Genomic DNA, 72,089 nt, shown 5'->3' with positions numbered 1-72,089 from the left:
AAAGGCACTCTGATATTGCTGATCGATACTCATTGCCAAAATATGGATGCTATAAATGTAGATAATGTTTTCAACTCATATTATTCATTTGCTTCCCCTTGTTTGCCTGCACAACTGAGTTCTTTGCTTTTTACTGATTTGACTGGAATCAGTAAATGCTATCTAGTAAAAGTAAATAATCAAGTCATTTGGCAGTCCCAAATGTGTGAAGGAGCTAGGTGGGAATGTGGATTTTGTTTCAGAATAATTATTGGTAATTCCGTTGTTTACTTATGTTTTCCTTGAACTAGTCCAGTGACAATTATTAAATTTAATATAATTTTTACTGGTTATAAACTTTTAAAATTTGGGTTGACAATTTGGAAATTATGTGATGCTCAACTCTGAAATATTCTCTTGCCCCTAGAGATACAATGCTCAAGTGTAGATTTTACTTTAAGGAGCTCACAGTAATATGCTACAAATCTATGCCTGGGTGAAAAACTTTCTTAGGAAATACTGCATGATTTGTCTGTGTATCTGCCCCTCCTTAGCAATGCCTTTGCATCTGCATGCAAGCAAGCAGGCCAGAATTGAATTTTCAGGAAGAAGGGCAATAGAAGATTTATCTTGCAAAATAAAATGAAAGATTGAGAAAAGTAGGCAGCCAAGTGTCTACAAACTGCCTGGGTCAGCAAGTGGTCCTTATTCGTCTTCACATTGCTAACATCTGTCTCTTGGACCCACATCTCCTTGGTTCCCTAATGCTCTCCACGTTTCCTAACTCTGCTTGCAAGGTGATGAGAACAAATCTGACTTTCCAGAGCCCTCCCCGGGTAGTACTTGCATAAAAATTGGCTTGAAACAGATCCATATGGGCTGATATATGGCTGTAGATTAAAACCAACACTGTCCTTCCTTGATGGGGATCAGACTGCTAGCTATAATTAACTCCACTCCTGTGAGGTGGTATTTCTGGCATGTGTCTAGATAGATCTACCTCATAAAAATGTTTTTATTTAAAAACAGTTCAACTGCAGGTAATTAAATTGAGTCGTATTACAGCTGAAATAATTTGTTTGCATTAGTGGGTTAAAATCTTTGATACTACTTCTACTATTTCACTCCTCCAGGAGGGTCCAACAACCCAGGCCTTTGCATAGATGGTGCCTATGTATATGAAATAAAGGAACAAAAAAGCCCCTAACAATGAATGCTCTCTTTCGAAAGGCAGTGATACGTTCTGCCAGTTGTCTCAGCATTGGGCCTCGCCAGCAGCCTGGCTGCGGGCATGCCTCCCCTACGTGTAAATGAAATGCATTCAGTCCAAACTGACCTTTGCTCATTTGCTCTCCTGCTCCTTGGGCTAGACACATTCTGCTCATGTGGGTGAAGGTCACCTGCCCTGTGGCCCTCGGAGCAGTTCGGGACAATAAGGATTATTCTTTCACCCCTTGGGCTGACCTATATTTCTCAAAGATCATGATGCAAAGTGATTTACGTTCCTAAGCAGCAAATCACTGTATTGAAACTAGGATGTGGGCTCCTAGCTTACACTGGAGCATTTTAAGAAACGATCAAATTTGTGTAGTATCTGAGACAGGGTGAGCAGTTCACAGGGAAGATATACGTGCAACCATACCTGATTCCCAAGTGAGTACAGTCTTGCACATGGCTAAAAGCCGATCTGTGACAGGCATTAGCACAAACGGGCTTTAAACGTCAGCTTCTTTGACTATGTTTGCTGTGCTTGAAAATGCTCATATCTTAGGTATTTAATCCGCCAGGGTCATTTAATGCAAAAGCTACGTGATCTTCTTGATGCCCTTTGTTCAGAGCAGTGTTTGTTCTTCCCAGTTGCTGCATTCTTTGGAGACTACCTGTTGGACTTGTAAGCTATCCATCTGCCCTGCTTTGGGGGAGCGTACACATTTTAACGACAATAAAATACATTTGCAGACCTCCTTTTTCTCCCCAAGGATGACATATATTGATATTGAAATTAACTGCACTAAAAATGCGCCATTTTTCATTTATGTAGTTTCAGCATTTGCTGTAGACACAGACATTTTCCTGCCACAAATTTTCTTCTCCAGTATCCTCCAATGATTCAAGAAAGTTGTCTTGCGTTCATCCTTCCATTAGTGTTCAAAGATTCTAAACCAGATCAAACATTTTTTGCCATTCCAGGTTTCTTGAATCATTTCAGATGCACCTGCATTCTAAAGTATCCTTTCTTCCCATGTTTGATGATAGTCCAGCTCTTCACTGAGCTGCCTTTAAAAGCTTAATCTGCTCTCTAGTATCAGTGCTATCAAATCTTGTGACAGATCCACTCTTTTAAAGGATTACTTAAATTAATGATAGATGAAATTTTTGCACAAATTCTGCATTTTAAGGGATTCTAACAGCAGCAATGCAGCAACAAATTTGTTTTGTTTCTGCAAATGCTGAGTTCACTGCCTAATTAGTCTTGTTACCAAATACTCCCAGAGTTCTTCAATTTGTCTTCTAAACAACTCCTAGCTGGAAGTGAAACCTTATCCAAACTTTAATTACTCAGGCAGAAATTCTTTGACAAGGTTAAAACACAGAAATGAATGGGATTAATCTTGTTTGAGTGCAAACATTGTTCTGCATTTCTCACACTTGGTTTCTCTTGTTCAAACAGCGAGCTGAATGAATTGGCAAACGTGCCCTGAACTGGCAGGAATGTTTTCAGTATGCCCACAGGCAGTGGATTCTGCTCAGCAGTATGCAGTCTGCTGGGAAATAAGACATGCTTCCAGAAGAACATCATAATAACAAAACAGTGAAATTCACATTATTTTTCTGCTGCTATTTGGCTTATTTCCTTATCAAAAGATTCTTTCTAGTCTTTCCACAAAAATAACCCTTTCATTGTGGAGCATAACACTTTAGAAACTTAATTTTTTAATATCAGTTTGTAGCCAACAATTATTTCACTGCCCGAGATGCTGTTTCAGAAGTTTGATGAAATACTAGGACTTAGAATACGCAGCCCAGCTAACTAGGTGCCATACGCATACTCCAATCTGAAAAATGCAAACCTTGTTATAAGATTGTGAGTCACTTTTAGCTTTACTGATTCAACAGTTGTTGGACTGTAGTGTGCAGTTACTTCTGTTTCAATATTCCTAGGAAGAGCTCACATGCTCTTTTACATCCCCGATATTATGAGATGAAACCAAAAGATGCTAGGCACATCTTAAAAGCCAGGACTTACTACTAGAATTTTTCAAGCTGCACAGGGGTCTGCCTCTTTCAGATTTGAGCCTCGAAGCTGATCCAGGTAGGCATTGAGCTAGTGACAAACAACATGTGCTTTGTCTAAGAATGAACGACAGGATGCTTCTTGGGAAGGACAGGGTTATAAATAAGTATACAGAGAACTAGCTGTCATGCTGCAACCCCCCCCCCCCCAAAAAAAAGTATTTCAATTTTAATGTAATCTCTGAACCAATCAGCCATTTCTTTGAGTAATATAACGATATCTTCTTTAAGCTAAAGCTGATGTGGATGGTCCTGAGCAAAGGTTTGTCACTGTAAAGAGGGTGGCAGGGACTTTGCAAGGGTGCAGGCAAGGGGCCCTTGGGAAAAAGCTGGGGTCCTGGGCTGAAAGGAAAAAGGAAAAGAGGAAGTCCGACTGAATCCCTTCCAGCAGCTCATGTGTCAGCTGCGTTATGCCAGAGGTGATATCCGAGCCCGCGAGCGATGCCAAGAACAGAGGCCAGCGCTGGATGGTGCAGCACCCGCTACACGGCTGTATTTGCAATGTGGGTACCTGATCTCCGCACATTTCTTCTAGTGTTTTGTATGCACATCTCTGAAATCAAAGACATTGTACATCCTGGTCAAGCAATAGGTTTACAAGCTCTCTATACTGTCACCTGACTTCATCTGTCCAGACAAAATATACATTTTTATGTCCCATTACTTCTTGTGCAAAGTAAGGGAGATTTTTGTGTCTCTGACACCACTTCAGTCAGTCTATCAGTAAATGCAGGGTCAACTACAGTGGTACATTTGCTTAAAAGGATACACATGAAACACTTAGTATACCAGTGTTTTGAAATTGTAAAAGCGATTCTTAAAACAGCTATTTTTTCAAAATTCAGAAACTTACTGAGTATATGACTTCTCTTCTTAGTCTAATGTCTGTTGCAGGTTTTATTTTATAGGACTCTTGACTTCAAAAACACCTAAAAATGTTACACTGAAATCTGAAACTAATTAAGATCTAGTTCAACAGCTGATATTTCATATCTTTATTATGTGACTATTTGAATTTCAATTACATATATAACTTTTTCTGTGAAGCACTTCACCACTTTGTGCATCTGTTAAAAGATTTAGAATGGAAAAATTCAAGGTGTGTCTTGTGTGAAAAAGCCCAATAATAAATTCCTGCTGCTTCAGCACATTATTTTAACAAATATATTGAGTGGAAAGACTGGCTGAAGATTTAACATGCTACTTAAATTCTTACCACCATTATTTTCTGAACTTTCAAATAAAAGCAATGCAATATGTATGGATGGATTTTGAAATATCCGTTGTTGGTTCAGGTGTTCAAATTAAGCTCTCCCTTCAATCAAAGCTTGGCACTTAATCCAAACTTCCAAACATGAACTAAAACATTTTTTTCTCTTCTTTTAAAAAAAGTCTATATATATTTTCTCACATCACAAAACACTTTACATAATACAAATATAACTTGTTTTACTTTGCTCTAGGGCAACTTCCATTCCATAGTAAAAGTTACTTTATTATCACAAAGCCATAAAAAATATGCTGAAAACTGTTATTCAGCTGAAATACTGAAATGATGCATGTATTCCCAACACAAGATTTGTGACTTTCATGGCAAAAATTACATTCCTTTAAGAACTTTCTTTGCATATAGAAGAACTGCAAATAAAGCCATGTAGGACTAGCTCCAATGGAGTGACTACAGTGCCCTAAGAGGGAGAGAACAGTATTCACCACGGGCTTAGGCTGAGAGAAAAGAACATTTTTAAAGAACTGCTTATATGTGCACTCAAACTTCCCACTGACACCAAGTGTTGGCCGTTGACCCAGTGGAAAGTCAGGTTCTCAACGTGATACCAGTATTGAGACTTCCTGGAGGAAGTTTTGCAGAGCCATGCTTGGACAGGGTAAGTAATTCCAGTTCAAAAGCCCAAAGGCTAGCCAAGTAAATCTGAAATTTAAACAGTGAGGTCAGAATGGCTTGACTCAATGGACTTGAAATTAAAGCTTGGCAGGAAACTATTTTTCCATCCCGCGACCCTTTTCTTTTTAAATATTTCAACATATTCCTGTTCTTCAGGGGGCTGAACCAAGACCATTTGAAACTTTTTAAGGAGAAGAGAGAGAGGTAACACTCTTCTCCCCATGCTCGTTATTAAATCTCTTGCTTATGAGACCTCCTTGCCTTGCAGGATGCTTCTTTCTCCTCCATCAGACGTGGTCATGCCTGGAGGAGGGGACTCTGAAGGAGTGAAGGGCTGGGATGGCAGCGCAGAGGGGGTGAGAGGGAATAAATGTGTGGGAACACCTTTAAAATACTATCAGTTCATCCCTGCATATACTCATTCAGGATTCACACCTCAACTGCCAAGTACTCCTACTTATTGAGGTGTCATTGTCCAGCAGCATCTGAACCTCTGCTCCTTTGGTTTCTCATCGTTATTATGGTAATCTATGTGTTCACGAGGAAAAACAAAGATTTGTTCCACCACTTCCTCCCAGTGAAAATCAATTTCTCATCTTTCATGTCTCTCTAATCTCTGCTGGATAGAAAATTTCAGGCTTCTGGGAGTGCTCTCTGAGTACTTACCATGCCCTAACTCCTAACTGAATCTAGAGAAGAATGTGAGCGTGTCCCCCTTATAAATAACCAGCTTTTGTTTCCAGCAGGTCTTTGGAGATTCAGTCTGTGTGTGGGAAATACATAATTTTGCTAACATGGGTTTAATATTCTGTATTCAACTCACAGGCACTTCAGCCTCTGTCTCTTTAATACGTCAGGATTCACAAAGGCCTCGTATTCTAAAATTTTTCTTCATTTTTTTTTCTATAATATTCTTTTGTATAATTTGGCCAATTTTAGATTGGTTCCTTAAAAAATGGGATCAAGGCAATCATGCTGTCTGTCCTTCCCACTCCCAGAGATTATAATAGTCTGCAGCTGCTAGGGTTTTTTTTGCTTACTTGTTGGATCTTCAGGTATACAAACATCTGGAATTCCCAAATGGTTGCCAGTGTTAAATTTCATCTTAAAATCTGTGAGTGCACTGATGAAGAAAGGCTGATACAAAAGTTTACAAATTCTTGATCATATTTTCCCTTTTTTCCAAAATAGCTAATTTTGTGTTTGAACAGTCAGTCACAAATATTTGCATGAATCATTGTGAAAAACTGATCTTGAATTAAAATTTGAAATGAAATTAAAAAATATTCACCTCTCATTTAACTAGTCTCAACCTCCAGATGAAAACAGCCCAGGTAAAATGTCTATACATCTTTTACACATTCATCCCAGATTTTGCTTTCCTTTTTATAACTCACAGAAATATTCCATTGCAATTAGAATCGGAGGAAATCCAGAGCTAGGAGGGAGATGACTGCTCTTCTAGCCAGTTGTCTATCCCCAAGCAGTGTCAATTATACACACATGCTCATCTAACTTATCTTCATAAAGACATAACAAATTCTCACTGGCATCTCCCCTGCTGAAATTTAGGCCTTTTAAGCCATGTTCTAGAGGGCAGACAGGCCTGGAGAACAGGCTCTGCCCTTCTGCTTTTCAATTACGCTTCACATACTTGAAGGTAGTTATCATGTTTCAGGTGCCCTTCCTTTTCTATAGGCTAAGCAACCCCTTTTCCCTTTCTTTGTGCATTCGGTTGCTTTTACCCATGGGAATTCCCAATGGCTCTCGTGAGCGTGTCCCACTGCTTCTCCCAGCCTAATGCCAGTGACAGTTTAATAACAATGTTTTATATCCCACTAGCCAAATGACTCATTAAAATGTCAAATCGGTCCCAACATAGCGCAGATTGGCTGGGAATCCTGCTTGATGCTTCCTTGTAGTGAAAACCTGAGACCTACCTTAAGCATCTCATTTCTACCAGTTTTGTACCCACTTCATTGTTGATTCATCCAGAAAACATTTCTTTAGTTAACTTCTGAGAATGCCTAGCGAGGGTTTTGACACTGTTGTGCGTGAATCAATATAAATGACATTTGTGGCTTCTTTACGCCCACAATGCCTGTTATTGTCATAAAGAAAACTGGAGGGATTTTATACAATTTGTTCTCAGCAGTTCCGTGTTGGCTGCAATTTATTGCCTACTTATCTTAGAAACAGTTGCTTATTTGTTCTTGTATTTTTCAGTAACTGGAATGGAGCTGACTGGGTTCTGTCTTCTTTTTCTTCTTTCTTCCCTGTTAAACTACTGTGTTTGTGCTTTTTCCAGTTTTGTGGGACCTCTTCTGTCTAACAGGCATTCTCAGCAAGAGCTGCTAGAGCTCTGAAGCTGTTTGAACCACTTCTCTTCCTTATGCGAATTTCATCAAGCCAGCTCATGTGAAAAACATACATTTGCTCCTCATTCTAACCTAATTTCTGTACTTCCATAACGGATGTCTATTGTATTCAGAACCTGCTTGGGAAAAAAACAGTTAAAAACTTCAGATTTCCTAGCATTATCTGTTCATAGCTCTTCTTTTCTCACTAAGTAATGGATTAACTCTTTCCTTGATCTTCTTCTTAATAATACTATACTTACAATCCACTTTCTTGTTACATTTGGTGTCCTTTGCTGATATTTCTGAATGTTACTTGCAGATTCCTAGCTCTGGGACCAAATCCTACAGACACTTCATTGCTGCTTATTACTGTCATTAATATTCAGAGCCCTCAATCAAACTGGGACATCCCTGAGCACTTTAAAGTTGTATTGAAAGTGTCACAAAACAAGGGCGAGAAAAAGAATGAGTAGTGCTGACAATCTGTAGGTTTTATGTAACTTGACAGATCAAGCAAATTTGCAAGTTTTCTCTGGTGAGAAAGGACAATGAACTTGAGTCAGGAAGATCCTCTAATTGTACCTAACCAAAACAACCAACCAACCAAACAAAAAAACAGAACGACCTAATGTACTAGCATTAACTTGGGTCACTTAGATCCTGATAACAGTGAAACTGTGATAGGACAAGTATGAGCTCTGGCCTGCCCTCCATGTGTAGGGTTGAAGCCTTGGTGAACTTGTATAGTCCTGAGTTCTTTCTCATAAGTAGTTTTATTGTTTCCAAGTCTTTTCATCAAAGCCATATCTCTGTTTAGGAGATCAGACAGGCTTTATCTGTATGTCCAGGAAAGTATCTTCAATATGCATTTGGTGAGTATTATGGCCTATGGAAAGCTCTGGGTTTGTTTTTACTCCTTCCAATGAAAATCCAAAGAAAACTAAACAAATACAACATTTTCCCATGAAGTGATGCCTATAATGTATTTCAAAGGATTTTATCCTTTGCAATCATATAAATATAAATAGGGTGAAAATCAGACACAGATTGCTCCTTCAGCAAAGATATCAGACCACCTCCTACTTGAGGTGTACCCTTGGTGGAAATCTTGAGCCTCAGATGGAGAGGATCTGTGGGATGTGATTTATAGTTATTCCCATTAGAGCAGAGCTCTCCAAGCCCTTGTTCTCAGGCAGAGCACTGCAAAGTTCCTCAGAGCCACAAGCTGGTGATAGATTTCTGTATAAATGTTATTTTTCTAGGTCATTTCTGCAAGGTCTTTGGAGCGCTTGCTGGCTGCAGTGAGTAAAGGGGGGGATGGTGAGAGCATGAAAGATAAGCGAGTTTAGCAAGTGTACAGAGAGGAAACTGTACTTCCTCCATGCAATTCTCAGCACTGTTTCTAAGCTGTTTACTTCCTATTTTGATACCTACAGCAAAAAGAGATGAGGTTTCCAAGCAGGCCTTCGATTGGCCTTGGGCTCTGTTTGTTTATCCATGCTTCCTATCAGGAAGCAATTGTGATAAAGTCTGGGACTTTGTTCTGGGAGGTTTTTCCATCCATAATGTTGGGAACACAGTACTCTATTCTTGTGCTGGTTTATGAATAAGGTCTGATGCACTTTAGTGACTTTGAGGGGCTTTTTGTGTGCTAAACACTGAGGTTTCAATAAATGTAATATGTTTTCTATCTCACAGTCTCTGTATTTTCTGCTAAGAGCATCATTTTACCACCACCAGCAATGCACAGACAAATTCTAGCATTCAAATACACCTGCCTTAAGGTCCAGCTCGTGCTGGCATTCCAGCTGACTTGAAAACTTCTCAGTCCTTTGGTTAAAAAAAAGCACTTTAGGCTCTGCTTCCTGACTGCTTCTGTCCCTCTATGGAAACGGCCTTTGCATGTCTTTCCTTAAGTGGCAAGATTCTTCACAGTCAAACCCAAAAGAAGGAGGAAAACTTGGGTGCAGGCAGGCAAGAGCCATTGGTAATTCTTCTTTCCAGTGGGCTTTCTATGCAGCTAGCTCTGCAACGGGACCCTAAGGTGACCAGTCCCCAGTTTGGTAGTAAAACAAAAGCATAGAAATGAATACTCAGTAGTACAGAAGTACACAGGACATATCCTTCACAATGTCCTGCTCCAGTGCCTCAGCCAAGATGTGGAATGGCCATATTTAAGGGTAAGATGATGCCTTTTATTTTCCATGTTCCGTTCTTGGCTGTTTTGCTAGCAAGGTTGCCAAACTACATTAATCTCTGACTGGAAATGGATATAGTTAATGTATTCACTAATTCTTGTCCCTTTCTCCTTTTCACAGGCGCTAGGACTGTTGAGCAGGAAAAGTGGAAGAGAGAAGAATGTTTGATGAAAGCCAAAGTTTCTCCCAAGCTTTTGACAATGCCTTGAGGGAGTTGTGATGCTTGGAAGAAGTCTCCTTCTGATCCTCTTTGCTGTTTTGGACAGTAGAATCAAAACAGATTTCTGGATTTATATCCTATCACCATGCTAGTTGTGCAGTCCTTGTTTTCTGGCTTCTCCTCTGTTTTGTAGCTCTCCCTCTCACCCGCCAGTTCATAATAGTAATTTTATATTTGCTTTGTATTTGCCTGCGTTTCACTGAAATATAAGTATTTGCCTATTGCCTTTTGACAGTTCTGTTGCTGATGCCAGACCTATGCCTTTGTGGGTACAGTAATTCAGTTTCTGTCTTCATTTTTCAATCATCTACTCTAAAAATGGTTACTTGGGACAGGATTTAGTTATTCCTTCCGACTGTATAACTCCAAGGCTACTTCAGACAGCAGGTGCTGTTGCAATTAGTTTCCTTTCTTTAGATCCTTGCGTACTATCCCTGGAGATCGCACATAGTGCATTCATTTCCATGCAAAGGTGCCCAGCCTTTTGAATTTTTTTGACTCAGATCACAATGCTGAAATATTACTGACTTACTAGATTTTTACAGAATGTTTTTGTTTCTCTGCAAGAATTAGAAATCTTCACACCATCTTAATGTAAGGAAAACACATTTTGGAGGAAATAGGCTAACGGGCTTGCTCTGCAGTTGATGGGTTGCCAGCATCTTTTGGCTCCATGTGGAATGTGTGAGAAATGGTGTGACTTTTTGTTTGAATGGCTAGAAACTATAATGGTCTCCTGGGGTTTAATAGATGAATAGGAAAATGTCAGGGTAATTTTCATGAATACTATAAATTACAAGTGGGAGGTAATCTAAAGAGTGTACAAATAACTAAGGGAGGGGGGCTTATGTGTTCTCTTCTTTACCAACTGTACTGAAGAAATGAAAGCTGTAGGTAGACCTGGAGCTTTGATTTATTTATTCTGAGGAAGGAAAAAGAAAGAGAAGAAAATGTATACATATTTACGAGCATTTGTCATTTCATTTCGCCAAACTAGGTGTCAGAATATTTTTTCAAAACAAGCCTCATGGTATTTTCTTTAGAGAAAGTGGAAGACAGCATTTAAAGGAGGGTGCTATCTGAATGGACACACAGCCAATTTAAAACTCTGGTTTCCATTAGTTGTTTATACTTGCTCTGCACCCCTGGAGTTGCACGCGCAGGGATAACAGCGGGAGCTCCAAAAAGACCAGCCCAGGGCAGGCACAGCTTATCCAATGGCCGAGGTGGGAGCTGCGCCTCCTGATGGGCAAGATTTTGTCAGATGGCTGGAAAAGCAGCTGCACAGCACCTGATCTAACAAGCCAAGTCCGGACGAGGCCGGGGTACATGCATGGAGTTTGTTTCCTGACAACTCTTTCTTCTCCAGCAGGTATATCAGGAAAGCTCACTTGGTCCCTCATTGCGTGCATGGGGCTGTGACCCACTGACCGAACCAGGAATACGAGGAAGGCCTGTGAGTCGGAGTGGCTCTCCCAGCATGTTCTCAGGTCATCTCGGGACTCTACTAATTAGTCCTATAACTTACTAGCTGAGCACAGTGTTGGTACCACTGGCTTTCTCATTCCATGTTCTGATGAGCTGATAAGCAAAACTGCCAAATTTAAAACCCTGTCCAAACTTGCTCGTTAGAGGAGAAAACCAGTGTTGGTACACACGACAAGCACTCTCTTCGGTGTAATATTTTTACATGCATTTTAATTTGTAACCACGTCCATCCACATCCCTGGCTGTGTTTGTGATTTAGAACATTTTATAAGCAATGGGCTCCCAACAAACCAAACTATTATTCCCGCTGCCTCCTACTGACAAATGGCCACCCAACTATTGAAAAAATCAGAAAACAGCATATTAAGCAAATACGGTTTGCATTATTTTATTTTAAATCTGCTAGACCAGGCTCTGGTGGAGCACAAAAGCATTGCATTTGAGCCAAGAGTAATGATGGGGAAAGGCAGGACCTCTCACTTAAAGTTCGAGACTCTGTAGAATTTTAAATAGTAACTGGCTCCTTTAATACATAGAAACACAACTGGAATTTCTCTGCAGGAGCTTACACAGAGACAGTAACTGGTAAAACTGCAATAAAATCTGACAGATATGATTGCAAGGAAACTAAGACATTTTCATCATGTGTGCAAGATATTGAAGGCTTCTGTCATGAATGGAAGGACTGTTTATAACATTGTCCTAAAAGCTTCTGTTCTGATTTTTCTTTCCTTTTTCAGTACACTTTGACCAGTTCAGGATGCACAAGAAATAAAATGATTCAACTGTTTTACAGGCTTCATTAAGAACATGTGAGGAGTCAGTTCTTCCTTAGTCTTATTCAGACTAAACATTTAATAACAAGCCACATAAAATTCCTACTTGGGAATTTTAGCAAAGGAAGTTGGTTTACAATGTCCTGCTTACACCTTATAAAGACATACTTTAAATCTTGTAAGGCTTGATGTACTGTACCTCATTTATTTATTCTGTCTAAAACAAGTGTCTAAATGTTTGTTTGTTTCTTAACTTTAAAGAAACAAGTGTTTGAATTTGTTTCTCTGTAAAAAGAGTTTACAACCCTTGCATCATTTTATATCTTCATAATTGGCTAAGACCATCTGAAAATTCAAAGCAGCTGAGAGAACAGATTTGCAGCCAGAGGAACGGGAGGGATGAGACTGTGGTTCCCTTCTCAGGCACGTTGAATAACCACGATAATTAACTTAGTATTTCGTGAGGGTTTTTTTCAAAGCCTACAAACACCAGGGGGAATAACAGTCACCTGGAACGGGCGAGCTTTTCAAATAAAGCCATGAACGTCAGAACTGGAAATGGGGTGCTTTCATCTTTCCCTTCTTGATGCCAGAGGACAGACTGTACGTTTTGCCCGGGAGTCTCGGGGAGGACCTCCCCTTCCCACAGCGTCCTCCGCAGAGTCTCCGCCGCGGCGCGGTTTGGCTCCGCGCGCTGGAAACCTGCCCCCCGGGTGAGAAAATCCGGAGGCAGCGGCAGCCGGTGCCCTCCGCGCCGAGGTGCCACGCGCCGAAGCGGCATCCGGCTCGCCGGGCCCTGCCGTCCTCGGGTTAACGTCTGCCCGACGCCCCGCGGGAACGGTCTGCGCGAGCTCCCAGCCGGTGCTGGGCGGCGGGCCGCCAGCCCTGCTCCGCGCGGGATGAGATCGTGTACGACGCACGGCCGCACCGTGGGGTCTGGGCCGCTCCTGCGCGGGCGCCGCTGTATACATAGTTTTAAAAATAAATATTTATATACACTTATTTTATATGTTTTTTATATATATGTTTTTTATATCTTTGTATATTTTAATATATAGAGAGAGTTTTAAACCTATGCAGGGAGTGACTTGGCACTCCATTTTGCAGTAGGGTTTGGGGCCCCCCGTTCCCCACGGCTGCCCTTTCCCCAGAGACCTGCTTCTCCCTGCTCTGGCGCAGCCCCGCGAGCTCCTCCGCTGGCTCGGGAGAGCCCAGGGATCTCGGGAGAGAGGCTGTACAAAACTTAATGCGCGCTGAGGCCCTACAAGGCTTTCTGGGGCCAGGAGTGAAAAGGCGGCGGTGCGCTCCCCCAGGACTCCTTCCCCCCATGTCCTCCCACCCCCTGAAACCCTGAGGACGGACTGAGTTAGGAAGGCAGGAATTACGCTGCGAAGGCACTTAACTCCCTTTGGCAGGCAAAAGCCATCAGTCTGGTGAACTCTGTAAGAGACAATGTACATGTAGGGATATATACAGCATTTCATTGACCAATGCAAACAACAGTCCATGACTTGGCTCTTCCAGAGAAGAACTTTTCAGCCATAAAATTTGCTATTAACTTCCATTTTTTTAAGTGGGTAGTAAATTACAAAGACATTAAGGCTGTGATATTCTCTGCTTGTGGTAGGTAATTTAAAGCTTCTATTTTAACGGCTTTTGAACCTTCTTACCAAGCCTTACTGTAAGTCACGGAGAAAGTCTAGGCATGGGTAATATTTCAGTCAGAAGTAAGTTTTTCAGAACTGCAGGTCAGACTGCAGCGTCCTAGGGCCAGAGGGAACTTCATGGGTTGCTGAATCAAAGTTGCTGTCTTCAGAGGTGATCAGGCAACAGATGTTTAGTCCCAGACAGCCCCGCAGAACATCTGCACCAGACATCCTCCCACACCACACAGCATCAAAAAACCTGCTATAGCATGGTGAAGTCCCAACAGCAAAGGACCAAAAGATACAATTACAGTGTGCTTTTGGAAGAAGACAGGAGCAATCAGGACCATCAAGAGCAGCTACTCTGAAGAGCTTGCTCTGAAGAGCTCATTTTTTCCACAGCAGAGCAGAAGTACATGAGCCTATGGCAGGGAATAAGAGAAATGTTCAGTAATAACCAGGGCTCAATATAAATAATGAAGGGGTGTAAAGAATGTATATGACTGGAATGTACAACCCTGGAAGACTGAAAAAAACTAAAATGAAAATAAAATCCTACACAAATTCTGCAGGGAGTACATTCTTGGCATGCTCCTCCAGAGGGGAAGTTAGGAAAAGAAAACCATTACGTGATGAGGAGGGTAGGTAGGTAAAGGGGAATGTAGATTTTGAAAATAAAAACAAAAACTTTTTAGGGATATGAGCTAAGAAATGTACACAAGAACTACAGGAAAAAGGAAACATTCTAAGTCAAATAATTGTGGTTTCTCCTTCGTCTGGAGAATTGTACAGCATTCTTCTGACTCCAGATGGGCATTGCATCAAAAATGTTAATAGGACACACTGTGTTTTCAGCTTGTGTTTTATAGGTATTTAAGCATTTTATTATTGCGACAATAGTGGGAAGGACAGGTTCATTGATGGTTTGAAATAATCTAGATTTCACAGTTTTATTATAGAACTGTTGGGTTAGAAAGTGATCTCCTATAAAGGCATGGGGAACACATATTTGGCCTTTACAAAGAGGGTAAGGGGCAGCACACCAGGAGACCTCTCCTGTACATCACATGAGGCCAGGATGGTTGCAGTGCATCTGGTTTCTTTCCTGTGGCAATTTGTCTGAGCACGAACTGGACGGACGGGTGATTTGCCTGGTGCTAGTCAGCAGCAGAGACCAGATGCACTGCCCCAGCAACTGTCTTCAAGGGACTCAGAAAGGCCAAAGTTCTCTGGCGTTGAGTCTGTGTGCTTGAGGTACATCTCACATTTCTCTTAGACAATTTGCTTGCGTGAAATTTGGATTTTCCCTGGAATGGGATTCCCGGATTTCACAGGCACAGTGAGAACAGAGGTGAAGCGGTTGTGTGCTGCCATGGTCACCCAGTCTAGCTGCCACTGCCTGCCCTCATGCTTGTGGGTAAAATCTTCGCAGCCTTCCCCCTTACCTCCTGGGCTAGACAGTGGGAAGAGTTTTGTGCTGTTTGAACTCCCATAGCTACCCAGGGGGTAAAAAAACAAGATGTACATTACCATTATGAATGTACATTACCTTTATGAAAAAAGGCAGTGTATTTGCAGTGTGCCAGCAAAATATTCTCTTCAACACAAATAGTGCCAGATTTACAAAGGTGTTTAGGAGCTGCGTATTGTAGATAAACACCTACTAGGATTTTCAACAGTGCTGGTGTAGGCCAGCTGCCTAAAGTCCAAATGGCTTCAATTCCTCACTACCTTTGTTGTACGGGCTCACGGTTTTTATAGATCCATACAAACAGTAGGAAAGAGTTCCCTGGATGTATATGCTGCAGTTCAAGTGCTCAAACCAATTGCTCGTAGAAATTACAGCTTTAAAATAGTGGATTTGAAAGAAAGGTTTGAATGCTATGCATATATGCAGGAAGAGCTTGCTGCACGCAGAAAGTAGGTGCCACTCTGCAGCCTGCTAATTACTGACTTTGTTTTCCTACAAATTCATACAAGAAATGCAATAGGCAAACTAGAACCTGAGAAGAGGAACAGCTAGAAGGTATAGAAAGCAATTACAAAAATTTGGCTTGCAGGAAGAGAACCCCATGGAGGAGACCTAAACCAGCAGCCAGATTGCAACCAGCTAAATTCTAAGATGATTTTCTATTTACAGATAAATTCGGGGGTCTAAATTGTTTTTAATAGGGCCAGATTCTTGTCCCATTAATCAGAACAAATAACCCCTAATCCCTGCATGCGATGTCACGGAAGGCCTTTGGGAATCAATTCTGGAGTCAAATGAGTCACGCAGTGTGAACGCAGGCATAAGGCTCTGCACCTCGGAGAGCCTGTATCTGCATGTACACAGCCAGTGCTGCCTCTTTAGTTTTGTTCGTTCCCACTAAATAATGTGCCACCTCATGTCTTAGCAGAGACTTCCTTTGGTTGATTTTCCTTTTGTTTAGAGTTTGCTGTTATCATAGATTACCTCAATGGGTGAAAAAGTGACTTTTTCTTTCAAAGGTTGTGTTGGAAAGTTGTCTGTAGGAAGTACTACAGGCCTTGGTGTCCTGCCAGTTCAGCACTCTGAAGTGACTGCTTTCTCTTCGATGGGAAATCCTACTTCTTATTCCCAGAGGGTTGCTTTAACACTTAAACTTTTTTTTTTTTAATCTGAAAGTCTGAATTATATCCTTGTGGTTAGAAAAAAAAGACATTTTACTAGGGAAGCAACTTGTTATGACCTTAGGTAAAATGCCAACTGCAATAAAAAGTGCTTTCAAGTGTCATTTATATAATAAGCAAGATTTAAAGAGATACTAAAATATTGGGCTATATTTGCCAAAATCTATGTAGGCTTTTATTCTCAGAGATAATGAGGTAAAATGTAGCTTGTCTCTTTCAGACTAATAGCCTGGCTTTTGTGGTCGATATACACTCAGCAAACTTATTTCAAGTAAGCATGATAAGCTCGGGCTCAAAAATCAGACCTGATTTTACCCCAGAGGTTTTCCTAGTTTCCCTCCAATGCAGAAGCTGGATTATGACCAGCAAGCTGCCCAGCAGCTCTCCTCCATACTTTCCAGGGAGTTCAGAACATGTCCTCATTTCCAAGGAGGGTGGGTGGGCGGGAAATGGATGAAATCCAAGAGAAGTGTGGGAATCCCAGAAGTGCAGCTATGGGGAACACATGTTGATTCCCCACCAGCCCCATGGAGTCTGCAGAAGAAAATAAGCATTAAGGTTTATTTGCTCCCCTTCTGTTGCAAATAGTCCTCTTTTGGGTGCTTGGAGGCCAGCTATTGCTGCAGGGAGTCGCTGGTGTCGCACTGCAGGAGCAGATGCTGAGGACACTCATTTCCCATTCCCAGAAGCTGACAGAGAGCCTTGTTGCTTTAATCCACAGAAGTAACAGGCAAATCTCAACTTTCTGTTAGAACAATTAAAAATCTCTGAAATGTCTCTTCTAAGGTTTTCTTCATGTAAGTCGCTCCAGGACCTCTTCTTGCAAAGCTTTGTCCTGCTTTTCGTTGAATAGTCATCCTATCATTGCTTGAATGACATGGATGTTTGGGTAAGTCAGAATTTGCCCTTTGATGCTTAATGTTCTGAGTCTGAGCCTTAAGCAGAAGAAGCAAGACATTTTTAAACCAGTGAACTTCCTTTTTTAAAAGATTTCTGCTATTTATTGTATTGAATTGGATAAATGAAGAGGAGGCTAAGAAATCTGCACATTAATAGTGCTGTCTGCAGCCTAAACAAAACAAACGTCAAGCTATATTCAACTCCCCAGAACAAAAAAACTGTTTCTGGGCCATTCTGTTATCTGCTGCAGTTTTATGAAAGTTGGTGAAGCTTTTGAATGATGCATAAACAAGCAGAGACGGGAGGAACGTACTGTTATATTTTTTGTATCGCAACTTTGCTACCTGTTGGCTCAGCAACAAGGACCAAAATAAATAGCAATTCAAGCCCAGAAATACCAGAAATGGGGAAGAGGAAGGAAATGCTGTTGTTTAATTATGTGTTTGTCCTTTTTCTCTAACACTCCTCACCCACAAGCCGGAAGTTAGTTTTAGTTTGGAAGCAAGAAATCCTCAGGCGTAGCTCAAGGTCATGGCTACATAATGAAACATCTCTTTCTCCACATACTCCTCAGCTCTGGAGTTCACGTCTCCTGTTGGCCTTTCAAGCCATTCATAAGGCTTTTCTCTGATTCCCTCTGACAGTTGTTCATCCAAAACCCCAGCTGAATTCAAGGCCTGTTCTGTGTTTTGACAATAGCTGTTGTAGGCTGCACTGTACGCTTAGTTACATACAGGAAACGTTTTATCGTTTGAGGAATTTTGCAATTAGCAATCCCTCAAGCTCATGCAACATGCTTGGGAGTGGGTCTGCCTCTAATTAACTGACATCCTTTCCTTTTTCTCTTTCACACATAAAGCAATTTTTGTTCACCTTTTCTCACACTGAGAGAGCACATGAGCAAAAGATCCTCTGGTTAGGACTCTGGCTTTTTAGCCTGTCGTTCTCCAGTATTTAAGGAAAAAAGTCAAGGCTCAAGGAGTCTGGCATGCAGGCACCACCACGGTGTGTTACAGAGGTCTGAAATCAGATCAAAATGTTTGCAAATCTGTTGAGAGAACAGGCACTTGGTCCTGACTGGAGCTAAAAAAATTGCTTGTTTTTGTGCTTAAAGAAAGCAGAATATACAGTTCCTATACTTTTGACCAGTAACTTTGTTGGGCTTAATTGCGTTCTCAATTCTTAATCTCAATCTAAAAAAATTGGTCATATTGCATTAAATTGTGGCTGCCGAATATGTATATTTCATTATTAAAAGAAAAAAGTGAAAAGCATGAAAATAAGAGAGACGAACTGCAGAGGAAGAAAGACACCGCTTATTGTAACAAATGCTAGTGAGAGTAGTAGCAAACACTACAGACGTGGCAAGCAGGGTGGTTTTGAAAGTGCTATATAAAAGTTTACTGACAAAGGAGTATGAAAGAACAGGGCAGATATGAAAAACCATAAGGCAGAGGATTTGAACATCCTTTATAACTCCAATTTTTCCTGGTCCCATAGACGGATGACTTGGGCTACTTTTGTCCTGCTAAATAAAACAGGGTCGAGGCTCTTCTCTGGCCCTGAGATTCACTTCATCCACAAGTTGCTGTACACTGTGGCTCTCTGGGTCCCATGCGAGGTCACTGCAAACTTAAACTTAGCAATGATTTTTTCTGTCCCCTCGTCACAGTTCAAAGTGCCTGAGCTAATGTGAGGACTGTGTTACGGCCCATCAGCGTGGTATTCTCACTGCATGAAACCACGGGTGCGTGTTGCACACGCGGCGCAAGGGCAGCCAGGGTGCTTGAGGGTGCCGAGCCCCCCGGGAGAGTGCAGGAGGGCTGTGTCGTGGGGAGGGAGCCAAATAAGGTGCAGTTTTACCCATACTGTTATGTGGGATACACGTGTGGAGCTGGCCTTGGCTGAAACTGTGCCAGGGAGCATGTCTCACACAACTGTCCAGCATGCAGGCTCGCTCCCTGCCCCTGTTTCACTTAGCGATATTGATGTAGCCTAAAGGTCTGTTGGAAACACTTGTAAAAATGTCACTGGTCATTTTAGTGTGCATCAAAAAATTGCTAAGTCAGTGAATTACAACATGTCTTTTTGGCAGCCAGTCATGACAATTCAGCATGAGGACTAAGACTACAGACGATTCTTGCTGTTGCATTTATTTTTATAGGCAGCAAAGGCTTGGCAGATTATGGGAGATGGCCCATCTTCTCTATCTCACTGTTGTCATCTTGGGCCTGTCCCAGGGGACCTGAATGTTTTAGTAGGAATCTTCCTCCTGACTCCAATCAGGCTGGAATTAGGCTCCTTGTGTTCCTGGGTCACCCCTGAATATCAAATGCATTTCTTGTTCAACATTTGTGTGTTTTGCTAGACTCACATGAGTAAAACCACCGCAAAAACTTACATTTTGTTGCTACTATAGAGTGAACAATGTGAATTAAGAAAGCATCGTCATTTTCAGCTGATGCAAACACAGTTTCATCTCTGCTATTGTCGTTTAGCAAGGTGTTTCTTTATATGCAAAGAGAATAGTTTACTGAACAACAATATATTTATACGGACAAGTGTTGATACCTTTCAGTGTATGTATTTTCTCATTAGTTTTGGCATGAAAATGCTGGGATGGGGGTAGGGAGAGGAAGTGCCTTCCTTCACACGACTGCTGTTCCCTGACTGGGGCATTCTCTGATAGCAAGAGGTGTTTCAGAGATGGTATCAGATCACCACCGCTGGTTGGACTTCATGATGCCAAAACATACAAGGCTGAAAAGCTGTTAAAACCAACAGGATCTTGCCTTAATATTGCAGACAAATGCTTGTCAAAAGGCCAAGTCTGATAGCGCGGGAAGTGAAATGTTCGCTTTATCCACACAATAAAAGGGGCAGTGGAGGTCAAGCAAATTTCCAGTCTGAGGGGCTCTGTAGGGTGAAGTGCGATGGTTTGTCCTGCTGAGACAATACTCAGAGGTTCCTACTGTGTTTTTGTGGCACTTGCTCACTGAGATGTGGACAGCGATTGCAGAATGAAGGCAAATAAAACTTGGATGCAGTCACTGCCAAGCTGCCAGGCTATAAAATGTGAAAAATGAACACTCCTCCCTGGCTCCTGGGTGAATGTCGGTGTGGGCAGATTCTACTGTACCGTCAGAGCCAGAGCAGCTTTTCATTAAGCATGAAAGCCCTTTTCATTTGAAAATGTGATTGCCTTTAGTCTCCTATAAAGAAAAGTAATTGACTAGTATAAAATTTAGTGAAATACAGCTCAGTTTATAGAAAAAAGTGGATGCAGAGACTATAGGTCTCAGTCTGCTTTTAAGTGGTTGTAGGACTTTATTAATGGTCTTTGGAAAACTCTGTAGGTAAACAGCAGAATTTGCAGACTGCAAAGAGATGTATCAAAGTATAATGAAATTATACAGCTGTGTCAGCCCTCACATACTTTGTCAGATTTGACTTGATTTAATTTTTCCTTCTTTCTTCAGCACAGATGCTAGAAAGAAGGAGTCTAAATTGGTGTTTTGAGAGATGTCAAGGGAGATCTCTGCACCCACAGTGGTATAGTTGGCTTGAACTCTAAATTGAAGATTCATTTCTTCATCTCCATAAAGCGATTTTATTTGTGTAACCTTTCTGTCAGGAACTTGTTAGTCTTAACAAGGCATGTAAAACATAAGCACACCTCTCCAAGAGCCTGGGAAAACCAAACACACAGATCTGAGCACTTAGAAAGGGCAACTTCTTCCTTATTAGCAAACAATGAGTTAAACAAAGCAGTTTATGTTAATAGTGCTTTCCTGGGCTTGGATGGGGTAGGAGAAAGGGAACCGTAATAACAAACCCAATCGGAAAATCTTAATGACTACTACACCCACAGTGTGGCATTGGGCTTGTGTCTGTGTCTAGATGTGTCTGGGCACCATGTTCTGAGGGAGGCAGATATGCTGTGATCAAGACCCACGGGGCTTACTCAGGCCATAATTTGATTCTTCAAGGACAAGCAAAAATTATTAATGATCTATCAACATTGAAGAAATAGTGAGGGCTCTATTCTCAATTCCTTGTCCCTGTTCAAATCACCCCAAATATGGACTGCTGATTCAACACTGAATCCCTGCAAGGAAGATTTGTTTTTTGTCCACTGGTACAAAAATATCTTATTATAAGAGATTTGCACTGGTTGATATGGCTTATTCCCACTGCCAGAAAGAGTATGGCAGATTCATCCCCTGATAATACAGAGGTATTTTTCTCAGGCACAAAAGTAAGTTTTGCGAAATTTGATTAAAATACTGTGTAGCAAAGTCCAGAGTTAGATTTTGTACGCACACAAAAAAAGAAGCTAACAAATCTATACTGCAATAGACAGTTACTATCAGTCACTGTTCAGAAATAATGAAAGCTATTACTGCAGAGTAACAGAGGTAGTGTGCTCCCACTCCCTATTGTCACTTTTAAGTGGAGCTGTCGGTATTAAATAAGGTTTTATTTAAAGGTACCTGTGTTGTAATTTCTGTGAAGTTAGAGACAAATATGTTAAAAAAAAAAATCAAGTGCAGATAGGGTCTTGCTGTGATAGGAGACAGAAGGGCTGTGCATAAGCCAGGTACAACCCTATCATGTAATGTGGGATCTCAGGCCACACTGATTTATGGTAAGAGTGGGACTAATGTCTCCTTTGCTTCCTGTTAAATCCATGCATGAGGGACATTTCAGGGCTGAGATATATATAAGGGAGGGACAAGAATTGCTTTATAATGACTCCAACCAAACGGAGGTGCTGTCAGGCTTGTTGTATGGGCTAAAAGATACCAGCAGAAAAATGCATGCTGAAGGCAGAGGGAAGGTTGCCACTGCAGGTATAGCAATAGCTGTAGGTCTGTTTATGTGGGCTTCAGAATAAAACACACCTAAACTTGGCTTCTCAGTTATGGTCTGATGATATTCAGACCTGAGAAGTAGCAGAAAGGATTCAGTGAAGTATGAGGTTTAACCACAGCCACTTTGTTTGGCAGAAGCTGAACATTAGCAGCATCAAAACCTTCTGTTAGTATCCTTGGGGACCTGTGAATCCAGGGAGGGGCAGAGAAGGCAAAATGAAAACTTAGGATGATGCAGGATCCTGGGAACTGCCACTTCCCTGTTCATGTCACAGAGGAAGAGGAAAAGGGGCAGTCTGTCGGCTGCTTTGCCTGAAAGTCGAGGCCTGGTTGTAGCCACCACAGGCCAGGAGAGGTCTGAGCCCCAAGTCTTTGCCATCTACTACTGTTTGCTGGTCCAGGCAGTGCAGGACACCTGAGAGATTAATTAGACTTGACAGAGTCGTTAACAGAATTGAGCTTTTAGTGTTTAAAATCTTGTGTTACAGTTATAGAAAGGAAATAACTAGGAACTGTGCCTTTGTGAAGTCCTGGCGTGTGCTGGTTGGAACTGGGTGTTGTGCCATGCTGAACTCATGCCAAGAGGTGCTGATCAGAGGACTGCAATATCACAAGAAGCAGGTCTCGGTGGGACTCCTTGACTCTGGCTGGGCACAGCAGAGCCTCACATCACTTTTAAAAACTTCAGAATTTTCCAATATTTGCATGATTTTAAACTGAATTTGGCTCAGTAAATCAGCATGAACATGGCCATTCTCACATTTCTTGTACCTACAGAGTTCTCATTCTGCCATAGAACAGGAGATTTGAATCAAGGTTTCTAATTATTAACAAGTCCCTCACAGGAGCCAATACAAATGGTTAGGTGAGATTATATGAACCCACTGGCTAGTATAACAAACAGTCGGACTACAGAGAGTGAGGCTGTTGTCTCATACAGAAAGTGCAGGGAATGCTGATGTGATCATTCTGCAAAATTATTCTGCAATTGGCGAGGCTGGCAAGCAATATTATCTACTTTGGAAACTGTGCATGACGGTCTGAGCACTACGGGCTTGTCTCCAGCCAAAGAGGCAGGAATAAAACCCAGCTATGGAATTACATGATCATTAGGCTTTGATTAGCTGGGGGCATTTGTGAGAACCAAAGTGAAGGAGTGATTTGGTCTTGTCTGGGGGTGAGATATACAAGGACTTTTAGATGCTAATCTGTTATTCCTGAGAAAATTGACTGCATTCCAGTGTCATCAGATGCAGTCTTTCCTAGGTCATGTCTTGCATAGCAAAATTTTTCATAGCTTCATGCTACCAGAGGTACATAGCATGAAATGCATCATCTGTCCCTCTATGCTGGCTCTGTCACAGCTTGTGTTTCTATGGAGACTCCTCAGGACATTTTAATAATACAGATGACAGAACTGGCAGCTGTGGTATCATTCATCTCTCCTTCCCGTCAATCTTTGTCAGTTCTGTAAATTCAAGCTATTGCTCTGTATTTTGTATCAAGTCAGCTCTTGTGACGAGAGTACCTAGATGCCTGTTTCTTATATATTTATCTCACGACTCCACCAACATCACAGAACCTGCAAAAGAAATACACGAATGAATATTTATTTATATATCATTATGAATGGAAAAAGGTGCTTGTGTGAGGGTTTGGTGCAAACTTGGCTTTGAGTCTCTAGAAATATTGGGACTGCCCATCTTAAGATCTCGGAGCAAGCATAATTTGCTTCTTGAAACGTATTCTGAAGGCCTTTGAAAACCAGCTATTTTGGGGGAGTGCAGACCCATGCCAGCACTTCTATTCACGTCAGTAATCATGCACATACATTTTTCTGGTTATGTCTACATGATGTGGGAAGTGTCAGAAGGGAAATGGGCTCCCTTCATGCTCCAGTGCATTTATGTGACAGCAGCTCACCTTCGTTCCATTTATTCATAACGAACATAACATTTTCCTAGTTCCTATAAAAGAGAAAGCAAGCAAAGGTAATACAGTGATAAATTTTGCATTAGGGTGGAGGAGTTTTGGGATTTTCATTGAAAGCTTTCTGTCAGTTCAAAGACATTTCAGATGTGAATGGCAGATTTCTTCACTTGCATGAAATACTGTTCTGGAGGCAAAAGTCAAGAATATTTTAAGCTTCCATATTTTCATTTATGTATTTATCTGATATAAAAGACACTGCGCTTGAAAAAAAATATGGGTTCAGTTTTGTGTGCTGTTTCCTGACACTTCTATTGCATATTTCTATGTCTAAAGCATATTATATGCTTACTAGAAACCAGAATGAACCCTATAAATGCAATCAGTTAGTTATTATGAAGAGTAAGTGCATTATCTGCTTACAAAGGAGACTCAGTTGAGCTTTGGCACAGCTTACCTTGTTTTGAGGGTCTGCTTCTGCTCCCGTACAATTCAGTGGTAAAACTCCCACCCATTTCAGCAGTGTAGGACCAACCCCTGAGACAAGAGAGCAGCGAAAGCCTTTTCCAAAACAATGGAAATATGATGCAGAGAAGTATCAGGCACTCAGCTGGTCTCTCAGTGACTGGAACAAAAACATCAAATGAAAGCTTGATCTTTCAGGAAAAAAGTATGTTTGGAAAAGGATGTATTCAGTGAAACATATCACACTTAACAGGAGAAAGCTGTGCATTATGGAAGAAAAACTGTCTGCTGAGAGTTAGCAGGACACTGGCATCTGGGAAGTTGAACTTTGGCATGAATCCGCAGTGCTCTGAACACTTCCTAGGAGACACGGAGCGGCTTCAGTGGCCGCTCAAGTGGGCAGGAGCTGAATGTGCTCAGCACCTTTTAGGCTGGAGTCCTTTGTGGCTTTGGGAACATATCAAGTAGTGCATGGGAAGAAACATAGGAAGCCTGAGGAATGCAATGAGATTTGTTTCTTTCCTTCTCCTTTCCTTCTGTCCTTCTGTAAGAGAAAGGTGATCTTATCACTGTTGTTTCTACAGATTGCTAAAATTTGTTTGTTGTGGAAGAGTTTCCTTTGTTCTGCATCTTAACCTAAAATAAAGACCTCTTGTGTCCTCTAGGAAACCTGTTCTCTTCTCAGTGAAAAGCAGTTTTGGGAGTCCAGTTTCCCCAGAGTTCCTAAATAATTTAGAGCAGTCCAGACTTTATGATTCTGGATATGTTTTTTCTTCTACATTTCAGAAAGGGGGAAGGTGTTATTATTGCAGATAATTTAAAAACAAAACAAAACATGGGCTCCAGTTTAATTTGAGAACAGAAAGCAAATGATATTGTAAACCTTCATGTTTATAGGAAAGAATGCTTTTCCTTTTCAGCCTTTTTCTTAAGTCTGAAATTTGTAAGAGGAAGTTCAAAGAGGATATACACATTAGTTCCTACTTGGTTATTTTCCATATGTGAGGTCAGTAGATTTCAGCAGATTAGTCTGGGTTCCTGAACAGCTGAAAAGTTTTGAAATCACCTTCCTGAAGTTTTGAATTAGGGTATTATAGTTTGCAAAGAAAAAAGATCAGTTCTAGCATGCTTCCTGCACTGCCTATTTACTAGGAAAGTGAGAGTAGAGTGGTCTGCAATCAAAATCATTTGCAGCATCTTCTAAAGCACATACAATTATGGCAACAATTCAAAACTCATCAGCCTTTTTGATAATCAGCCTACCTTTTGATAGCCTGGAGAAAATACCTCCATCTACACTGATGATTAGAGTATGAAGGCTTTTGGGAGAAGCTGACTGACTACTGTTTCAGGGCAATATTCAGCATTTCTAATCAAAAGGCCTACTTCAGTGAAACTTGTTTTTTTCTGTAAAGAAAAACTGTTTGACTTGGGGTGGGCAGAAGGAAGTGCATTTGAAAACAACTAGAATGATGGTGCTTTTATTTCAAATTTTCCTGTACATTGGCATATGAGTATTTGCTTTCTGCATAGTGTTTTCTCTCAAAAGCAGCAGTAATTAATGTAATTCTGTGGTCCCAAAGCTATTCCCTCACAACAGCCAGATTCAGGATACTAGAATCTGTGAAATGCTCACCATTTGGGTTGAAATCTGTAGTTTCAGTTCAGAAGTGAATCTGTATGTTTAAGTGAAAGGTTCTGATTTAATATTTATAACAGTTTCTCTCCAAATTGGTAAGCAGACTTTCCCAAAGATTTGCTGTTTGGAGTTAAAATGAAAATGTAGCACCGATGGTAGGTGAAGAGAAAGGTGAGGGAATGGTGGTGAATCTAGTTTCACCAGTAATTTCACACAGAAATGCAATTCATATACACCAATATGATGGAGAAGTTCTCAAAGGAAGCTTAGTACCCTAAGTACTAAGTAGTTCACTTTGAAATAATTCTTCTGAAAGTTTTTGAAGATGCTGAGGCTGGCAAAAATGTTCTGGGGATGTGTTCTGTAAACCAGGCTCTTCCCACTGTACGAAAATGAGCAAAAATATTTTTGAACTGACCTACAGAAGAAAAGGTGAGGTTTCAAAGGTGCAGTCTGAGTTACAAATAACTTTGCCTGCTGAGCAGTGTCTGGATTTATTCCAGGAAGAATACTCCTGGGTAGCATCAATTAGGAGTACTTGGTCATGAATTCTATGTTTATTACTTTGCTCTCTTTTAAGACCCTCATACCCCAATCTCCTTCTTTTGAAACAGTCTCCTGTACATTATTCTACTTCTTCTGAATAGCTTTTTGATAACCAGTCTACTCGTATACAGCACTATATGCTGAATGTTTGTAGAAAGAAATGTACTTTGTGATTAGGATTGCATCATCTTGCACTTAGATTATTAGTTAATAAATAAAGGGAAAAAAAATTAAAAATTCTAGTTCCATACCATTCCAACCAGCAAAGCCCTTCTACATACACTTAATCTGAAATCAGTGAGTGTACTCAAAGGCTTATTGCTAATCCTGCTGTTGAGAATCTGCTTTCCCTTTTCTTGTGCAGTTCTGCACAACTGCAGACAGTAATTTGCAAAAATTTTGCGAGAGTGTTTTTTCTTTCAGGGGAGACTCAAGTTTTGCTAAAATCTTAAAGACTTCACATGGGAATTCAAATGCCACCACTCTGGTGGCAGATTAAAGGGTCACTTTTTGTGCTGGCTCTATTCCCAGTCCCACTGACACTGCTAAACTTAGGATCATCTCTGAAAATGTATCTATAAAATGACATAGGCACTATGATTTCACTCTGAATGACCAACTGGATTCTTTCTGTCTCATATCTGGCCAGTGTGAAAAATGTTGCCAAGGCAAATAGAGGGAGTCGGGGACCATATTTGCTGTTGGTGCTTCTGCCCTCCTGGGCTCTGCGCAGGCAGCGCAGCAAGGGCAGCTCCTTCAGCTACTGATTCACAGCACCTCTGCTAAACCCTTGCTCCGTGAAGCTCTCATCAAGCTCTGGCTCGTCGTGAAGGGGGAGAGTGAGTGATAATGCTCGTCCCACCATCCAGGCTGCTGCCCACAGCAGACTAGCAGAGGAAGTATTAGATGATAAAATGACCAAGAGTGTAGAGCGTTAGCTTCACTCACCAGGGGATTAGGCAGTTGTTTTTCTAATATATGGATTTGGAAACTTTTCTTTCAGCTTAAAAGATTAATGCAATATATCTAAACCAAAAAAAAAATGAATTTCCAGGTTAGGGTAAAAGATATAAAAGCAATTTTACTCCCAGTTCCCAGCTTCATCTGTACAAATGTCACATCCTTGGCCCAGACAGCAATCTGGCCAGCCCAAGTACAAAGCTGGTTTTTTTTAAAAGTGCACTGCATCCCCACAGTTTCCATTCTCTCCCTAGATGAAAACAGGTTTGTTGTGTCTTTGTCATCATTGGAGGAAATGGCATTGGGCTGCGAGACTTTATAAATTGCTTTCATTGATTTATTTTTGTCAGTCCAACAGCTGTCTCCCAGCCCTGCTCTCCTTACCAACGTCAGTGCTCCCGTCATTCCAGTCTTCAAAGAAAGATAAAGATATCTTTTTCTAAATAAGTGTTCAGTTCCAGGGGATGAGTGTGTACCTAGGATTCTGTCCAATTAAAATCAAGGTTTCACCTTGTATATGAATGGCTCATTTATCTAAAATCAGGTGTCACTGAGGGAGAATAAAAAGTATCCTATGTAATATGTCTTATGAGAAAAAGATAGATTTCCCAGCATTAAAGAGATATGAAAAAGAAGTATTTGTTATTTTTTCCCCAAATGTCTTCATGCAGGCTACAAAGAGAGGCAAATTCAGCAGTAATACTCATGAAATTTATACCCCTGTGTGTTCTTACTGGTGTATTAAAAAGAATAAAGCTACTAAACTAAGTTATTCAGATGAAAACATTCCTGGATGGAGTAATTTAAAAAGACTGATAGTTAAAATTGTGCCACTTGAATACACATCATTCTAAAATGCTGCTCTGTTTTCTTTGGAATCTGGCTTGCCACCCTGGTGATGTATGATCATTAAAAGAAGATCTGACATTTCTTTTTCCACACAGTTCTATTGCATGCCAACAATAGGCCGTATTCTGAGCGTATTTCGAATCTTTTTCACAAAGACAAAAGCTAGATAAATTATACACAGTTCTCCCTTCTAATACGAGTGTTCCAGTCCAGCTTCTCCTCTACTATTAATGAGTTACATGCATTTAATTCTAAATGAAGGACTGGATGGAAGAAATACAGGAGGATGTAGGTCTACATTAAGTTAAAAGATTTCTTCGTTATGATGGAAGTGTTGAATGTTGATGCACAACCAAGACAAAATTCTCCTAAGAGTGAATCTCTGTTTTTTTTCCCCCATCTGAAATAAAGCCAATGTAATGGAGAGCTAAACAGTGATTATCTGTTATGTTTCAAAGCAAAGGCTCAATATAAATCAACTTTTCCTATAGCTTTTGAAGTGAAATTACTTTGTGTGAAAAACAGATCCAGGAAGAATATTGTTTAGAGAAAATACACACTTTTTGTAGACTTTTATCTTTATAAAAATCACTTCAGGAAACAAAACTTTTATAGTAGGTTGTCTGATCTTCAGTAGCATTTTCAAAGTGCCTTAAAATATTTCCTGCATATACTTAATAATGCGGCATTATTATTTTAAGATATTCTTCAACTTGTAACCTTTGGTTATTATTTTATTTTCAAACATTCATAATTGTTTTAGATAGTTTTTAGATGTTTTACACAACCACTCTGTTAGTATTTATTAGTTTAAGAACATTTTAAACATGTCTGCATCAATCTACTCACTCCATGTATGGAGCACTTTCATCTGAAAATTCTTAAATTCTTCCCACTGAAAATTAAATATTATCTTCTATGTTATTTCTTTTTAAGGTTTGCTTTTTCAAATGTTTAACTACTGCATATGGTAATAATATAAGCCATCAATCATTTATCACAAATATTCATGGAAAATCTGATTCTGTGCTGAGTTGAATTTTGTCAGCGACTTTGGTAAATGTTAAATTTTTTTTTCTTAACTATAGCCAGGAAAATTAGCGTCCACTTTAGAAATTCATTTGGAGGATTTGTTCCATGAATTAATTTTTTGTCAAATTTCAGACATTGTAATTAGTTACTGGTTAAACACTGCTGTGCTACTCATATAGACATTTGCTATTTCAAACAGCCAATAAAAACACAATAAAATTAATTTTAATTAAAAAGATAGCTTAACATCTTCCTGTACCAGAGACCAGAACACCCTAATATACAGATGGCATGCCAATACTGATTTTAATAATATGGGGGGGAAATATGTATATGAACTTGCATATGAACTGTTGTCTGAGGTCATACTGTTTAGCACACCTCTTCAGCTAATGGTTTTACAAGGTCTTGGTTAGATTTTGGGAAGTCTTTCCCGTATAAGATACCCCTATGCACAAAGGCAGGTTCTCGAAGTTGGTGGAAGACTTGCATGTATGAAACTCTTTGGTAGCTTGTCTAAGGGGGATCTAATAACCGACTCCAGCCTGACTGATGCAACAGATGTGAGCTTCAGTTTAACAGCCCTTCCTCTCACTGACTTTCAGGTAAATGTGATTGACTGTATTTATCTTCTTTCTTAAGGATGCTGAATTCTTCACCAGGAAGCCTGAAGAGCATATTTTGGTTCATTTTTCCATAGAAATCACGGAAGTTTTGTAAAGCAATGTTGGCTTGCAGAGCCCATGGCACAGCTCTTTGACTGCCTGAAATCTGCTTTGAGCAGTGGTACTTTACTCTGAATGAGGGCACCTGAGGATGCGCTGTCTTATATTCTCTGTCAAAAATCACATGAAAAATGATACATGTTTGACTAGCTGCTGCTGGTGGATCTAACTGCTGGAATGCTACAGCAGAAAGCAAGCAAGAGAAGTTTGCTCCAGCTTCAGAGGAGAACTGTGTGGATGGGTTATACTGTGCTTTAAAAGGACCTGGGCATGAGCTGCGGCTGCTGGAGAAATGACTCTTCCCCTGCTCAGGGCTGCTCCTTCCTTCTGCTGCTGCACACAGCTGTGGCCTGTCCTTCTGTCCGCTTGTGGCAACTCTAATCTGTTACGTTCAAAATGGGTCAGTTAAGCAAAAGACCTACCGTCTGAATTACTTCAATCCCACCCTGCCGTTCTGTGTCTGTAATTTCTCTGGTTAAAGATCTTCTCTCGGAGTGAAAATTCCTGTCTCAGTGGTAATGTTTTATTAGGATCCTTCTTCTCATTAAACTCTGGAAGGATCTGGCTTGTATTTTGATGTTTTTGTTTGATGAAACCTGGCAATTCTTACTGAGCGGCTGGCACCTCCTTTTTAGGCTTGATTGGAAATAGAAAGGTAATGAATTTTGGCAGGTTTATAATGGAAATTTTACAATCAGGGAAGTTGAACAGTTCTTTATGAAAATAGATACAGAATCTTAAATGTGTATTATTTATTGTTATTTATAAGTCTAACAGACAGAGCAGTTGCCTCTGTCCTTGGAGAATCTGAAATGCATAGACAAAGCTGTTAAAGAGCTGTCATGGTCCTCCCTCGAGGTTCTTGTGTTTCAGGTGATAAATTCTTGGGGACATGGACTTGATCTTCATTACCTGCATTTGCTGCTGTGCAAACAGCATGTTATAATGTAATCCATCTGCTTTGCACAGTGTTTTTGGAAAGCCCTTGTGAAGTGCCTTATTAGTGTAAGATGAAGATTTATTTTTATGGCCTCAGTGATGTTTATTTTGATGTGTAGGGGCTGTGTGACATAATGGATGTCACAGGGTCCCTTTCAGCTTTATGAATCCTTAACAATAGGCACTTCCTCAGGACCAATATGAAGAAAACAGGGAGCAGAGTAAAGACCACATTTTGGTAGGAATTTGAATTGATTAATAATGTTAAACATATGAATAGTTCCCTTGAAGTCCATGAAAATACTCTCTGTGTTTCATCTCATAAAGATGCTTAATTACCCCACTAAAGCAGTTACCTTACTAAATCAATTACCTTAATAATTCTGTTTATCAGGAATATAAAGGACAGTGAAAGTGCCCTTTAAATGAATTGCGTAGCACCACTATGTGTGGAAAAAATATGGGAAACAGCCAGGCTGAAAATCTATAGCCAAGAACAAAACATTCCTCTGGTGATGTGTGGTAAGAGGTAGCTGAAGGTATTCAGCACCTCACAGGATCAGGCCTTGAATTATTAAATTGCTGTACCATGGTAATAGATCCTTAAATAATAAAGTGAAAGGGGAGAGAGGAAAGTTGGGTGGGAACAAAACTAACTCGGTGTATTAGAAAGATCATTGTTTGAGTTCCCAGTATTTAATGGCTGGGTTAGCAGTGCAGCAACTGAATTCAGCAGCAATGTTATTCTGGCCAGTTATCTGGTGGGAAAGTTGACCTGAGGAACAACACCGCAGTATGTACAATTCAGGTCAAACACATCTCTGATTTCTGACCACTTTTTTTTCTTGGGTGATGTTTATTTTCTTCCCAGAAATTATGGTAGCATTTGAGTTTATTCAATTTTGTGGCAGTCTTGCACTGCTTATTCCAATGCTTCTTCTTGAACCTGACCCATGAGTTATTCCTTAGTGTAAATAACTCATTTAGGCCTAATCCTAAACCTTCTGCTTAAGGCTGAGTGAGCAAACTGGATCTAAAGGAGACTAATATTCCCTCATGCAGGGAGGAGCACAGCTTAAATGGTCTTTGACCTTGAAGCAGCACTTGCCACGCTGGCTAGTGTTGCCTTTGTCTGGAGAATTCACACAATTAGTCTCCAGTTTCTTCCTTTCCTGGGTCCTGTGAAGAGCAGGAATGTGGTCCTGAGCTGCCATTTCAGTGAGTGGAGCCCCGCTGAGTGCAGGGTGCTGGTGGAGCACATGCATAGCTGCAGCACAGTTCTCCGGCATCTCTCCAGCTCTGCGACCTCATGCCTCAGATGTAGGCAGTGAAAGAAGCTGCTGGCCACTTTTTCTGATCTGTTGGCTGAACAGGTGGCAGAGACACTGTGGCTTTATGCTGTACTCTGCAACGGAGAATAGTAATCCCATCTATAGGTGTTCGAACCAGAAAAAGATAGTGTCATGTTGAAAAGACAAGTCTTGAGCGATCAATAAGAGGGGAGAATTATTTTGTAGTGGATCCTGACCTTGTCATTTTCCTTCCTGAATTTTTCCCCAAGCAGAAAGTGGGCAATTGGGGATGTGATTGCCTTCAGGGACTGCCCTCTCTCTCCTTCATCCATACTGGTTTCATTCTCAGGAGGATAAAGGGACAGAGCTTGCCATGGAAGGAGGACAGGCTTGTCAAGGGAGGGCTGCATGGTCTCCAGTGATTTCTCTCCATTCTGAACTCTCAAAGTGGTCCATGTTAACCTGCAGCCAAGTATTCCTGCAGGCAAGAAAAAATTTTAGAACAGTTGAGACTGAATTTCACTATGAACTTTAAATGTACTTAAGATAAAAATTTCTTAAAACACAGGTAAAAATGCTAAGAACTGTGACATATATATTTCTATGCATTATTTCATCTAGATTTCTGTTACTGTTAACTGGAGTGCATACAGTCTCATGGGTGGCTTCAGAAACTTGAAGTTTCTTTTTGTCACCTTCTTATAAAATTAATTTAAAACACTATTGTTTCTCCTTCAGATCCAGGTACCACCTTATTATTGGCTCAGTTTTCAAAGTGGATCAAGAAGTTTCATCCAGACATTGCAAAACCACCAGTAGACAGGGTTCAGATGTATGTTCCTTTCTGGACAAGCAACTCAGGTTATGAGCTGCTAGAAACAGGAGTTTGGGTTTGGCCCATCTTGAGGCTGATCATAAAGCCACAAAGATTCCCAGCAAAGGAAGGAACTGCTCTAACTTGGCAGAAGCAGCTTCCTAGATTTGTATTCACTTGTTTTATGGGTTGGCTTATTGGAACCTGGGTTGGGATCAAATAGTGTTACTCTTATACTTAAATTAAAGTACGTGGAATTTGCAAGTCACTTTCTTGGTGTCTCCTTGCTTTCTTGCATACTGATGGAATACAGGTTTCAGCCCTGCTCTGAGTGAGGGTGGGAGGGAAGCTGAGAAAGAGGAAGGCTGACTGTATGAGCTGGGAGTAGCTGAGTTTCTCTTAGGAGAAGAACTGTTGAGGAATTCAAGAACTCTGGAGCTCCATTTCATTCCTGTGGATTTTGATCACATCTCTGATAGGCCTGGGCTTTAACTGTTAGCATAGTCTTTTCATGTGGATAGCCATGAACAAACCACTCCATCAGTGAAAAATTAGAAAACAGAGCATTTGTTAGGAACAATCTATAGGATGTTTATTTGTCCTCAGCCAAAGAAACAATCTTTGTAGAGGAGATAGGTGGAAGGTATTGCAGTCAGGGTCCCTTCATCAAGAAAGACTGTTTTTTTGCATAAGTGTAGAAACTACCTCTCTCACAGGTAAGTAAAATTTTTATAGTAGACACAAAAAGAAGAAATATATTAAAATCATTTTGCAAGTAAATTTTATCCCTGTTTTAAACTGTAATTCTCATCAAACCATAAGTAGTGCATCTTAGGGCCAAAGCAGTATTATTATCCCTGCTTCTGTAGTGATGCCTGGAATCATCAGACATAATTTAAGGCTCCTTGGTCTAGACACAATACGTGTATGCAATAGAAAGACGATTTCTCTCTGTGAATGATTGCCTCTTTACCAGCTTCAGAGCAATGGCAGTTGCATCAGAAGGGAGCTGGATTTGTGTGCTGGTTCTGCCTGCATCTACATGTTAAGTGATGTGAGAAATTGCCAGGCAGTGACTGACAAATACAATTCAACTGCAGAAATCCACATTTATAGCATTTATGGTATTCAGATACTTTAAGATCTAACAATATTCTCTCCCAGTTTATTGTGAATCATCTGATCCTTGCATATTTTATTCTAAAACTAGAACTATTCTTGCACTTCTCTATGAAAAGGTGATACACACACACACACACACATCTTTAGGTTTTCTAATAATACTTTTGCAAGTGTACTCAAACTATTTCAAATAATTAAAAGTTTGAATGATTTAATCATAAAAAATGAAATAAGTATACATGTTTAATATCTAGATTCCTAATATAGCTATAGAAGTTGCCAATAGCAAGTCCTCCTGAATCAGGTAATGATAATATTTGGGAAGGTTTATCACAACACTTGTGAGGTGAAAGAGGTCTTTGAAAACATTGAACCATTGGCTTGATGAAACAAACTGTGTCATTGATGTGGGTTAGCAATGCTCTTCTATGCCCAGTCATATCAAGCTGAGTCATGACTGAAAGATCTTGGGATAATTAAACTCATCATGGAAGAAAAAAAGTTGTTAACGCGTGTGACATACGGCACCAAATGATGCAGACTTATATATAAATATAGCCAGAAATACAGAAAGCCCTGTGGATAATGTGGAAGTTTAAATGTTGTAGTTGCTGCTGAATGGCAACTCAGCCTAAAGATTTTGGGCATGAGAAAGGATGGCATCAATGGGAAGTGTGCACTACATGAATACACTTATGCAGATTGTGGTCAGATGCTGAGTATAACAGAGCAATCATGCTATGTCAATCTGCTTCACTGCTGGAAATGAAAAAGAAGTAGGGTAAAGTTGGACATAAAAATATATCACTATTGTAGCTTTTTGTGCTCAGATCAGGAATGTAGAATCAGGTTTTCACCAAATGACTTGATCTAAATTCTTGCACCTCCTAAGGATTGGAAGTGGCCCTGATGGCTTACTTTAATGTTATCTATAGGTGAATCAGCTTCTGAATGTTATATGTTCCATAAGGAAACCAATTTCATCTGTTATCCATTAAATGTCCTCAGATATCTATAAAGGTACAGCTGAATGTATTAGTCCATGTGCATGGAAGCAGGTGTCTGCCGAAAAAAAACATAGGAAGAATTCTTGTATATTGTATTAGATGACTTAAAAATGTAAACCAAACCAATGAGACCAGGGTTCAGTCTATTTGGAATGCCTTTTCTTTTAACATCACAGAAATCTTCTAATTTTAGTTCTTAAAATGATATACGTTTAGGTGCTGAAAAGGTGTATTGGAGGTCATACAGGTTCTTACGCAAAGTAAAAACTTCAATCTAACAGTTGAATTCTTTATATCTGAAACCTGAGTTTGGACATGGTATTTGGAAGTGCTGAGCTTTGGCTCCAGTATAAACATATGAAAAGCCTGATCCCTCATATTTACTGTTTCATGCTTCTAAACATTTGAAAAACTTGGTCAGATGGCAAAGGGGGGGGGGAGAGAGAGAAAGACCTTTCACTGCCTTTTCTTTATTCTGTTAAAGTACTTTGTTCCGTGGGGCAGCAGAGTCTTGTTTTGTTGCAAAGGAAAGATATGTCACAGCAAAAACGTGCAGACGTCACGTTTGCTCAGTGCGTATGCAAAGCAAACAGTGGTGCTTTGATGTTAGAATGTGCCGGGCAGCGAATTCCCTCTGCATTCTCAGCCCATCTTGTAGCCTCAAATATTCTTTGGTTTCCATTCCTTTCTCAAAAACTCTTCGTTTCTGTCAGGGGGTGCCTGCCTCGGCATTCCTTGAAGTGAAACAGCCTGGTCTCACGCTGCCTGCGTTCAGGAGGAAGGCTGCTCTCTGATTATCTGCAACACAGACGCTTTGGGATAGAGATCTGGCTTGCCTGTTTTGCTCCTTTTTTTCTAAGGGTATTCAATGGCTTTTCAAAGTAACAGGTCTATTCTGCTCTCATTTTCTGGTGCTTGCTGGTACCAAAGATAATTACACTTGATAGACTGTCTTTTTAATTATTTTTGTTTCCCAGAAGAGTAGAACTGTGAACTGAGCCCCTTCCCCAACCCCCCCAGCCCAGCAACCCCCTGCCCAACCCCAGGCTCCTCGCTGACCCCCAGCCCCTTCCCCAACCCCCCCAGACCAGCGACCCCCAGCCCAACCCCAGGCTCCTCACTGACCCCCAGCCCCTTCCCCAACCCCCCCAGACCAGCGACCCCCAGCCCAACCCCAGGCTCCTCACTGACCCCCAGCCCCTTCCCCAACCCCCCCAGAGCAGCAACCCCCAGCCTGGTCCCAGGCTCCTCACTGACCCCCAGCCCCTTCCCCAACCCCCCCAGACCAGCGACCCCCAGCCTGGTCCCAGACTCCTCGCTGACCCCCAGCCCCTTCCCCAACCCCCCCAGACCAGCGACCCCCAGCCCAACCCCAGGCTCCTCACTGACCCCCAGCCCCTTCCCCAACCCCCCCAGCCCAGTGACCCCCTGCCCAACCCCAGGCTCCTCACTGACCCCCAGCCCCTTCCCCAACCCCCCCAGACCAGCGACCCCCAGCCTGGTCCCAGACTCCTCGCTGACCCCCAGCCCCTTCCCCAACCCCCCCAGACCAGCGACCCCCAGCCCAACCCCAGGCTCCTCACTGACCCCCAGCCCCTTCCCCAACCCCCCCAGCCCAGTGACCCCCTGCCCAACCCCAGGCTCCTCACTGACCCCCAGCCCCTTCCCCAACCCCCCCCAGACCAGCGACCCCCAGCCCGGCCCCAGGCTCCTCGCTGACCCCCCGGGGCCTGGCTCCAGGTCCCACTCCCCCATGGCAATGCCCCCCACCTCGGCCACTGACTCCCCCCCCACCCCACAGTGCCTTGGAGGCCCCTCAGGCCCCTCCCGGCCCCTCGGCCCCTCGGCTGACCGTGAGCTAACACTGACACTAATCTCAGGGCACAGAGGAAAGGCTGAACGGCCGCCGTGTCCCTGCTGAAGATGGACTCGCAGCGGGGACGGTGCTGGGCTCTGCAGGCCTTCGCAGGCTGCACACCTGGAAAAACAGCAGGCCCTGGGGCGTAAATGATCCCTTCAAGGGACTGTCCGCGCTGGTGGGGCTGCTGGCCGCTCGCAGGGCGTCTGCGTGTCTGCTCGCTTGGCGGTGGTGGCAGGGCAGACGCGCCTGATACTGCTGAAGTCGCCCTGGGGTAGCGGCTGGGCTAGCGTTTCCTGGCCCGTACCCGTGGGAAGTTAGACATTTGTGTCTGAAATAATCACTCCAGGCTTGTTCTCCAGTCGACGGAGAGGTGGTCAGTCAGAGGTACCAGCTTTTCTGCGTGGACTGAAAAGGAGCCTTCAGCAGCAAGCTCAGAGGCAGAGGTCTAACATTTGGCTGCCTAAACTGAGGTGAGAAGAGTCCCACTGCTAGTGAGGCAAGCGGAGTCTCTATCCTGATTTCGAAACCAGATGCGGTCTGCTACGGCAATTCAAACTGAAAATTAAAAATCAGCATCAGTGTTGAGATATGGAAAAAAGGGACTAAAACCTGTTGTCCCTGAACTTCAGAACATTTTTTTTCAGCTTTCCAATGCACAGGGAAGATACCACATCCTGTTTTTACTAATGTTTCTTTAAAAAAGCGATGAGAAATGATATGTATAGAACGGGAAGAGTCTGGAACTGTTAAAATGTCCTTGGCTGGCTTCCTGCTCCTTAGGTAAATTAGTTTTTGCCAAGCATAGTGCTGCTGAGCCGAAAATGATTCTGATGCCTGAACAAGTCGGTTTAAAGCTAGCTTGGCTATTTCTACACTACACTGCAGTCTAGAGAGCAGACAACGCTTAAACATGCATCTGGGCAAGGCAGAGCAGAGTTGCACTATGGCTTATGGCTTAGACCTCTGCTATTTTTGGAGTCTGGCTTTATGTATGCAAACTAAAAGCCCTAAGTGACACCTTGCTGAACCCCTTAGGCTAAGTTCTCATTAGCTAACTTGCAGGTTTTCATTACAGAGAAATACATTTTCCATTTGTATTATTGTGGGCTTACAATTTGTTTTAAAGTTACACTTGTACAGATGCGTCTTTTAATATGTTTTCTTTTCCAGTATGACAGTTCTGGGGAGGTGGAGGATTATAAAAAATGACAAATGCCTTGTATTTGCAAATTCCAGAAAAAGCAAAAGAAACTATTCTACTGTTTAATAGACTTGGCAGGTACTTGGGTGCAAATATCAGGAATGTGCTCACATACATGTGCCCCAAATGTCCAGCAACAAATCTTTGTTTTCCAAAATGAAAGCTGCAGTTTAGCTACAAAGAAACAAAGACCACAGTATCGTTGTGGGGAGGGGGAGTTTGGATAAGGCAAATGAAGCAGAAGAATATCTGCAAAGATTAATGGCTAGCCATGCTGTATAAAACCAATTTATTGCAAAATTTTATTTAAATAATTCATGCAGTTTGACAAATCCAGTACTTTTTCTTCCATTTTATCTAAATTGCGTTAAAACTGGAGAAAGAAACATAATCAGGGCAGATTCACTGAATAAGTTTTAGGAAAAGAACATCTGAGAGAAGTGATCCACCAAAATATTTCAAATGTAGGTAATATGTGTTAGCTGTGATGTGTTGTTTGTGTTTGTGCTGCAATAAATATTCATGAAAAAAATAAATAGCGTTTTTCAGGAGAAACAATAAAACTACATACAGGAAAGATTTCTTTCCTAAGAAACAGTTTTGGGCAGGATGATGGCAGGAAGATTTTGGACTTGCAAATTCTTTTGAGAAATATGGTCAGTTTGAAACAATGGAAGATATCCTTTCCTTGGAAACAAGAGGCATTTGAGAAAGCTTCCGAAAAAATTATTTTAGTGAATTTGTATAAAGGTATTTCCACCCTTCAGAGGAAGATAGGAAAAGGTCTAGATGTTCTGAAGCCTGCGTTCATTGAAACCAGAGTCAAACAAAAAGGATGCATCTCATTGAACTTCAGCCATACAGGGTTAACAGTCTGGTCTAAGTCATATGGGTAAATACTATTATTAATGGAGAGACAGAATCATCTGGCTATTGATAGATGCTTACCTTAGCATGGGATAATCTTAAACTTCAGGAAAACTTATGTGTATTGCAATGCACACTGAAGATCGAGGGCCATTGCAGTTCAAGTGGTACCTTGCCATGTCTCTCTTTCCTCCTTTAAAATGGGATCACACTCCATGTCATGTATGGAATGATAGTGACAACCTGATATTGGCTGTCACCCCAATGCACATCTATGAGAAGCTGAGGATGATCTCTGATTTTCAGACCCTCTCCCAGTTTCTGCTTTTTCCCTTAATTTCCAGCTGACACCTACCAAAGTCAATTTTTCTCTCCATAGATAGCAGCATGACACTGAGTTACACCATGTTCTTGCTGTTTAAGTGAAAAAGAGTCCAAAGACTCTTGGGGAAACCTGAACTGAGTAGGCCAGGGGTCCCTATCATTATCTTCACCACTGCCTGGATAGTGGGTTGTTACTGGGTCACACAGAGTCAACTCCTACCAAACAAGATTTACAGAAGAACAAACAGCTCTATTTGATGCCCTTACTGTAAAGTTTTTGCAATAACAGAGTTATAAAAGAAGTGTGTGCTATGAGAATGCACAGTTCTAGATTATACTTCTTGATCGAGATACACTCTGCTGTGAAGTTGCTTGTTTAGCATCCCCAACCCTTTCATGGCTGGTAAGGTGTGGAGAACTCTCCTATCTTCATTTTTCTTATTCTTATCATTAAAGATGACTGTCCTGATTTCCTGCATAACAGCTTTCCCACAACGATAGGGAGAGCGTGCCCTAGCACCATTGTAATGAAGATAATAATGTCATTTGAGGGTTACCTCCTCTCCAAACTTTCTTAATTAACATTTCTATTGTGCTGCTTAATTTACACATCTTTTAGCCTGGCTTCACTTGCTGCAACCATTTTTTTGGGGGCAGTCCTGTTACGGTCACCCTATTAGGCTTACAATAGCAATTTTATTGTGAGCTTTGCATAAAGACCAAACATGTCCTGGCAGGTTCATTTAGCTTTAGGGGGGTCCGACTCCAGGATCCCCTCATGATATCACTTCTCCAGCTGTTTAAAGGGTTCCTGCTAATGTAAAAAGAATATTTTTAGGCACCTAAATAAAATGATCATATTTTAAAAATGGAGCCGAGTGTTAAAGTGCTTTTAAATTCCAGGTTCTTATTCCCTCAGGGAAACTGTTGCAGTGTGAGCTCTAATGAACACATTTCCAAATGCATTGGAAAGAAGTATTTAACCAGGCAGGTCTTATGGAGTGGGTGAACTCAGGGGAAAGCTACAGGGAGGGTTAGCACTAATAATATTTTGAATATTTTGAGTTTTTAGTTATTTTGAATCTTTTAGCTATATTAAATATTCGTAATTTTTTAATTGGTAAAATATTAGGAAACAGTAAAAGGGCAGAGGTCCTTCTTAAAAAGAAGAGATGAAACTTAGGATAAATACAATGATAGCAGTTTGTTGTCACATTAAGATGTTTGGCTGTTTCTCCTCTACTTTATTTCACTAAAAATTAATTTAAGGGGAATTTCTTCAAACTATACTGCTAAGTTTAGAGAGCTTTAAAGCTGGCTTACTTTACAAAAAAAAAAAATCTACCTGTTTGTTCTGTCTGGCTGTTTTATGAGCACTTTGCCCTCTGGACTAGCTTTGTTTTTACTAGTTTCTGATATTTATTTAGAGACTGATTTTTTGTATTCCTGACTCATACAAAACTGAAGAAACAACAAACTAGTTTTAACAGAGGTTGTAAGAATTTTGCTAATGTGAAGAATAAGGACTATTCAGTTAGCTGATTGCGAAACTGATTGGAAGAGTTCTCCATTCTGTTTCTGTTGGCCTGAGAAAATAGCAAACTATGCACTACAGATGATCAGAAGATTGAGATTAATCTGTATTTGCTTGATTGAAAAATACATTTGTTTCTCTTTACTTCCTGTGTAAGGTAAAAAAAAGTATCTTTGCTTTGCAATAATTCTCCTCACTGTTATTATTAACAAAGAACATTGCTGTGCTCCCCAGCAATGCATGCTTTTGGACCAAGGCCTAGATCCACAAAAGGCCTTAGATGCCTAAAGGGGAATTTAGGAGGCTAAACCCAACAGCTAGATCTCCCAAATCCCTATTCAGTTGTTGCCTAATCCAGTAGGTGCCTAAAATCTGTAGGCACCAAAGATATTAACATTAAACCTCCCCAGTACCTGCAGCTCTGTTTACTTGGAAGTGCTTCAGATGGTGTTTATCTGCTTTTTGCTCATGTAGGCATTCTCAGAGCATGTTTGCAGGTTTTGGCTCCACCAAATGCAGCATCTTCTTTCTTCCAGAGTGGTGAAGTGTTCCTTATGCAGTAACTCAGCGGTTGCATGCTGGGGAAGAGAGTGGCAGAGGACCAAGTTCAATCCATCCTCGTCCTGCAGGGATTCAGCTCCCCATCCTCCTACCCCCAGGACACTGGCTTACCCATCACTCTTGCTATAACAACCCTGGCCATGTGCTTGTCTGCTTACTCACTTGTACCATTTTCGCTTCCAGATATATCATGAAAGAGAAGCCTGAGTCTGGGTTAATTATCTGAAAAGAAGGAAAAGGGAAAGGACACTGAAAACTGTGGTGGAAAGAAGCACCTCCCCATAGTCCTGTAGTCCTCCAATGTCCTGGCATTAGCAAATGACAGTCATCTGAATATAGTAGCAAGCAAACTGGATGGTAAAAACAGCAGCAAATACATACAATTGAATTAGAAGGTCTAAATCTTCCCTTATTGCCTTCAGTGAGAGTTTCACAGTAGATTTTGAATGGAGGGAGTAGCTGGGGTCCCTCTATATTGCTGTGCTGTGTGTTGTCTTTCTGCTGGACCATCAGTAAAAATGTCTGTGAATGTAAAATGCAGCCAAGTTGAAAAACTGATTAAATTGAGCTATCTCAAATAGTAGACCTACTTAAAAGTCCTTCATTATTCTTTTTCACCTCATCATTACAAGCATTACCTATCACTTATCCACACAGAAATCTCCTGTAAAAGACGCTATTAAAGTTACAGAGTGAGTCAAACATTGTGAAGGCAGGCAACAGTAGAATTATAAAAGCCCATGAAACTTGAGGTTGGTATTCTCATGGGTGTTTCACTGTGAGACTCTCTTTACATATGTGATCATGGAGTGTTTTTTTTTTTTCTTTTTCGTATGGACTCTGCCTCTTCTAGTGAGTGGTAGATAATATAGTGCTAACTAATCTACTCAGTACCTTGCTTTATCCTTGGTTGTTTTTTTTTGTGTGTGTCTTGCTTCTTGAACACTGTTCTCTGAAGATGTAACTATGAATTTACTTGCAGGTTCTTATTTGGCAAGCACCATTAGGGTGTCTGTTTTCAGAATGCTTTAGGATGGGATAGTGTTCATACTCCAGAGATGGTGTGTCCCAATTTGGGGTGCTCAGTTTTGAAATTTCAGATGAATTTTTTCAAATCATTTAGCACTGCAGACTGCTTAACAGGTTGGAAGACCAGTTACTGTTGAATGTATCTGCAGAATAAAGGATCTTAGAAATGAGAAATACGCTCTGAAAATTTTGGCTTCAGTGACTTGCCCAGCATAAGATAGGAACTCCGGGGCAGGGGCAGCAATGGAAGCTGAAGTTACACTCAGTGAGACTGACTGCAGTTTGCACAGGAAGGTTAATTACATCATTTTTTAACTTTGCATCTTAGTTATGTTTCCCAGAAATATGTATTTTGGATGAGTTTACTTTCTTTTTTAGCAACCCTGGAAATGAACCAAACCAAGTCTGTGCAGTAGCATTATGCTGATATCCTGGCAGTTATCAGTAGAGCTGGGACTCTTCTCTCTCCTGTACAAACTTCTGCCACTTGAATGAATGGCCTGGCAGATAGCAGTGGAAGGCAGCACATCTTTTATGTGGACCAACACTGATGGGAAATATATATACTCTCTTGCAGCGTATTTCTTGGCTAGTAAGTGAGAAGAAAAGAATGCTGAGCACTTGAGATGTTGGGATTCACTGAGAGAAATAAACTTAATGATCCCAAACACTTCTGTTGATTGCTTTCCCACTTCACCTCTTCAACATTACCTCTTTGTCAGGCCAATTTCTATTTCCTTGCCCAGAAACTCCAATTTTTTTTTTCTGTTTTCTCATCCCACCTCCATTTTTCCATCATCATTCTTTTTACTGTCACATCCCAGGGTTTCAAATTCTCCTTTTTCATATCTGGAGTCAGACAAATGGATAGAGTATTGAGGACGATAAAGTTTGTTTTTTTATCAGGAACTATCTAACCACTGTGACACATCTCTTGTTTTCCAAAAACCCCCTCTTCCTATCTGGAAATGACAGCCAAAGACAAGGTACACTGATCTTACCACTCCTCTTCCAGCTCTGTCTCATTAACTCACACTTTCTCTACTCACCGTTATGGCAGGAAATCTTGTCTACATGGGGAGGCATTGGAGAGGTGGTCTTTCTCTCTGTACTTCCTTCAGCCCCATAACGTAAGCATTCATGCAGGAAATAATGTTGCAGCAGTATGAGAGGAGGATCAGATTACAAGGAAGTAACTCTTGAGGCAAGAAACATTAAAACACCACTAGACTAGAAAACGTATAAAGAGTCTACCATCAGGTCTGCCAGAAGCTTATCTTATGCTTGCAGACTTTTTGAGCTCACGTGTGCTTTTTTTTGGTTTATGTCAACACATTTGGCCATATGATGTTTTTTGGAAGAATACATCATGGAAGGGTCTTAATATGTGGCAGGGCTCTTAAATTTATTTTAATGTATTCAAATTAAGTATTTTTAAACTGTTGAGTCCAAAGTGAAAAATTTGGGAAACTTGACAGCTATCAATGCTAGGTGGCATATTGACCTTAACTAGGAAATGCTGTTTCTCTGAAAAAGGAAATAGAAATGCCCTATGGCTGTTTCTAGCCTAAAAACTTTGTGGGGTTCATTCAAGGCTCTAGATATAATAAAAGGCTGAGAAAACTGAATAGTGGTAGACAGCAGAGTTCCTGTAAATTGGACACAAATAACCAGAGGAGCTGGCCTGTCTCTGTTACCAAAACAGCTCGGGTCCTTTGGGAAGAAAAAGCAATTTGTTTGGCAGTCCTGCTGAGGTAACTGGTAAATAAATCTCTGTGTTTGGTTTGGTGTTGGGATTGTTTTTAACACTAGGTTTTGATTATTCAAATTTTCTGTTAGATGCTATGAACTCTTGGCCTGAGACACTTGCAGTGCCAATAGAAGTTCACTGCAGTGCAACTTTCTACAGAGTTGCAGTGTTCAAACCCTGAAGGGCAAAAAGGTGCTGGTGATAGCAATGCCCTTTCTTCATCCTGCTAGTAGTGTCTGACTTCTGTACCTCACACTATCTGGATCTGTGGTTTGGAGAAATACTCTTAATAACTCAGGAAGTTATTATATTTAGTGTCTTCTTGTGTGCATGGTTTGGAGAGCCTGCAATTTTGACAAAATCCTCACAGCCAAAAGGAAGCAATACATATTGACAGTAATGTCTTTAGAAACATGTCGCTTCTTATCTAGGGGGTAGTAAATACGTCTTTACCTCACATGTAGCTGCACTTCAGATTTTAGTTTCTAACCTGGGCCTATTTTCATGTTAAGACTGGATTTAGTCTCATATCTAAAACTCTGCCTTCATGCAAGAATGGATGGTTGTGAAGTGGTATTTGTTAGTTTAGGTGTTGAAGGTTGTTGACATTATTTATGTTTGTTCCACTTCTTTTCTGGTTTTAATCCTTAGCCAGGTGTTTTTTAATATTGCTACCTACTTCCGCTGTATTATTTAAACAGTTGTCTCTTTTGTATCCATTCCTGCACAATTAGTTCAATATTATCCTATTAAAAGGTTCTTCTTCTCCAGTGCCAACTGTGAGTCCTCAAATATCCTTTCGACAGAACTTTCGCTCCTTCCTCCTCTCTGCTGTCAGCCTTCTCCTGACCCTGGCCTTGCAGAAATTATTAAATCCAGTGTGTATAACTCGGAGCCTACAACCAAAATGCTCAGGTCAGTTTAGAAATTGTTACGGGCAATCTGACCGGCTGACATCCTCCAACTGCTGGGTTAGTTAGGGTGTGCTCTGCTTCTTCCATGAAACAAAAACACAGTGGCTCCCTGCAAAATGATGTCCTGGAGGTGCTGTGTAGGTGTAGGAACTTGCTGTGTCCTTATCCTGTCAGAGGACATTAGCTCCTCCTGGAATATTATTACTCAGCCACTGAACTGAAAAAAGGAAAAAGGAACTTTAAGGTCTTTTATGCGTCTTTAGGGTGTCGCAGTCAGAGAGGCTTTTTCTCTTAGAATGATCAGTAATATTAAATCTGATCTCTCCTGCTTTCCCTAAAAGGCTCATTGGAGGTCCCACATGCATGTTATAAACTTTCTCAGTCCCTGCTGAAATGCAGAATGGATTAGATACTTCTCCCAGGTGTCTCTCAAGTATTTCAGTTAAGTAGGTGTTAACAAAAATAGCTCAAAGCATTAAACAAAATAAACCACTTCCCCTCTCTATTATTTAGGTTTTACTTATATGCTACTGTGGCCATAATCCCACCTGTTCTCCAGCCATCCATGGTCTTCCAGGAAAAATAGGGTATATTTTCTCATGTAAATAACAGGCAGAACGCCCTTTCTTTTTTTTACCTTTTTTAAAAAAATATGATTTATTTTTATAATTCTTCTACTTTGTAGGTCATCTTTAAAACTGACCTTTAGCTGTGATTCCAGATGTAACTTTATCAGTGACTGTCATTTTTTCTTCTAGCAGGGGCAACTTAACCTTCCATTTCTTTGCCAGCAATGAAGTGCTAGTCAACAGCATTTCACACAGCCATGGGGCCAATAATAGCTAGTACTACTTCATTCTCTTAAGGAGTCTTCGCCTTCCTTGATGCATCTAACTCTTCTCTATTCTGCAAGCCCCACTCCCCATAAGAGCAGAAAGCATTTTGTACTAAGTTTCCAAGAAGCTGGAGACAGGGATCTTCTCATAGAAAATCATTTCCTCTGCAACTTGCTTCCTCCAGAACTATGTCAAAGCCTTGGTTTGCCCTATTTGGAATGTGCTGCAGAATATCTTTGTCCCATCATTCCATTAACTGCAAATTACAAATCATGGGAACTGAATTCCCTGGCTATCACTGTAACTCCTCTTTGTCCCTTGAAGCCACTGTTGCCAGCAACACAGAATATTGCTCCATATAATGTTAAGGTTTCTCAAGTGAAGCCCTGTAGTGCTCCCAGGTATTGTAGTTCTTACAGCTCATAAAATTATAATATGGACACTGAGGCAAAGCATAATGTGCGTTCATTATTGAAAAGCATCTTTCAAATACAGAAATAACAGCATCAAACAATTATGTAATCCTGCAATTATTTAAAATAGAATAAACCCTCCACTTCTTTTTTCACCCTTTGTGATTACAAAAAATGCCAGTAGGTCAGTTTCTATCCTATAGGCTGGCCAGAAAGCTTCTTTTTAATCTGAAAGATCTAAAGAGGATTTGCCTTTCTGGCTGTGTCCATGCACATCTTGCTGTTGCGTCTTATACACCTCATGCATGCCGTACCATATTGTTTTGACTTTGTCTGCTGGGGCTGTGGATGTGACCTGTGTGATGGACAGCAGGGTGCCGGCCCACCCGAGGTTCCCTTGTGCTGCCCAGCATAACAAAACAGAACCCTACTAGTTTTCACTCCTGAGTTAGGTAAGTCCGTACACATAGTGGCTAATGGTGTCCTTAGGTGCTTTCACTGGGTCCAACCGTCCATTAATTTTACTAGAAAAACAGTCCTGGCTGGAGCAGCAGCAAATTAAGTGTCAGGTAATTTGTAGTGCCTTTGTCAGAGCTGCCTATCCTGTATATAACCCCCATGTCAGTAATCTGCAGAATAAGCTTTTGAACTGCTTTGAAATCATTCATACTGGTGTGAGAGCTGAGGTCTGAGGGAATGGTGTTGATGAGGCGTGCTGGTGTGGCTGTGCATTTCCAGCATGCTTTTCTTGGATCTCTAGGGGAAGAGCCTGGAGAGGAAGATATTTTTCTCCTCCTCAAAGCTGAGAACTGGTGGTGGGTTTACTGGTAGCAGAGTTAATTTTTCTTATGTGCAAAAGCATCAGGTTGCAAATGTTCCCACAGGGAACTCTTCCCTCTTCTGGACTAATGCCCACTTTTAAATCCCACTTCTGCAAATGAATTCAACTTGGCTTGTCACCCCAGACATAAGTGCCCTCAGTTTGTTAAAATAAAACCTACATTTTATGCTGTAGGGAATTAACAGATTCGACAGGGGTCACAGTTATTCCTTTCTCACTATTACTAAAATTAGCTGATCATCCAAATTACCTAGGGGAGGATTTCGGGGAGTGAGGGTAAGATCCTTTTTTTTCATGAAGTATCTGGCATTGTCACTGCCAAAGACTAGATACTGCACGCCATAGAACTAGCAGATTTCAGCCTCCTATTACAGTGGTTTGCTACACGTTTCTCTTTTCACTCCTTTGCATATGCTGGGCAGTGTGAATAGCTATGAACCATACTGAAAAGTGGCAGTGTCCACATGCCTAACTTCCCAACAGTAATGTCTTTACTTGACTTCACAGGTTCTCCTGTGGACATTTCTGCACATGCGTTGCTGGCTCTGACTCCCCTTTTTTTTCTTTGAGGTCAGACTTCTGTGTAGTAAACAAAATATTTTCTCAAAAGCACATGTGCATTTTTTTCCCAATGGCTCTGTGATGCTCAATGCTATGAAAAAAATCATATCACACAGGACTATATTTTGAGATACAGGTGTGAAAAAGTGTTTGAGTATCCTTGCCAGCAGCTGTAAACCTCACCTTTCTCATTGCTCTGCTGGACTGCTCATCCACATCGTATCATGCAGAAACCTTGCTATTGTATCCCATTTCCTCTCCTCCTACCTCCAGATTTCTGGAAGATGGTTAAGACACTGAGATGTTATAATATAGCCAGTTTCTCACCAAGGCAGTGGGAGGGGAAGTTCCACCTAGTTTTAGATCTAAATACAAAAAGGTAATAAAATTCATGCAGGTAATGAAACAGGGTCATCTTGCCCACCTCTTCCCAAATGAAATGTGCTCTCTGAATTAGTTTATTCTAATTTACCTTTCTTATCATCCTTACTAGTGACATGGAAAAATCTGAGTGGTGCTATGTGAAAGAAATAGCTGTGGTTGGTCCTTACTTTCACTGTGAGGGCAATTAATTTTGATGTTCTGGATTCCTGACCTCTTAAAACTTAGATGGGACTTCTCCCTGGAACAAATTCTCTAGCTCCATCACAAATTAAGGTCTTAGGTCAGGAATCAGCATGTGGAATTTTATGACTTGCGCTACATGAATTTCAGAGTATATAATAATAGTTTCTTCTGAACTTTAAAATCTGCAGCTAGAAGAGTCTTCTGAGCAATCAAGGGATGTACTTTGAAAATTGTTTCTAGTGAAGAAAAGTGCTATAGCTAAACTCATTTTCATGGTTTCAATTTTACTCTGATTCCACTGTTACAATTCAGGTCACAGTGTGATACAAGCTCTCAGTACCATAACATCAGTGCTAGGTGAGACCTGTGTCTGTTGGTCATAAGTGAAATAGTCATTGCCAAAATATGCTCTCTGGAGACACCTTTGTTACAAAAACATTTTACTACTGGGAATTGACCACGTTGTGAGAATAAAACACAGAGAGGTAGGTACAAGATTCTGCTAGGATTTGTATTTTCATTGGTCAGGTGGATGTGAAGCATTCTTTTTAAAAACTAAGATATAGGATTATAATTCATCATTTAATTTGGAATCTGTATGGAGAAACTAGTGTGGACCAGAGATCCAGTCTGGGCTGAGGTAGTTTGCATAAGCTTATGGGACTGAGGTGTCTACTCTGCAAGGTTAAAATGGTATTTAGAGAAGAGCTGTCATGTTGCTGGGCTTGTCTTATAGCCTCCTAACCTCTGCCTGTACTTTTTATTTGGCTTCATATGAAGAAGCAGAATTTTTTCTTTTCCTGTATGTCATTAACTTATATCCAGAAACAGGAATAACTCCTGGTACTTAAAATGACAGAGAGAAACTGAATTAAAATATGGAAAGAAAAACCTTCCCATATCTCAGCTTGTAATATCAAAGAAATACTTGAATCCATCTGAAAATGTGAAATCTGTTGCAAGGTTTTAAAGGAGGGATTTGTGAATAAGTTAAGGTAGGAACACTGAAGGAAGGGATCATGAAGTCTAGTTCCTAACTACAGCACACAGTGGCAGACAATAGCACTTTATCAAGCCCTGTCTGGAAACTAACTAAGTTTTTTGCCCAATTCTTTCTTCTGAAAGTCTTTTCCAAAACCTGTGCCCTCTTTTAGAGGTGAAAGTTATAATTTCCAGTCTGGATTTAGTCATTAATTGCAGGGTTTTACCAGCTGGGGTTTTTTGTATGTCATGGTATAAATACTGCAAAAATGTCCTTCATTTTAAATAGCTGTTCTCCATAACTGGTGTTCATTCATCTGTGTGTTTATAGAGTGCAATCTTACCCCCTTTCAGTCTTAGCAAGACAAAGCTAGACAAGACAAACTCAGTTTCCTTTGTTTCCCCTTGGATCCTATTGCTAGCTCTTTACTGAAGCTCTTTTGGCTTGAATTCATGTGTATGAGCCATGAGGGATGAGAGGAGCACAAAATATTTCAGCAGAGGTTTTGCCTTTGGGTCTTGGCATTAAACACTCCTAGCTCTCGGTTCAAAGGCTCTCATGCGGAATATATTGGGATACCCTCCTGTATTAACATGACAGGGTTTTTTTTCAGTTGTTGATGTCTTCTGTGTGATAATTAAAAAAATCCTTGACAGTGTGTGAGGTGTTACAAAGGCATATAGCTAGATACTCCAAGATACTTAAAATGTAGGGTGACACTGAAAGTCAAGATGAATATAAACCTCAGCTCACAGCTCCGAATGGGCTTTATCAGCTTTAATAAATAGATTTAGAGCTGATTTTGTTAGGATCACAGCAAGTTCCTCTTTATCGTATTCAAACCCACTTAAACCAATTTAGCTGAATAGAGGGTTATGGTACAGGACAGAACATAGCTACCACCATCAAAGAAGAAGAAAATGAGAGTGAGTAAGACTAACCAATAGTCAGCTATCAGTAAAACTGGATACTTGAATTGCTTGAAGCTGTCTCCTTCTACTCTTCTGGCAGTCATACATATAAATAAGTAAACACCACACAACCGTGCTTCTTTTCAGTCTTCAGAGCACAAGTAAATTCTGAAAAGAGGAAAGTGGTTCTCTGGAGGGCATTTCATGCAGCATGGAAGAAAGAGCAGAAAGAGCTCAGTGGGTAAATTGCTGCAAAATTAGAAAGCACTTAACACAAGCTTATTCTGAAAAAAAATATACTGGGATTCCTGTAGTATTTTTTTAAGAATTTAAAATATTTTATGTGTCTTTAAGTAAAATATGATCCAATGATAAAATACAATAGTGAATTGCTATGTTTTTCAGCCTGCTTTAGATATTTTCTTTACCTTTGCACATAATTGGCTACTGAGAGTTAGAACCACACATTACCACCCACCTTCTAGCCTGGTATCAACTAACTAATAAGAATGTCCTCACAGGGATCTTCTGTTGAGAGAACAAATTATTTCCTTTACTGGCTCATCTCCAGTGAGGCATCTGCAAAATATTCCAATTAATTTTTGCTATCAAAACAGTGTCCTAGGCACACAAGCCATGCTCTGATTTGGATGTGATGATCTCTATTTCATAAAGATCACATGAATGCACATTACTGTGTAAAAGGAACATTTTTTGTGGTCATTCAGAATGCCACTGCATATCACAAATTTAGTCTCTCAGGCATCTGAATAAAGTTCAATGTCTTTGTATATTTCATGCTCCAATGAGAAAATGGACGTTTTGTCTTAGTCTTCTGCCCTACTCCTGAAATAATAATCAGCTTAGTGCTGGATCCTACCATCCTACTGAGGTGGCAAAAATCTCAGTAACTTCAGTAAGAATTTGGCCTCTATACATTTCACCTCCATCATGCAGAGATGTTTTGTGGGTTGCTTGCTCTCACGATTGGAATGTGGACTTGAGAGGATATTGCACTTCTTTCTATGGCCAGCTGCAAAAGAAAATGGAGACCACAGTCAGTTTGGAGGTTTATCAGTCATTCAGGAGAGTTACCATTTATTTTTGTCATTTTATACACCAGCTCTATCGGGTTCCCTGGCAGTAAAGCAGGCTAGGGATGAAGCTGGTTCTAGAGCAAGCAGCCTTCCTTTCTCTTCTCTGTCACAGGTATGACTCTGGAAGGCCTCCATATGAGAATGAAGGTCCTGGAGGCCAATCAGCAAGCATGCCCACAAGGTCCAGAGGTGAACCACCTCCATCTTTCTTTGGCTGACAAAACCAGTACATGAGATAACAGGTCTGTGAATGCAGCCCCATTCCTAGCTACCCGTTCTGCCACGACTCAAGAACTGTAATAAATCAAGAATGTCTGCCCCTGTTCCAGAGTGAGTGTTTGTTAATGACTGCAGTCAAAACATGACTATAGTCTATATAAATGTAGTTTGGTGCAAATAATTGTGAGGGTATGGCTGTTCAGCACTGCTCCATAGATTGCATTTCCAGTTTGAGCTGAGCTCTATCCATCTCAGCAATGCTGTTTTGGGGATGTTATGCAATAACATCCTTCTAGTCACATCTTGGCTGCAGGTATAGATTTAAAACCTTGAAGTCTTCATGGACTTTTCTGCTCCATGTGAGTCTCTGGTGAAAGAGAAAAAACTTTTCAGATGACTTACAAGTGGGGTGACAGACATATCTATTTCCTATAATATTAACTATCTTTTTTGAAGAGCTGTACTTTTGTCTAGCTCCTGTGAAAAATTCTGCCTGCACATATGTTTGTATTGGATGAGTGACCATAGAGGATCTTCTGTACTTATGACTTTGTAAGCTCTCTCATTCCATTTTTTGTGATGTGAGCTCTGAAGAGAGAGGGTTGCCTGTATTGCTTATAATACATAGAGTAAAAGAAAAATTCTCACAGTCTTAGGCTTCAGCTTTGAGGATTAGCATAGAATTTCCCCTCCAATGTGCAACTAACTATACATATTCTCTTTATTTTTGGCTTGTTTTGGGAAGGCCACTGAAGAAGACCCTATAGGTGGACCAACATTTTGGGTTGTAACAGCCTTCTTTCTTAGATGCCTGGCTTGCCTGTCTCCTCACATGCCCCTAATGAGAACATAGCAGTTTCACAGAATGTAAGGGCAGAAAGGCCAACAAATTGTCTATGCTGACCTCCACCAAGCATAGGATCAGAAAGGAATTTTCTTCAGGTCAGACTGGCATGAACATAGTGTTTCATGTCTCAGTAGCCTGGAGTCTGGTTGCCCTTTTGGAAATACTTTACTCAATTAATTCCCTGCCATTTCAGAGCCCTGGTGACTGGTTGTACTTTGCATCCTCCCTTTTGCTGATGAGGACACACAGTACAATATATTTAGGAATGAAATCTGAGTCTTTGGCCTTGAGTACTTAGGTAAAATGGTGATATGGAAGGTGCCAGAGAAGATGACCTTGTGCTCCTTCTGACAAATTTAACAAAGCTAAAAGAAACACTGCAATGAGTGACATGGAAGGTCACATTGTTCTCGCTGGTCCTTTGTTTCACTATCATATTAGGCAACAGAGAAAAAGCTCCTCTACTCATCTTCTTCCTTGCATGCCCTCCTGATAATCACCAGTACTGTCATCTTTGCTTAGTCAAACAGAGTACAACATGGCAGAGCAAGATAGGAAAGACTAAATCATGGAAGCCTCCCAAATCCTCTAACAATCCATTCCTCCCATGCACTCCAGGCAATTTTTTCTTCTTAAGGAAACCTGGATAAATTAATTCTCTGTATCCTTACAGGTACAGGGAAAAAAACTGTTGAAAGATGGGACTACTCATAATCCTCAGAAGGAGTTTTATAATTCTGTGCCCTGATGGATGTTATGAAAAAGACTAGTACAAGCTGAAGTCATGCATGAAACACAATGAGAAGAAACTCTTTTTGCAAGTTGTAGCTACAGCTAGCGCAGTCAGTTGTTGCCCTTTGTCACCTCAAAGTTTCTACAGCTCTCCCAGGCAGCCTTATCTGACCTAACTGATGCCAGGTTCTTTCCATTTGGGAACAAAAGGACTACCTACAGCTTTGATTAAAGGAGGGTCATTGGATACAGTACCCTGTGGAGAAGGGCAAGAGTTTCAGGAACAAAGTCTACCCAATTCCTAGTCTCAGAGCTGATGGAAAAGCCCATGAAATGAATGAAATGATCACTAATCTCTTTCAGCATGACCCACCTCAGAGAGTCTGGAAAAAGAAGAGCAGGAGCCCTGCCTGAAAAAGCTAAATAAATTCATAAAGAAGTCTTCTCTTCAAAGCATTCCCATTTGTGCAAACTTCAAGAAGTTCTTCAAGGCAGCTGGATGGCAGCTGCGTTTTATTTTGTTTGTTTGTTTTTCCCCCCCAGTTAAAAAAAAAATTACCATTTGATGTTGCATGTGCTCCTAGAGTGTCGCTCTCCAGGGTTGCTGTAGCAATAATATTGGCTTTAGCAAAGGAGGAAATTTACTTATCTTTTCCTGGATTTTTAAAAATTTTATAGTATTTTTTATTTTTATCAGTGGCCTATACAGAAAGAAGACTCCTGAAAAGGCCCAGGGAGATATGGTGCCTTCAGTGTTTTGGATTTGGGACAGACACAGATGCATGGTGATGGACGTATCAGTCTGAGAACAAGTCTCATCAGCTGTAAAGACCCATTGCAAAGGATTATTATCAGGAAATGAAAACTGTGCAATAGGAAACTAATGGTATCACAGTAAATCCATTTCCTTGGGGGATCTCTTGGGAATTCTGGTCTCCTACCTAGTCATGTTCAGGTGACCAGTTCGGTGAACAGTTTCTTGCAAAGTCTGATGATATTACTTCTATTTGGCTTCTCACACTTCCTGTTTCTCCCACAATGTTACAGAAGGATAGAGTATGGGCAGGGATAACTTTTATACCTGAGTAATTCACTTAGTACTAAAATTTTGTTTTTACAACTCAAAGGGGCAGGCAAACTGGGGTCTTGGCAAACTCAGCTGAGGAATTTGCTCACAACTTTGCAGTGAGCCTTCTCCTACCCTGGACTGCAATGAAAATACTCCTCGGACTAAAGGAGAGAAAACTCATCTGCAGATAGTTTGTTTAAAATGTTTGTTTGACACGTTTCATTGTGTTTTCTGATATTATAGAGTGGGGAGAGTGACAGAAACCTCTGTCAAGAGAGAGATTGCCTCAGTGATAGGATAATACAGCTTTGCCCCAAACTGGAAGTATCAAAATAATCTCAATATATCTATTCTTATTTTGGTCTTCTGACTTTCATGGGTTTAGTGGATTAGTATGCTCAGTGTGACTGTTGGTCCTAGAAATGAGCCGAGGGACTTTGCAGAAGCAAAATTCTTTGGAAGATATTTTCAGCCCATGACTCAAGAGGTTCACATAATCTGGGTAAACTTCAGCTAAGCATCTGAGCATGCTGTACAATTCATAATACCTTTCTCAGTTATCATGTTGTTGGGAAGCATCAATGGTGCCTCGCAGTCTCTCTACATGTTTGTTCCTTCCTGGGAGCTTTATTTTGCAATGTAGAGGTAATCCAGCCCCTAGCTAAATACCCAGACACATGCAAACATATAAGAATTTGGGGTATTAAAAATCTTTCATTAAACAAAACAAAGAGATTCTTGGTTCATTTTAAAATAATCACATTGCTTGATTTACATATACTTTGGATCATCCTTAGAATAACTGTTCCAAATCTATAATTTCAGCTACTGCATCTGGCACAGTCAGATTTAATTGGGTTAATAAATGTAATCCTAGAAGTTTAAATCTTTACACATTCCCGGCATTCTAAAAACATGCATATTTTTATAACTTAGCTTTTAGTGAGATCAGGCCCTGAGTGCCCTCCTTGCCCACTGACTTGGAAGAGAGTTGAAGGCACTTAACAGGGAGCTGAAGGAGTTCAGAGCAACCCTACAGAACTTTTACAAATTAATTCATTAATTTGCTTACTCTGGAAATTATAGCATTTTTCTTCAATTAGAGTCCTCCTTAGTACAATCCATGCTATCACCATTTCAAAACTATGATATTACAAGACATGGTCACCTCTTAAATCTGTTTTGTTTAAGTCTGTATAGCAATGGGGTATGCAGTTATTGGTTTTCTAAACCAGATATTTTAGTGCCAAACTGTCGTATGAGTTGCCCCTTATCTGGCTGTAGATTGAAACATGAAGGTTGAAGAGCTGGCTGTGACCAAGATAATTGTGTTCCCCAAGTCTCCATTCAGATTTGCCAACCTTCAAGGTAACCAACGCAAATCTCAGTGGAATATTAGAACTGACAGTTTTGCTGCACTTTTTAGTTCTTCCTCTAAGTAAAAGATTAAACAAGCTGTATGTAATAATTTATATATAGACTATTTGTTAATGGTCTATATATGGTGAGTAACTTGGAAAGTTGGCAAAGATGTCTCAGAGAACTGAAGTTATGGCCTCTGAAGTACCAGCACTTTATTGACACTATGGCCTGGCAGATAAAGCAGTTTCATTGGAACTGTACATTTCACATACACCTTCCACACTTTTTTCTCACCCTTTCTAATTACCAGTCTATGTGGCTTTTTGCAATCATCTTCTTTGTTCCTGCTATCCTGCTTTTGTTGCCAGACTCACCATGACTTTTGTTGTCTGCAATGTCCTTGATGCTACCACCTAGACCCTTTTCTGTAGTGGTGGTCCCAGTCCAAATTTTACCAGATGTGCCATCAAGAGACTAACAAGGAACCAAACATCCCCAAAGTGATACGGTTGTAGAGTAGAAGCTCTCATTAAAAAAAAAACAAACTTTTTTTTCTCTCAGATAAACAGGGTCCTCTCTTCTTTTTATGTAGTACCTGACAGCCCCTTGGCCCTTCTGGAAAAATCATTATCATAATAATGGTGTCCCTGTCCTCTGCCAGTGAGTCTTGTTCTCTCCCAGTGGAAGAGTAATTCATTGTTTAGGCCTTTTCAGTTCTTTGTTTCTTAGCTAAGGCTGATGAATGCCAGTTACTGTCAGTCCTGAAGGTGGCTGGATTACATTCCTAAAACATTTTAAAAGACCTTGCTTTCCACTAACTCAAAAGACAAAAAATGGATTTTTGTATATGAATTCAACATTTTGTATGAAAATTTAGGCACTCTCTCTGCTTTAACCACAAAATAAATCAGCACAGAAAACAATGTAGGTTTTGGCATCCATGTCATGTTAGTTTTGAGTGATGAATACATACCAGTTTGGGGAATTACAAAAGCTGCTTGTGTGGTAAGTTACAGTTTTTCCAGTGTATCTCCAAGTATTTGAGCTGTCCACACCCTAAATTGTCTGTTGGGCTCCTTGGCAAAGCCCATTGGGATTTCCCATTTAGCACAAGAAGTCTTGGGATTCATCTGCCCAGGAGAATATCACAAAATGATAAAAATGGAGGGCTACAGGGGACAGTGAAAGATCATCTTGTCCAAAACTGTTCTGAAAAAGAATCAAATATCCCTGCACCTACTGGACAGATATTTTTCTGAACAGTTCTCAAAGATCTTCAAGAGATACCACAGCATACTGAAGTAGCCCATTCCAGCGTTTAACACTCTTTGATTAAAATGTTTTCCTTAATATCCAAACAAAAATTCTCTGTATTCACAGTAAGGTTTCTTCTTGCCCTTTTTTCTGTGAGCATGTAAAACAGTTGTTCATTATTATATTTATAATCTTTTATATATATCTTTTTAATATATTTTTATATTATATATCTTATATATCTGTATCTTAGAGGGATACTAATATGTCCTTCTTGGTCTTCTTCTAAACAAATCCAAGTCCTCAAGCTTCTTCATAATTTATTTTTTCTATACTGTTTGTTTGTTCTAGTCTCCTATGGATTCTCCCAGATAATCTACATCTTTCCAAAAGTATGCTGCTTAAAATTGGATACAGAACACCATCAGGCCTCTCCATCCCCTAAAAGAAGGTGGATTAGCCATCGTTAAGGTCTGTGTTGGTTTGGCTGTACTGCTTCCTGTATTTAAGTTAGTTCATTTAATGTTCTCTTGGATGTGTATCTCGCTGTCCTTAGCTTAGACCTATTCTATTTTAATACTGAATATGGCTGTAAAATGGTGTCTAGTCTTACTGAAGAGTTAAATTTAAGTGTTTCTCTTACCTAGAAATACTTACTGAAAATCAAGTGGATCTCACTGATGATGTAATCCAGTTCAACAATTTCTAATATAGGCAAGATATGACGTATAAAAGCATTTAACTAAAACCAGAGCTCTTTGTTCATTCTCTAGTACTTCTCACATAGGTACTGCCATTTACTTGAGAGGAGTTTTTTCTTTGGATCAAATTCAGGTATCTTTGGAAGACCTCCATGGCATTTTTAGCAGTCATTACAAATGTGCTAAGCAGGGTTCATAAAAGATAAGAAAATGAGAAACTTATTAAGGAATTTAGGCACAATCCTGTCAGAGTGCACAAGAATCCACTTAATCCACCATCTTGTCTCCAACACTGGCCATTAGCAAAATCTTCAGAAGAATGTACAAGGAAACCATGAAATAGAAAATTATAGTATAATATGCCCAAAGGGAAATTGCTTCCTAACCCTATTAGTTGATGGCTGGCTTATTCGCTGAGGAATGAGGTCCCAAGTTTCAATCATATTTTATGCAAGAGAGGGTATTTGTACTAATCACATTCATCTAACCTTTCTGTGAGTCCTACAAAAACCTTTCACCTTCAGTGAATATTGTGATAACAAGTTGGTAATATTTAAGGGATTATTATTAAAAAATGCTTGTGTTTAGGTATTTCTTGCTTTCAACGGTTTTAAGAGAATGGCCTTTCAGTTTTGTCATATGTCTCCTTAATTCTGTATTATGGGAGAGAGTAAATAAAAAAATCCAATTAGTCTTCCCGGTACTGTTTAAATATATTTCCCTCTTTGCATAGAAATTGCATCCAATTGTGGTCAGTTGCCAGTTCTTTTGCCCCTTTCTATTTCTACTGTTTCTAGCTTCATTTGGAGGTATATCAAGTTACTTGAGAGAAGCTGCAGTCTGTCAGGGATAAAATGGGCTCAGTACCTTGTTGTCACAGTACACAGAGAGAAGTGAGGGGCAGAACAGCTTCCCAGTCCCAGCTAGTGGGAACCCCTGATACTCAGGTACTTAAAGTCTTTGTGAACATATTTGTGATGAATTATCAGTCTAAAGAGAAAAAGTGAAACTTCCCACAAGCCGCAGTACTACAGTCATTGCAACATCCTACAAACTTCTACTGAAAACTAATTCGATCATTTAACAGGGCTATTACAATCCAACAGTTTGATTCAGAACTGTTATATTTAAAGCAGTTATTTTGCTCCTATTTTTCTCATCTGTGCTTTGTGATGTTACCTCTCTCCTTCACAGGATGTAAAGCTAAAACCCAGATGCTCAGAGTCCAAAGATACCAAAAGGTTGGTTTGGCTCAGGTGGTGGCGACCACATAAAAGCTATAAGCTTTTCCCTGTTTCATGTGGCTTTTTACTAGGTTGGACAATAAATGTTATTGGATGCGGCTAAGTAGTGCATCCAAATTTGCTGTATTTGGTTTCAAAAAAAAAAAAGGAATGGATGCTAATAAAAAAAAGAGCCAGTGTAAAGAAATGTTGAGCTGAGCATATTTTCTGATCCTCTAAGCATAAATGGGGGTAAATAGAGCCTCAAAAGAGTACAGACAGTCAACATAAGTAGCCAATTAGCTTTACCAGTTTTATGGATATAGTTTCAGGAACAGCTTTACCCTATAAAATTGGCAAGTATTTTAATTTTAGGCTCACAGATACTGCTCTTCAGAAGTTGGTAATTCCTAGCCAGGAAGTCTGTAAATCAAGAACTGGTAGTGGGGACTGGTAAATGCATAAGAACATAAGAGCAGGCATCCTGCGTCAGACCAACCCCCTCTATACTCCCACTTCAACAGTGACTAAAAGCAGATGTCTAGGGAAAAGGATATAAATTCAGCAAACATACAGCTAAGCCTCTCTAGAGCAATCTCCCAGCCAGTCACAACTGGTGATTCTGTGACTTCCTGACAGTTTATGGCATATATGTAACTCTCCATGCCTTTCTCTTCCATGAATTTTCTAGTCTCCTGCTGAGTCCGTGTAAAGTTTTAGCATCCACAACATGCTATGGCAAAAGGTTCTGTAACCTGTGCATGTTCTATCTCCTTTTAACTGGTCTGTTCAGTGTTTGTCTCTTGAATGATTTCTAACAGTAAGTTGCTTTCTAGTGTAAATATACAGGTTGCAGAGGAGTTCACCTCATTCAGAGGCTTTTCAAAGTTGTCAGTGAGACTTTGGAAAAGAGTTTCAAGCTCTTCACAGTGAGCAGTTTAAAATGCGGTAAATTGTTTCTAGTGTTGTTTCTCAGCTAACTTTAGATAAAGTTAGGTTTGTAGTCTAAACTAATTGCCCAAGCTCCCTCTACTATCAATGGAGAACAGCAGAAGCTTCTGGGTGGTGATTCATCCCATTTATTCTAGGCATCCATTGCTGGCCAGGGTGAGTTGTCTTTCAGAAGGCCTTGTCCCTCCCTGAAGGAGGAGTCTGGATGGCTAGCATAGACTAACTGCTCCACTTTTACAACTAAAAACAGGTGCCATGAATCCCAGTCTAAGAGCTCATAAATGGTATTTACTTTGAACTTGTAGAATTTGGAAAGACATTGTAATAATATTCATGTAAAATCAAGAGACGAAATCATGGGAATCATTCCCAAAAGACCTCTGAAAGCGAAGGAGGAAAAAGCTAATGAAGTAACAACGCACAAGCATATTAGCACACTCTTCCAAGGAGCCTGCCTATACTGCAGTTGTTCAAATGAATGAATAAGGTAGCCTGACAACAGAAACTTAGACCTAGAATATAGAAGAAATCTTGCTGGGGTCTGGATTTAGGTCAGATCAAATAATTCTCTGGAATATTGTTCTTGTCGGGTATACTCCTGCTAAGAGAGGAGAAACATTAAAATAGCTTAACATTAAAATACTGGGCAGATGAAAAGCAGTGTTTGCCATTGTGATGTGTGCTCCTCCTCCCCACACCAAAAAGCTCTCCCCCCGCCCTCCCGCCCTCTCCGTAAACAACACATAGGCAGGGGCTAATTGAGCATGTGCCAACTAAAATCCGTCTAGTATGCAAATATGACTATGAGTCAATCATCTTCCCCCCATAACTAGGGGGCAGCCCAGAGCCCATTGAGCTCTCCTGCACAGCAGCGGGCTGCACTGCAGAACCTCCTCTTGAGCAGGGACGCCTCTCAAGGCTACTCCTCGAGGCTGAGAGATTCCTTACCTGTGACAGATCCTCGGTAAGGGACTAATAGCATGCTGAAACTTTGCAAAACTTCGTGGAACTTTGCTAAGTTGCATCTCTGATTGATTGTGCACCTAATCCTTTAGACATAAACTGTTAACCAAGTCTGGGACTAAGATTGGATCCAGCTGCACCCAGACATCCCTGAGAAGGAGCTTGGAAAGCAAGGGGGTCCATTCTGAACCTCGTGATTCAATGGGAGGGTCTCCTTGACATTTTCATTTGACCCTGTCCTCCACACAGTGAATAACAGTGAACCTGGCCGTCGACCCTTGTTAAATCACTGTCTTATTCACGATTGAACTCTATTAAATCACTGTCTTACCTCAATAAAACATATTGCTGCTTCTCTCTTACGAGTGAAGTGCATCACTCCTCACTCATCTGCGACAGCTATAGCTTTCACTGTATGGTCTGCATGACTTTCCATCTGAATATGAGGAAAAACTTCTTCGCTGTGAGGGTGACAGAGCACTGGAACAGGTTGCCCAGAGAGGTTGTGGAGTCTTCTTCTCTGGAGATATTCAAAACCCTCCTGGACGTGATCCTGTACAATGTGCTCTAGGTGACCCTGCTTGAGCAGGAGAGTTGGACTTAGATGATCTCCAGAGGTCCCTTCCATCCTCAACTATTCTGTGATTCTGTGATTCTGTGACTTGGGCAGAGCCTGAGTAGTCCCTTGGTTCGATTCACTTGTGCTGCTACAGAGTTAGAGTAGATGCTCAGAAGTTTAGCAACGCAGAGCTGTTTTGCTGAGCTCCCATACAAATGACTCCTTTGCTAGGGGACAGGCTATATCAGTTTGCATTGACCCAGAATTGTCAGCGTGACCCATGTGTGCTCACATTTCACACATGAAGCTATTGTGCAGCAGTGCTGCTCCTGCTACCCTGTTTGGACTGGTCTGTTTCCATCTATGAATTGTATATGTTGTTTATATGTATACCCAGAGGTTTCCATGCTGCGGTTCATAAATGAACCACCGATGGTTCACTGAGTTCTTGTGGTGTACTGGCTCACCATGTTTCCAGCTGCTAATATAGGTATGTGGCTGCTTGCAGGAAAAGCCTGGGGGCCTGTAAAAGCAGCTGGCAACAAAGGAGCACAGACAATTCAGCTTCTTCATCCAGGGACTGCTGTTGCACTGGAACCAAGATTCACTAACAGCAGTTGCTAGGAGGGTGATGATGGCACCTCATGAAAAACTCTTGACAGTCATACAAGTATTCAGTCCATGTTGCTCATCCCTGCTCTCCAATCATTACTGCTTTTTCAGGAGTGCTTTCCTGTCATGTGTTTAGTCTGCATTTCAAAAGTCAGCCAGATATGCCCTCTGTTACTAACTCTGATAATGTCTCATCATATCTTTTTCCAGTTGATGTCTTAATCTGAATTCAGCTGAAATATAATACTCTTGAAATGGGTCAGGAGGATGTTGCTTCACTTCAACTAATAGAGAAGATCTTGGGTGGGTGAAGGGGTTGATTGAATATATTTTTTAGCAGTGTGTGTAAAGAAAAATGTCCATGAACATGTGGGCAGAGAACACCCAGCTTGAAATTTTCGGGCAAAACTTTTCCTTTTTCTTTTTAAACACCATGCTTTTCAACAATCTAGACATGATTGATGTTGTAAAGTGATGAATCATAGTGCAAAATGTGAGCCATATAAGACCTCATTTCCCAAAGAGCACTGGAAAATCAGTCAGAAAATTTTTTTCTAAAAGTTAGTATTTTTAAAAGACTGGCAAATGGATGTACCTCAAGATTTTAGCATAAATGTTGTGACAAGTTTTGCTTGTTTATTTGTGTGTATGTGTATGTTTTATCCTCATCCCATAAGTATTTTCATGCTATTAGGAACAAAAAGAAATAAAGCTGTTTAGTCACTAAACCACATGCCCTCTCAACAAAAACATGAAGTCTTATGACCAGAAGTTTGAAAATTTACCTAGCCATGTTAATATCTAAATCATTGTTGGACCTCTCTTCGTTCCCCAACCAGTTCTCCCTCAAACCCACAGAAAGATTCCTATTCGCTTGGGTGGGCACTGGACCAAGCCCTTTCATGATTCCTGTTGTATGATAGTACTTCTGGTGAGGGTTCAGTACTGTTGATGTTGGGTCTGAGTGAAATCCCTAATTTCTAGTGGTTTATAACTTGGTGGTATAATTTATATATGGCAGTAATGTGGCCCTGAAGGTAGAAACCTGGCATGGGTTTTTAGAAACCTTTATTAAAACTAGAGCTGTCTCAAATGTTCCTCATGACACTCCAGATCTGTTGCTTTTATGTTATATTAAGGCAGGATGCAGGAAAGGTTTACAGAGGTTCCCTCTGATAGCTTAGCTTAAGTGCGACAGATGTACTTCCAGTGGCCATAGCTGCTAGAGGGATCAGGCAAAGGTATTATGAGTGCCCCATGCATATATCTACAACCATAATTTAGTTTTCTGGCCAGCATGGCTCACTTCTAGATAACAATATAACCAAGCTGATGACACATATATTTCCAAATTCCATTCTTTGGCTTTTACCTCTTTCTTAAAAATGATGGCAAGAAAGACTTTCTGAATAGAGCAGAAATCTTCAAAACAGAACCCAAAAAAACTAGGCTTTGTTTCAAAGTTAATATCCTGGCCAGACTTAAGGGAAGGCTTGACAGGGTTTGTGCATCTAGCCCTGCCAATTTATGCTTCCAGATGGAAATTCTGTGAGATGTTTTTGATTTTGTTTGATGACCTCGGACAGTTTAGAAATAGATAGTTTATCCATGTTTCTCACTGTGTTCTGGGTTCATTCAAGCAAGAGGCTGATCTATGTAAACAGGATCTAGGAGTACAGATAACTACAGATAACTTGAACCAACAACTCATCCACCTTTATTGGCAAAAATCACACTTAGAGCTTGAAAAAACCCCCCTCAAAATCCTAGTGAAAACTAAACAGCCACAGCTCAACTTATTGCACACCTTTCTACTGTACTCATGATTGCTGCAGCATGGCGTTATTAAGCACAAGCCAGTTGAAACCGTCTGTGTCAGCACGATACTGGGAATTTCATTGCCAGATCTGAAATATTTGTAACCTACTGGAGACGATTCCTCTAGGAGAGTCACAACATTTCCAACACATATCTCGATAAAGACATGTATTCCATGTCCTGGGGTGGCTCATGCTGTATTTTGAACTGAGAGAACTGGACATTTACCTTGGTATAAACCCAGATGCCGGCTACCATCTCTTTTCTTTCAGCCTCCCTCTTCTGCTCTCAGTTCCTTATGCATTACAATGCTTTTTCAGCAGCAATTTGATTGTGCTTTCTGGGGGGTACCACAGAAATGTTTTGTTTATAAGCAGTATCTTGCTCTTCATCTGGGACATTGGAAGGAGGATGGCATTGGGCAAATAGTGAAATTAATAGCAACTCTGGCTCATGCAGGTGTCCCGCAGAGGATGACTGTAGCAGCAGCTCCAGAAACAGAAAGGGAGGGACTAAGTGGGAGAAATCTGTTGTTTTAGCCTAGAGCTGAGGCCAAAGACCAAAGCTGGGAAATGTTTTTGCATTGCATTGGCTATTCTTTGTTTTGCTGGGGCAAAAGTTTAAATTCTTAGAAAAGAGCGTGTGAGTAGTGGACCCTGGTTTCTTTGACGACAAAATGGCTCCAGCCTGTAAAAGGATTCAGTGAAGTTATAAGCTCCTATAAATCCATGTTAAAGGGAAATGATGGCATATTTAGATCCCTTATAGAAAAACTAAATCATGTGTAAAATATCTCTCACCACAGTTCAAAAAGAAGAGAAGGTAGCTAAGATATGAGGGTGTTTTAAGCTTCCTAAGGTTGGCTCCACTGACAATTCTGCATCTATTGCTGGAAGAGGCTATGGTCTTTGTCACAGAAAATGTGGCTTCTCTTGTCTGTGCAAAGCTCTGCCTTCCCATCACATACTTTCTACAACTTCCCAGTATACACCCAATTCTTTTTGTTTTTGGATATCAGTAAATATTTTTCCTCCTGGAAGGCCTGGGGTAACTAGGACTCTGGTTAGTCTGTTTACATAACTTTATCCCCTTTCAGCTTAGGACGATAGCAGACTTCAGAGCTAACAGCAGTTTTTTCTACAGTCTCTCTATCTGAATAAATAGTTAGGCTTTTCCAGTAAGGTCCCTTTTCACTTCACTTCCTCAGTAAGAATCTACCTAGGTTCTTGTCCTTCACTTTTCGTCTCATGCAAACCCTGCGATTAGCTGTGTACTGCTAATACCGCTATACTACTGTATATGATTATTGGATTGCCCAGATGGCCTCAGTTTGCTGTATATATGATTTCCAGTGTCGGAGAGACACCAGATGCACAAGTGCATGGCACAGCAGGATGATAAAGAAGAAACTGTGTTAACCAGTTTCTTCCTGTCAGCAGAAAGGCAGTTTCTGGAAAATGCCTCTATGCTTTGTCTGCAAAAAGAGCCAATTCAGTTGTTTTTCACCCAGGTGAACAAAATCAGAGATTAAAGAAGGAGTTTTGCACTGAAAGAGAGAAGAATAGATGGACCTAAAGCATCTGCTTTGCCTGTGATACATCAGAGCTTGTTCAGGTTATCTCCAGACACCAAGAGTGAACACCTTTTGCGACAGGTATTGACAAAGGTTCCTTCTTGATTTTTAATCCTTCCTCACATAACAACTTCACTGAAGCCAGTCATATCTTCCTGAAATGATTAAGAAGAAAGCCCATAGGATACAGATCGGTCTCACTACTATGATGGTTCAGCATAATCCCCTTTTGCTTCTGCAGTGGGGGAACTTCACTTTGCCTCAGAGCATTTATAAACGAAACTGCTGCAGAGCTGCTGGTGTGTGAAGCAGCGCTTCAGGTACCTCTTGCTCCATGTGCTGGTGTGGTATGTGCTTGCCTCTTCTTAGGAAAATGTCATTTTGATTTTGCTTCATTCCTAATTAATAGGACTGAGGTTAGAGGGAGGAATACTACATATCTTCACATTTTCAATTGAAGAGAAAATAGATAGGAAACCCATGCCAGCTCCTCAAAATTGTAGTAAGTTAAGGCTGGTTTCTCTCTCTCTTTAAATCGTGTGCATTTGTCTGACCCCAGCAAGTGGTGTGATGTGCTTTCACCATACGGCTGCTTAAACTAACAGTTATCTTTGGCAGATAGTATAACTGCTCAGGCTCTTTTATATGTCTGGGGTTCTTACTGTGGTCAGCGCTTCTAGTATAGCCCAACCTAAATGATCTGAGGAGAAAATATGGAAATAAAATGATTTTTTCCAGTACTGAACAAATGGGCTTAGTAGTTATTAACGTTTTACAAGCATTTAAGGTTCTCATTAGTACTTTGAAGCAGAGCTGCCATTGTTAACATTGTTGATGTCTCCATTGTAAAAAAATAACCTTTAAAGTTTACTATTTTGGCTCCTTGAAACAGTATTCAAATCCAAGTTCATTTTTCATGTCTCTGTAAAATTGTTCTATATATATATTTTTTTACAGAGGCATTTGGGATTAATATCATTTCTTTTGTTGATGTTGCTGCTAGACTCCATAATGTAAGTGTTTCATTTTTTTTAATTAATTTTTAAGGAGGCTGGACTTTTAAAACAAAAAACAAAATTTCTCTTTTGGAAATGGCTATGGCTAGTCTTTTCACAGCTGAAATATAGGAAACCCCTTTTCACAGTGGCATTTTGGACAGTGTCACATTAGCATGAACTCTGCTTGGACTTCCTGTCATCATAAAGCCTGGAAGGTGACCTCAGCTTGAGTCTATGAGGTTGATTTGTCAGTGGTGATTGCATCATGATTCGTGTCCTTGGGAATACTGACCCACTAAAGACAACAGAAGCTTCACATGCAACTTCCAGGGAACAGTTTGGTTTTTTAAAGAGGGAATTAGTATATGAAAGCCTTGGGCACTCCAGCCCCCAAAATAAAAGTGTCTGTGTACAGATAAAGTACTTGCTTTATTGCATGAATGACCCCAATAAAATAGATATTGCAATACAGTTTGGATTAGACACATTTTGCGCAATATTCAGGAAGAGAAAGAAATCAGTACAGCAACAAGAAATACACTAGCATTTCAGAATGTAGCTGTTTGCTTGCTACTAGTCCCTCTTTTAAAGAGGGAGAAAGATGACTCAGAGCCATAAAATGTTTTTGTCAGGTATTCATTAATTTAATTGCAAAGTAGTAAAATTTCAGGTCAGCTAAAGACGTACAAATAGTTTAAAGCAATCAAACAAAAATATATCCTGACCCAAGTCTCATTGAAATACATGGGAGCCTCATTTTGGAAGGAAATGGACAGAACGTAAAAGAAGGAAAGAAGAGAGATCCCTGTTAAATTTTTCTGGGGCAAATGGGATTCCTGAATAAAGCTGGGCTAGACTATGTCTTTGTGCTCTGCCCGGAATCTGTATCCTCATCCTAAAAATAGATAGAAGCTAAACATAAAAAGGTTGTTCAAACCCATACGGTGGGGGGTATTATCATTAATGGTATTGAAAAAGTTACAGGCCAGCATTTGCAGTCACATGTAATTAAATAATCATTTTAGCTGCAAAGAGGTAACCATCTAAGTAACAAGGATAAAGGACTTAATAAAATATCTAAGTACAAGCTAAGGGCATTGCTGAATCATGGCTACGTTTCAGATTTATTTTCTGAGTGGTATTTAAATGAATAATTATGCTGTGAATGTAGATAAGATATAGTTGAGTTTACATGCTCATTGCACAAAAATGACTCAGATCAGAGATATAGCTATGGTTACTACATGCATACATGTGAGGGGAAAAGATCTCTTTTTTGGAAAAATACTATAACTGAAATTATTTATAAGAGTGATTTTTGGACCAATATCCTTTTTTTTTAGCTTGTGGCTATTGTTTTATATATCTGGCTTGTTAAGGTTTTAAAATACCTTTGTGCAAATGACTGGATTGATTAAGAATACAATAAAGTAAATATAGGCCAGATAGTTTTAAAAGTGTAATTCTATCATGACTCTATTCCAGAAAGTTAGACTAGAGAAGCTGATGAAGTAACTAATAAGAAGAATGATAACTCTGTGTATAACTTGGTCTGTAGAAACCTTTTACATTGAACACTAATACCGAAGAAAACATTGCCTGAACAGTTTAGTACTACCTATGCTAGGATACAGGGGAACATTACCTGTTTCTTATTGAATGAGCTTAGTGGTAGATCAGTTCTTCCCACATGTTGTAGGTAGTGAGCTATAAGAATGGATGTTTGGGAAACAAAGGTGGAAGAATGTTTTTCAAAAAGTCAAGTTTCAGACCAAGAGTTTATAAAATGGGATTAAATGCCAAACCCTGGAGATCAGTTTGTGCTACAGCAGTTTGTATTAACTAACTTTACTTTTGTTTCTGAAATCCTTGAACAAAAGAGCCCTGCTGATGGAAGAATATTCTACTGAATAACTAAAGTTCTTTGTTAAGTAATGAAGAAAAAACCTGAACTCTGGAGGGTGACATTCTCCCCCAGCTGAGCAAATGGGATTGAAATGGTGCATAGAATCTGCATGGGTTCTCTATAGAGAAGTGAAATTCATATGAAGAGAGGAAAAATATTGGTGGTTTATTTTGTTAATTCTGATTTTGTTGAAAAGGTAATTCAGTTGGGGTACGGACGTGAACCAGATAATTATCCCTGGTAATTTGGGGACATAAATCTGGTAAATATTTTCTTTCTAAAATGTAGAATGTCCAGAAACGCCCCCAGAAACCTTTCCATTCTGTTTCTGGAAAGAAAACTGTAATTAGACAATGGTTACTTGTTTCACAGATTATGTAATGCATATCTTATAATGCCCTTCAGGATTACTTTCAGTGGGAGTAACAAGTAGGCAATTGAAGGTTTAGATTGCTAAGCAAAGAAGACAAGAACTTTCCTTCTCTGTTTCAAAATGTTTTGATAAGGAAACATGTTCCTCTTCATCTTTTCCATGTAGCAGAGAATCCTTTTTTATCCTTGAAATTTCTGTAAGGAATTCTAAAGTGCAGTAGCAAGGAGTCTGATGAGAGAAGGGAAACTGCATACATGAACTAGAAACCTTGATATTTTTTCCCTTGGATTTTTTTTTTTTTTTTTTTTTTGCTTTGTACATATAAGAGTTAAGATTTGAAGGTGAGCTATAAGGAAATAAAAATGAGTATAATGCCCTTCAGAAATGCAAAGAATTCAACTCTTGTTTTCTTTAGCATTGCTGACAGTCAGCTTAGAAGATCAGAGAAGTGGAATGGAAACCTTCTTGGCTCCACTTGTGGGAGGAAAGGTCAGAGACTTATCTTCTAACTATTTTTAAACATAGATTTTGAATGGCTTTTTAACAACAAACAAATAGATTTCAAAACTTGGAAGGTCTCTCTCAATAGCTTATATTCTCTGTTCTTAGATTTTCTGATGTCAGCTGCTTACAAATTCTCCTGCTCACTGCAATCCATCACTTTTTTCCAAAAAAAAACAGAGTAAAAATGATATGACGAGAAACCTGCAAACAACTTAGGTTTTCTTATATATCAAGCAAAAAAGTCACAGTTTAATTCTTTCATTTGCAGATAAACTTTAAAGCGTAGGACAGAAACAAAGCTATTTCTGTGGCAGGGCCAAATAAGGTCAATGCAACAAAACACCATAGTAAGTCCAGCACATAAAGGAAAGCATTACTCAGATAATTCTCTCAGATAATATTGGATTTTAAATCACAGCAGGCAAAAAAAGCATTATTCAGATAATGTAAGATTCATACAACAACTGAAATGCCAGCATGTTTGAAGCCTAGTGCATCAGAGACAATGTATGAATCCTACTCCATGACTTTCAGGGAAAATAAATCTCTTAGGTATTAAGAAAAGAGAAGAGAGAGGTGGGCTGAAATTAGAAAGAGGTCCACAGGACTAAATCTGTTACTGATTTTCTCCTAGAAAGTGGTCTGAAAAAAGCCCTTCACTTCCCCCAAGACTGAAATAATGTATCTGCACTGACAAGGACAACCTCCTCCTTTGGTTATCCTTGAGGAGGTGTATAAGGCAAGCCCTGTTGGCTAGTAACAGCACACAGCCAGGGAACAACTTCTTTATCTTGTTTGTACCTGGAAGTGCAGAATTTATATATTTTTTTAAACTTCCAAAAAAAGCAGGACCCTTCATAGTTGCCAAATATGTTGACACAGCTTGTTCTCTCTGTAGGGAAATCTGTACTGGATTTCTAAGATGGTTTTGCCAAAGCTGTCCCTGTTCACCTTCAGTGAAGTAGTTGCTCAAAAGATGGGAAGAGTCACGTGCAGCTGAAGGGGGTCAAGAACAGCTGCTGCTGCTGTGCTGTTATCTAATGAGAATGGTAGGAAACTGGAAGACCTGGACATAACTTTGCAGGGGAAATTTTCAGTGATCAGCCCAGAAAATTCTGTGGCTACATCCATACTAGCAAATTAAACAGTGCCAGGGCACGCTGATTAACGGTGTTGGTACACCATCAGGATGGTACCTGGCACAGTTTGGCTCTTGCCACTTACAATCTCCCAAACAATTTCTGCTCACAGTCCGGGACTCACTATTCCCAATAGGATGTGTGCCGGCAGCCACCCTCTCTGGGTAAGAGATGTTACTGGTGTCAACACAGGGTGCTGCATGCCAGTTAGGCTCAGTGCTGCAAAACAGCCTTGGGCATACTCAGTGTCCTGCTATAGACATAAATCTATTTTCCTCTAATGGCTTGCAGTCTAAGCCAAAATTACCCTTGAATCATTTGGAAGGGTATTTTCTAATTCCATCCTCAATGGAAGTTGCTGGGAAATAAAACAAGTTTACACCCAAAGAATCAATATACTGCATTCTTCCACCATGGATAGAAGAGTTGAATGTGGTCCAGTTTCTGAGCTCACAGTCAGTGGAAAACACTCTGAGACTGAACAAGCTTTACTGCAGCTTAATTCCTATGTTGGTAGTGGGTGAAAGAGAGAAGAAGTAGGAAAAAAATGGTAGACACATGGATGGCAAAAAGGACACTGAAGCAGGTACTTCTAATGAAAAGTGAAATTCAAACTGCATGAAAAAATTGTGAAGGAACTTTGGGCAAAGTCACCTCTACCTGCTGTGAGACTAGAACTAAGAATATATGAATTTCTGATAGATCAAAGTGGAAACTGAATTGCAGAGAGAACAGACTATGTTCTCTGCATGAATTTCCACTAGTAATAGAAATCAAAACATAGCCCATGACAATTTCTCAACAAGTCCATTCATTTGTTCTTCTTTTGTTCTGTATAGTAAAGTCACATTAGAAAAATTATTCTTTATAGCCTGCCCTAGTACTGAGTTCAGCATTTCCATGCTAAACCTAAACTAAGTCTATCAGTAATCAGAAACCTAGCCTTCTACAAAAATTTGTTCAGATAACAGGAGTGAAGTCTCAGCAATGATAATTGATGTTGATGGAACTAGGATGCAAGTGTTTGTATTATATGAGTGATTAAAAGGTATGGAGATATGGAAATTTTATTAAAACCTCTTCTAGAATATCTGGTCATGCTAAGTAAAACTTGACATACGAAGTGAAACTTGGCAGATGCTTGCCTGGATTAGAGCTCATTCACCAACTGTACTGTGTTGTATGGGACAGCCCAAGACCTCTAGAACTGTCATTGCCTCTATAATATTTTGCAAACAATTAAAGAAGGGAAATTGATTCCACTTGACTTTAAGCCTATATGGCCAAAGGACAAGAGGGGTGAAAGGTGGCAAAACTACAGTGACAACTCATTTGTGTGAGCAATTGTACCTCTGATGGTAAAGTGAACACCAGGTTTTTGTTCTTTTATTCTCAATGTGTTTCTTCTTCTTTCTTTATTGTTGTTGT

General features: G+C 40.4%; 1 long non-coding RNA gene across 1 annotated transcript; it reads right to left on the bottom strand.

Moving 5' to 3' along the window:
* Window positions 1-37,443: 37,443 nt before the first annotated feature.
* On the bottom strand, window positions 37,444-44,203 carry LOC106499524 (uncharacterized). The gene is made up of 5 exons (XR_010886860.1): window positions 44,036-44,203; window positions 42,339-42,479; window positions 42,069-42,179; window positions 41,810-41,974; window positions 37,444-38,025 (listed from the first exon to the last, which is right to left on the bottom strand). It is a non-coding gene; the product is annotated as an uncharacterized lncRNA (long non-coding RNA).
* Window positions 44,204-72,089: the final 27,886 nt, after the last annotated feature.

Source organism: Apteryx mantelli, chromosome Z, assembly GCF_036417845.1.
Source record: "Apteryx mantelli isolate bAptMan1 chromosome Z, bAptMan1.hap1, whole genome shotgun sequence".
NCBI classification, from domain to species: Eukaryota; Metazoa; Chordata; class Aves; order Apterygiformes; family Apterygidae; genus Apteryx; species Apteryx mantelli.
This window is presented reverse-complemented; position numbering and strand designations above follow the sequence as displayed.